At 48.8% G+C, this 71,670-nt stretch overlaps 2 protein-coding genes across 2 annotated transcripts; both read right to left on the bottom strand.

The window, feature by feature from the left end:
- Window positions 1-31,442: 31,442 nt before the first annotated feature.
- On the bottom strand, window positions 31,443-53,236 carry LOC144119013 (neprilysin-1-like). The gene is made up of 4 exons (XM_077651762.1): window positions 53,001-53,236; window positions 41,635-41,913; window positions 35,573-35,926; window positions 31,443-33,506 (listed from the first exon to the last, which is right to left on the bottom strand). The coding sequence occupies exons 1-4, from the start codon at window positions 53,169-53,171 to the stop codon at window positions 32,490-32,492; spliced, it is 1,821 nt and encodes a 606-aa protein (XP_077507888.1). The 5' UTR covers window positions 53,172-53,236; the 3' UTR covers window positions 31,443-32,489.
- Window positions 53,237-54,499: 1,263 nt separating this feature from the next.
- LOC144119011 (uncharacterized) lies at window positions 54,500-62,049 on the bottom strand. Its single transcript, XM_077651761.1, has 5 exons — window positions 61,892-62,049; window positions 59,843-59,956; window positions 58,963-59,353; window positions 57,151-57,604; window positions 54,500-54,796 (listed from the first exon to the last, which is right to left on the bottom strand). The coding sequence occupies exons 2-5, from the start codon at window positions 59,891-59,893 to the stop codon at window positions 54,709-54,711; spliced, it is 984 nt and encodes a 327-aa protein (XP_077507887.1). The 5' UTR covers window positions 59,894-59,956; window positions 61,892-62,049; the 3' UTR covers window positions 54,500-54,708.
- Window positions 62,050-71,670: the final 9,621 nt, after the last annotated feature.

Below are 71,670 nucleotides of genomic sequence, written 5' to 3'. Positions count from 1 at the left end.
AACAGCTTGCATGTGTCAAGGGTATCGTAAGAAGTGTCGACCCAGCATCATCCCCGCAAGAAATTCTACAGGAATTTCAGGATGCAGGCGTTGGGGTCCTTTCAGTCTAACGCTGCAGTGGAGAGGTAAACGGCTCGCGTGTTGCTACTTAGTCTGTAATAACAACTTTTGCTGGCTCTTCCTGCCCTGCTGAACTAAAAATCTGGCCGATTGTATACCGTGTGGACCCTCTAGAACCCCGCCCTCTTCAATGCACCAACTGTTGGTGGTTCGGGCATAGTGGCAAAGCATGCAAGTCGGAGACCCGCTGCCGTTTATGTGGGAAAGGTCATTCTGCTGATCACTGCACCTCAGAGCAGCCTCATTGTTGCCTCTGCAGCAACAGTCACTCATCTGATGATGCCAACTGCGCGAAACGTAGTGAAGAGCGCAGCTTGTTGGACATTATCAAAGAGAAGCGGTGCTCAAGAGCCGATGCTTACGCTGTTCTTAACAGGAAAAAAGATTCATATGCTAGTCGTGTGCGCGCTTCTGTTGGGGACATTGAGTCCAACTTGACTGCCTCAATTGTGACCACAGTCGAAAAAGCTCTTAATAATGTGGTTGAGCGAATGCTAAACACTTTCTGTGAGGCGTTGGCTCAGTTTGTTGCAGTTCAGTCTGCGTCACCATCAACACCAATCCTGGCAGCAACGTCTGCATCTGTTTCAGCTTCTGCAGCTAGTGCTAGCCGCTCTACATCACCTTCTGATGCTCCCCAGGTCCCACCTAACATCTCTGTTCCTAGCAGTGAATGTCGCAGTGACATCTGCACAACAGATGTCGAAATGTCGTGCCCTACGCAGAAGCGCCGTGCTTCCTCATCACCATCTAATTCTAGTTCTCCACAGATAAAAGCTAAAAAGGGACCACCCAAACTTCATACCCATGTTGATATCCTTAAAGAGGCGGTTTCGGCCTCTTCAATTGGTCAATAATCATGGCAGGTATCAAAGTATTACAATGGAATTGCCGTTCCGTCTTGTCTTCTCTTCCAGATCTAGACATACTTATTCACAAGCATAAGCCTGATATTGTACTTTTACAAGAAACGTGGTTATCACCGTATAAATCATTTTCAATGAGAAACTTTCGAGTTTTCCGGTCAGATCGAAATGTTGGCCGGGAGGTGGCTTGGTAACCATGCTATCTAAAAATTTGTCATCAGGCATCTATCTCTAAGGAAATTGTTCTCCCTGACCGTGAGCTTTTAGCGATCAAAATTTCATTTCCGCATTGTGGTGATATTCCAATTGCTAATGTCTATTTTCCTTTTGGTGTACACAGGACAGACTGTTTAGACAGCTTGGTGACTGGCACAAACAGTGCAGTCATCGCAGGAGATTTTAATTCTCACTATAGTGACTGAGGAAGTCGTACTGATTCCTGCGGCCAGCTTCTCTGGTCGTTGCTGTCTGCAAATGCTGTACGCTGCTGCAATTCTAGAGAAATAACCTTTATGCGAGGGGTTGCTCGCTCAGCCATTGACTTAACATTATCTGCAGGTAGGCTAGATGCGACTGATTGGTCGACAGAGGATTCGGGTACGTCTAGTGATCACTTTCCTATAACTTTCACTATCCGGTTATCTCCTCTTAAAGCTAGTTGTGTAACCTATAAATTTGTCAACCACAAAATTTATAAAAATCTGATGTCCGCCTCACTTGCCTATTTAGTAAATACAAGCCGGGATGACAGAGCTCAGCAGACGGTTTCATTTTTGCAAAATGCAATAGACCACTCAATATTCGCTGTGCCCGCAGCAGCCTCTACTAAACAGCCGTCTCCTTGGTGGACAGAAGAATGTGAGAAGGCCTATCGTCGCAGAAAAGCGGCCTGGAAGAGGCTGTCCTGCAACCAGAGTTCGACTAATTGGTTAAATTACAAATTCTTCTCTGCATCTTTCAAAAGAACACTTGCAAAAGCCAAGGAGGAGTACAACCAAAATTTAAACACATATCTTTCAAATCCTCGTCATCGGAAAGCCCTGTATAGATTCATGGAACGTAACAAGAGTTCTGTCGTCCCTCTTCTCACTAGTTCAACAGTGTTATCACCACAAAAGGCTCAGGAGAGCCTGGGGTGTATTGCTCAGGGATTGGCGTTACGCTTCCAGACGCAGAGCAACGTCCCTTTGTGCACAATTTCACCCTCTTCAGATTATACCGAGGTTGACGCATCAGAGCTCCTCTCAGTCCTGGCAATGTTGCATCCTGCAGCTCCTGGACCAGATGGTGTCACTGTTGGTATGATTAAAATTTTAGCCCAGGAGTTTACAAGCGCCCTCTTAGATATGGTCAATGCTTCTCTGGAAAATGCATGGATTCCAAGCATTTGGAAGACGGCGAAAATTATTTTATTAATGAAAGATGTAGGAAAAGGATACGTCTTAGATAATATTCGGCCAATTGCGCTGACTTCAAATTTAGTCAAATTAATGGAAAGAATAGTGCACAGTCGCCTCACAAAACATGTTCATGACATCAACGGTCTCAGCTCAGCCCAGATTGGCTTTCGTCGTGGATGCTCTATATGGTCCGCGCATGTGGATCTAGAGAGCAGAATCCGGCTCTCGCTACGCAGAAGTTTCAGCTTTGGTCACTCTTGATGTAGCAAAGACCTATGACAGTGTAGAGCATACTATTTTACTTAACAGACTTGCTCAGTTACATCCTCCAACCTACATTTATGCGTGGATATCTGAATTTCTGAAGGACAGATTCTTTTACTGCGCCGAGGAAACCCTATGTTCAAATATATATTATCAATCAAGAGGTGTGCCGCAAGGATCGGTGCTATCCCCTCTGCTTTTTAATATTTTGGTCAGTGGCATCCCCATTCGTCCTGATATAACAGTTTTTGTGTACGCAGATGACATAGCTTTTTTCGCCTCGGCCAGGGATATCCACTCCCTTTACCACATTCTACAGGGATATTTGGATGCTCTTGGAGTATGGTTGCAGGGTATTAATTTATTCCTGAATGTAGACAAATGCGGAGTTTTGGTATTTCCTCCAGACAGGCCTTTGCACATTTCATTAGTCCATCGCTCTCTCCAGATTTCACAAGTGGAATCCGTAAAATATCTGGGTGTTACTTATCACCCAGCATTAGATTGGAGCCGTCATATAAAGAACAATGCTTTTAAAGGAGAACGCGCTCTAGGCCGGCTGGCAAGAATCGCCAATAAAAAGTTTGGGATGCGCCGCGACACGTTATTGTTACTATACAAAGCCTACGTAAGACCTATACTTGAATTTGGTTGCATTCTGTTCTCTGGTAGCACAAGCTACAAGATTCAAGCCTTAATCTTACTGGAAAGGCGCGCTCTCCGCCTCTGCCTTGGTCTCCCAAAATCAGTTTCAAACGCCCTGCTTTATCTGGAAGCCCGTATCCCTGATCTAACTTCCCGTTTTCAAATACTCACGGTGCGAACTTTCCTCAGGTCGATGGACCCAGTGACTGATGTCAGTACTCCTATTTTTGTGTCTCAGCCGGCCTTATTCTTTTCTCATCATTGGCCACGGTATCAAATGCCACAAATTATGTTAACGCAGAACCTTTTAACACCGATTGGTGTTGATCTCAGTTCTTTGCAGTGGGTTGATGACACGCCGGCAGCAGTGGAATTCCATTTCGACCACATCTTCCCATCTCATGCGAAACACATGCCAGCAAACATTTTAAACGGTATTCTCTCGGATCACATAGAGAAATACCCCCATCATACGGTGCTTGCTACCGATGCCTCCGTCAACTGCCAAAAAGCTGCAGTTGGCATCTTTTCGCAGGATTTGGCATCGACCTATTCCGTCCGCATCCCAGATTATATTCCTATATTCTTTGCGGAATTTTTGGCTCTTGGAATGGCCTTTCACAAAATTCCATGCCATGTGTCTCATGTTATTATTCTCACTGATTGTTTGTCAGTGCTAGTCTCCCTTGACACTTCACAAGAAGATTTTTTGAGCCGTATCCTGCGATTTTTTGTCCCATGCACTTTGAAGGTGGTCCGTTTTGTCTGGGTCCCTGGTCATGCAGGTATTCATTCAAATGAGGTGGCTGATTACTTAGCAAGGTCGGCTCTTGACGGGTCAGTGACACATCCCGTCCCGAATTTCAGCCTGCTGGCGATTTCCAGGTTTCAGTGGTTCCTACATATATCAGCCAGGTTACGAGATCCCTTACTAAATACCACTGACTATCAGCACTTAGCATATAATTGGAACGTACGTTCGTGTAAATCCAGGCTGTGTGAGATAACAATGACGCGGTTGCGGTGCAGGATTCCAAGTTTGAATTTATATCTATGTAGGTGTGGGTTGACACCAAAGAACCTATGTGACGCATTTGGGAAAGTTGAATCTTTAGATCATTTTCTCCTCTACTGCCCAAAGTTCGCACTTCAGAGAAAGATTTACCTGGAGGTCCCTCTCTCCAGGTTAGGGCTCCCTTTATCTTTGCCAGTATTATTATCGTTTGGTGCGAACGCCAAGGGATTTGCATTGGGTTCTATTTGTGGGTTTCTCCACGATTACATAATTGCAACTGGTAGGTTGATGTGCTAATTCTTTTCAAGTTCTACGAGCTCTTCTTTTTTCACCAAAATGCTGTCTGTTATTTAACTGTCAATATTGTTCTCTTGTTTTTATTCATTGATTTTTCAAAATTCACGATTAGTGCTACAATTTTGTCGTCATATTCTATGGAAACTTCTTTGTTTATTCAACTACACCTTGGCCAATCCCCCCGCGTGGGTATGAGCCATATACCTGGGGTGAAGAAGAAGAAGAAGCGGTGCAACGAGCGGAGCGCAAAGGCTAATCCTTCAGAAGACCCAACAATATTTTTAACCTTAAGGGAGAACTGAGGAGCAACAAGATGTTGCAAAGCGGCAAGATGCACGGGGCCACGTGCCGCAGTTACTGCGCACATGACATGCTGCAGGTATTCGAGTTCTCGATTGACGAAGTTAAAAAGGAAGAAACAACTATGGCGCGATTAACGTTCAGCCAACTGTAACAAAGAGAGGCGCGTTAAAGTCTGTAGAGACCATGCGGTGTTCCAAACTCAGTTATTTATTATAACAGCGAGCGATGGGCATTGATGGTGCCAATACCACCGCAATATACGCTGTCTGACCGCCGAGCGGTAGCACCTCGCTTTTAGAAAACAGGATGCGAATGAGTTCGTAAGATGCGTATACTGTGCTACAGCTGCACACTTCAGGGCAGGCACTGGCCGCTACGCCCCGGTGAACAGGTGACCACAGAAGCACAACGGTATGGCACGATCCACGGGCCTGGATGTGAAAGCGTTTGGTATCTGTGATTAACCTATGACCTCACTTATCACATGTATAAATGGCGTATAGTAGAGTACGTACCGTATTAAAAGTACGCTTAACGAGTAGAGTGCAGTACGGCCAACGTGTGCTTTGGACGTAATTTTATGTAGCAGAAAAGGGATCACAGAAAAGAATGGGAATAAAGAAGCGTTGTGACCGAGTGGCACAAAGCGTTGGGTTTGATATAAAGCTGCGCCTTCATCAGGCTATGGCGGGTCATGCGATGTCCTCCTGGCGCCGCACAGCTGGACACCTGAGCGCTGAGTGCACGTCAGCATTTAATGGGCAGACACTGTTGTCGTTCTGAGAGACTGCCAAAGGTTCGTTCGTTTTTAAAGCGCGCCTGTACGTCTGCCGTGGCGTAGTGAATCTGTCATAGGCAAGCTTTTATTATGGGTTCCCTGCCATAATGTACTACATGGTGGCGAAATAAAGATTATTATTATTATTAGATATAAATAAACAAAAACAGTGTACTTCAAGCAAAGCGTGCATCGTGCGATTCAAAACTACAGTCTGTATCTGTTTATGTGACAATCTTGGTCCAGCCCTCAACTACAGATTGAGCATTTAGGTTAGAAAGGAAACTTCGGCGATTCTTTGCGGCTGCCGCGTTAATGCACACACTACTCCATGTATACGATCGCGCCGACCTCCCCGTATTCAGGAAAGCTAACGTGCCTCTGCACGCGTTCTACCTGGACAGGTGTGCTCGAACGACCCATTCCTCGTATCGGTCAGTCTAGAAGTCGAGACGGGTTCAGTTGCGGCTGGAAGGACGGCCGCCGTCCCCCCCCCCCCCCCTTCTTTCCTTCCCCTTCATCTGGCGCCATTCATTACGGGCCATGGAGCGAAGAGATGGCTCGATGATATATCGACGAATGGGCTACGGGGCAGAACAGGTGGCTGCTCGATCTCTTGGGCTTTAAGTGGGCCGACAGAACGTATCGCGGGACATCGTTTTTGATTTATTCGCCTGAGACAGGGCCGGGGTGTGCGCTTTCATGGAGGGGGGGGGGAGGTGGGGGGGGGGGACCCACGCGACGACTGTAAACGGGAGCGGGTGAGCATGAGCCTGGTTGATTGCACAACTGCTCACCGCAATATATCATTTCTGTTCGGACGGTTGTTTCACTAGCGGAGCTGTTCGCGCACTGACCGCGGCTAACCGCTGCGTCACTGCGCAGAACTGGTTGCCGGCTCTTGGGAAAAATCTGTAGCCGTAGGCATTTGCGATGACTGAATCGACTACATCGCCGATTCAGCGCCAGTGTGAATAGCTGATGCGAGTACAGCGTTATTGTGCTGATTTTGCGAGAATTCTTTTTATGTGCATGTATACCTCGTAGACACAGCACCGCCGTTAGGCCTAGATGCAGGTGCCCCCCCCCCCCCCCCCCCTCGTATTCTGTAATAAGTGCCCTTTGAGGCACTGGTATCGTTCTCCAGGAATGCTCAATTTTAGTTCATGTACTTACTCATATAAAGCCTACATTGCGCGACGTGATTTTTGCGCATGCGCTTTAGCTCCCGTGGCGATGCTATAAACGGGGACATTCCTTATTGTTATCTGGAAACATTCATATTGTGACGTACCTGGACTCACGGGTTTTTCAATTGTATACAAACTTCCCCCTGATCCAGAGCTCGGCATTTACAGGGGTGAAATGCTCAAGAAAGCTGGCTTTTGACCCACACTTCCGGCCGACCAAACAATACGCCAGCCGTGGAGCTCTTTAGCCAAGCTGCCATTGCGCCATTGAAAGCAGATTTGAAATCATCAATAGGTCTCAAATAGCTGAAGTGTCCACAGGGGGCTGCGCGCTGTAGTTGGCGCTTCGTGGGAAGGCTTCACAAACCGACAATATCAACGTGAATAAGCAAAAGAAAAAAAAGAATCAGGTACTGTGACTTTTAACAAGCTTCGTAAATTCAGATATAAACTAATTTTAAATGAACCCAGCTGATAAACAAGACTCCAGGTGCACCTTGCATCTCTTGACGACATAGACTCCCGCACTGCATAAATTACTCTGAAATCAGCTTGGCTGGTCGTACGTATTTGTCCTCGGCAACGCCAATTGAGTCTCGACGGCTGAAGAGTGGAAATTCCTCGAATTAACGGTGCTTCGTTGCTACGGCCTTCGTTCGCTGCAGCTCAAAACACCCCCCTTTATCTGCTGTCCAGTGGTAATGCGATATAGCTGGCTATCAGCATTATTGGCCTTGCAGTGAGCGATATCACGGAACGGTGCATAAGCCACAGCACTTGCTGTCGAATCTTCAGCTCGGCAGAGAGCGAAAACTGTGGGAATTCATTCGTTATCTTGCCTAACTGCGCACCAAGCACAAGCGATGCACGACGCGTGGTAGCAAGGATACTTTTGAAATTCTCGGAGGACATTGGACTTCTGAGCTATTCGCAGGGGATATATTTTGAATACATTTTGAGACACAGGGCGAACGATACCGACATGTTCAGTGTAAGACCAAGCCCGCCTGCCCCCTTTACGCCACACCCATCACCAGGTCTACCTAGGCTACATGTCTGGACGGACACCTCTGGAGACAGCGATAAGTGTTGAGCAGAGAAAGAAATGGAAATGAGGGTCTCGTTGCGACATACATATGAAGGAAGAAAACAGTTACCGAAACCATGGAGCATAAGGGAGTGTTTCTATCTTTTTTACGATGCTTATCAATGGGACATAGTGTAATTATTTTATCGCAATTGATTAGAAAGTAGCAGAAAAAGCAACCAGACGCAGCCGGTGGGTCGAAACCAATGACCTAGTGTTTTACCAATTATGTTTCGGCGATAGAATAATTACGATATTAATTTTCAATGGATCAGCACCATGAAAAGATAGAATCATTCCCATAGGCCTCTTGGTTTCGCTAACTCTTGGCTTCCTTTATATATAGCGGTAAAGTATGGAACGATAACCAGACAAATCGTGCACAGTGCTACAGACGGAAAACACAAACCCAGATCGCGCAATGCACATCGAACGGCATTGGCACGTCATCGGGATGAGCCCTGGCCCTCCTGGACAGACAACGTGCACAGATGCGTCGCGACCGGGACGAAAATGGAGGCACGCAGCTCTCTCTCTCGTACGCATGCACTGCCTGCAGGAGAGGAGGAAGTCCCAGGCGCGCTATATGGCAATCGTGTGTCCGATGGAAAAATGGGTTCTCCGCGCGCAGAGCGGCCGCATGGCCAACTGGGTCACCTTGAGGACGGCGCGCCGCCGTCGCCGCCAGTGCGGAGGAGCCCAAGGACGGACGCCGCTCGGATCGCATGGCACGCGCGGCGCACTCGGATGTGTGGAAGAAATGAAATCGAGTAGACGGGCACATCTTTCACTCCAGGAAAGTCACCTTCGGGCTTGCATTCCACGGCGGCTCTGCGTTTATACCTCCGAAGCGGCCCTGAGACACTGCGCCCTTATACGTCCCAGAGTGCCGGCCTGGCCGCTGTGCTTTCGAGCACAAAGCCAGCCACGGGTACAGTATTCTTGGAGAAAAATTTCGAAAATTGCAATAATGTAACATGTCCAACATTCTGGGACAAAAATTTTGAAAATTGGAAAATTCTAAGCTACTGTTATGGAAATATTAAAAGTAATGGTTCATGCATCTGATGTGTAACAAAATATTTCTTTTAACGTATTTCCGTCGATCAGATCGAGCCGTTGGGACTACCTTAGAAAGCCAATGGAAAACGCTTTTGACGGTAGCGAACATACGATGAGAGGGAAAAAAAATAAGATTGTCGTCGGGTGGTCTGGGGATATGTTGATTATTATACTGGAATTTTATATTATATTAAAGAAATGCGATCACAAACGGTTTCCCACTCAAAAATCAATTGTCGAGAATTTTAGGGTATGAATGCTGTTATAGAAATATTCTCGGTAATGGTCCATTCTTGTGATGCGAGGAAAAATCTTTCTTTTAGAGTTTGTCCATCGCTCGGATAGAGTAGTTAAAACCTCCATAGAAGTCCAATAAGGAGCGTCTTAGACGACCGCAAAAATGATAATAGCGAAAAATTCGAGCCTGCCAAGGCGAGATCTGCGGACATCTTGATTGTTATTGGGAAAAATTACGATATATAAAAAACTGCGTTCATAAACTATTTTCTGTTGAAAAATACGTTTGTCGTATCAAGGTATGTTGGCTTTGTGTGCTGTCACATAGGCAGACTTCTTTATTGTTACGGAATAAAGTGGAACTAGATCGAAATAATGGTGAATAATGAGCCAGAAAAACAATTTTCACAGCTCATTTACTCCGCAACATGGACGAGCCAGTAGTTTGACTCTAGCCACCTTCCCATGTAGTTTACATGCCCTAAGCAGCAAAGAGCCAGACTCATGACAGGAGGGCATGGCAAAAAAAGATGACAGAAGAATAAAAAGAGAATTGAAGACGGCAGTCCTTGAAAACTCGATGCAACTTATAATAAAAGGAAGAATAAACGAAACGCTTGCAATAACCTTAGAGACCACCGATGTTTTCCGGAGTGTCCGTCCGTCTCTCGAACTGAGCACTTGGATGGAACAGGGCATCACTCCGATACAAAATAGACCGCGAGGATGGCGTCTCTGCCAGCTGGCCATCTTTGCCCCGCACAAGCAACGTTTTTGCCATAAGTATACCCAGGCAACGAGGTTTGCTTCTAAAACGTGTGGTGGATTTCTTACGGCTCCCTTGAAAACCAAAAGATTTAAAATGCCTGGAGAACTGTTGTCCTTCCTCCACATGGGTCTAGAGCTTCAGGGATGCCATAATAGCTCTGCTAGCGGCTGAAAAACAAAACAAAATTTTTGGTTTCTTTTTGGGAAAGACGCTACTTCTTTTTTTGTCTAACAGAAGAGGAAAAAGTTCACTTAGACAAGAGCGTAGAGTTTCAGTCTGCAAAGGGAATCCTCATGCTGAAGGTCGAATCCTTCATCGCGATTTGAACCGAACTGAAGCTTGCCCAGTTTTGCTGCAGTCGTAGAAAGCATGGGAGCCGTTCGCTTGAATATGCAAGCAGCAAGCAGCGCGACACCATCTCTGCGGTGTCAACGGCGAACACAGGTCCCTGGTGGAAGGCCTTCTTTTTATTTATTTATTTCTTAATACTGGAGGTTAGCATGTTGGCTCAAGCCGGAGGAGCTATACACTGACAAGTCAATCACAATTAAAGTGACTGAAAATATAAAAACAATTCCCGAATAGAATGCAGTCCAACTGTTTTAAAGCTATTTTAACAAGCATTTCTGTTTCTACCTCAGACATTAATTAAAAGCGAAAACATAAAATTCTAATAATGCACATTCAGTGAAATTTCAACTTGTGTGTCATGGAGTCTCAGCGAGTCACGACGATTCCTAGCGGCAAGTGATGTGGTTAATGACCATCGGGTAAAACCTCTTCCTGGTTCGCTTGGACTCTCCGCCATTTGGAATTACGTAAGCAAACAGAAAAATTCGAAAGGATGGTCCAGTTGGGATGCGAATTGCCGACCTCTCGATTCCGAGTCCGGCCTAAAGTCGTCACCGCTAACATGCTAGCGCATGGTGGGTGATGGAAAGAGGAAGTAAATTACTGGACATCCAAGCAGACGGTAACAACCAAACGTTCGGTTTCGGCGGTGCTGAATAACTTGTAATGTACTTCGGAGAACTATTTCGGGTGTGTGTGCTTTATGTGCCCGCGTATAGGATCCCCGTGTGACGCCTCGCACGGGTGTATCATCGTTATCGTTTTTAAGAACCTGTGTGGCGTATGGCGAGGCAAACGTCTTTAGTCAGCATTAAAGTGTCGCCTCATTCCCTAATAGCCATTGCTTGCTGCTGATACCTAAAATGCGGAATCAGCCTTAGTTTTATTGCTAAATATCCGTCGGCATTGAATCAAACAGACAAGCACGGTGACTGCAGGTGCCGATGCCAGGTTGGGCATGGGCGATAGGCTCAAGGCGCAGGGAAATTAACGACAGACGTAATTAGCTCACCGACCTTGCTCACATTCCTAGCGAAGGAGGCCTGCCAGAATATGCGAGCTCGATAACCCGATGCAGAGCTTTGACAGATGGAGCTTCAGTACAGGGCTGGACTCTACGGCATGCTATGAGTGCAATGTGTGTTGTGGTGGTCTGTGAGCACATGCCACAGAAAATCGTTCCCGGGCGTATTGAGACGATTAGCGGCATCGATAAGAATCGTGATGGTGAGGAGAGAGCGGGAAACTGAAACTCCATTTCTCAATGGCCCTCCGCGTGTTTACCTGATGCCTTGTCGAAGCGCAATAGCATGTGGGGGAGGGTTGTGGGAGAGGAGAAAGAGACAGAGAGGTTAATCATGATAGTTGCGTCCTTGTTCCTACACTGCCCTGGAGAACCCGTGGAAGGGTCTCGTTGGCTCATGCCTTCGACCACGTAAAAACTGCCCTTTAGATAGGCCCGAAGAGATCAGCACAGGATATTTAATTTATTCTTTCGTCACTGCCTTGAGCGTTGTTCTTGCACGTTAGAATAACATGGATCTGTTGGCTCTCCGAGGCTGTTCTCTGCTTCGGCCTCTTGTGAAACGTGAACGAGCATGCGCAACACGCTTATACACTAACAGTGACGTAAGCAGGCACGCACGAGTTCCAACGCATACGCTTGCTGCGAGAATTACCCTGTTCTTTGCGCACGTAAGACGCTGCATTTAATTCGATTGAAATAGTGTAACGTAGGCTTCAGAATTAAAGCAGCTTGCGAAAACATGCTGAGGTTTCGTCTTAATGATACATGTCGAATATCGAAAATATGAGCTATCCTCACATTTTGTTAAGCTCTTCAGTTTCGTGACTGTGAACGAGCCCTACCTGATTATAATTCATTTGCACTTATTGTTAACATACTTCGTGATCATAGCACAGACCTGCACGCCATGAAGTAACAGGCTTCTTACATATTGCCTCGTCGTTATTTCTTTCCCAAGGAGAGACTGCTGCAGACGTCTGAATCATCAATATGTTCCTTCTTTTCATTCAAGCTAACAGATAGAAAATCGGCAAACAAAAAAAAGAGACTTAGCAGCAGAGGTGGTTCAATGGCTGTTGCATTCGGCCGCTGTGAGCGAGTTTTCTGAACTGAATCGTCGGCGTGAGGGGCACACATCGAGCGGAGCGGAAATTCACAAACATTCCCTGCATATAAATACAGTGCTTGTTCTAGAGCCACACGAGGTCTAAATAAATCGAGAGGCCTCCCTACTCCGCGTACCACATTTCACCGTTCATAGGTGCGCACGTAGAAATACTTTAAGAACGACACACATCCAACGAACCTTTACGACGACGTTCGGGCGGCACACGATGCCGCAGCTTCCGCGCTGCTTCCGCGCTGCAACTTGTTCGTGTGACCGCTGCCAGATTCGTGGACGACAGGCGTTAATAGATAGTTATAGCGCAACCAACACGGTTACGCGCTGCGGTAGCAAATCGTTTCCCTGCTTGCCTGGCCGCATTATCCGTACGGTCGTAGTAACCGCAGTTAGAGTGCTTACCATGCGGTGGTGCTAAAACGCTCTAATATTTGGCCGGCAGAGGCAAGAGTCGACTAGCGTATTCTTCGGCGCTGCCCGCCAGGCGAACGCCGTGGGACGAAGTTCGCCGCATCTTCGCCGGAAATTCGCTCAATGCGGGTCGGCCGTTAGTCAATAAAAACGAAGACTACACGTGCTTCATTAAAGCGATTCACAGGCTCAGGAGAGACATAAGCACTCCACGACATTGGAGGAAACAACGTGGCCCGAACACTTTTGACCAAGGCTGGACTACTTAAGCGTGGAAGATTGTATCAACGGTTGACTATGATTTGCGAAGGCAATTGGACGTCCCTACAGGTGGGGCGCTGGACGAAGAATCGGCCCAGGGTACCCGATTATTTGGTGCCGGCGACCGAGAAGCGTTCGCGGACGAGAGGGATACGCCCGGGGATCCATTACAGGAATTATTCCCCGGCGCAGCTGCACGTGCGAGAAAATGGAGCAGCCCAGCCGTTGAGCGATCACGAACTGAAGCGCGAGCGCGTGTGTGTGTGTGCGGGAGGACCCGCCGTTCCATTTGCCGCTAATGAAGGCTCGCTGCACACACAGCGGCACGCGCCGACGGCCACCGCTGCCCGGGCAAGAGAGTAAACGTGGCGCGGAAAAGAGCCTGCTTGGCACTTCTGGTTCTCCGCACCGGCAGTCTAGTACGCCGGCCGCTGCTCGGATGTCTTTATGCTCCCTGCGGAGAGCGCTCGCTTGGCGGCGGTGGGGAGGCACTGGCACCGGGGCTTCAGCGCAGTTAGTGTATAACGGTAGCAGTGCTTCTTACTCGGTTAACCTCATGACCGCTATTCGCGATGGTCTGTTCCCCGCCCCCGTGAGAGAGATCTAGATCATCGCTGAAGTCAAAAGCGAATTAGCCTTCTAGTGGCAACAAACACATATATATATAAAATGCGAATTGAAGTTTCAAAGCCGTTCTTCCAAGGGGATAGTTTTTTCTTCAAATTTCGCTACCAAACACACACAACGTGCCGTAGTGTTTGGGAATCCAAACCATGTACGGTGTGAAAAACCCGGAAACTCGTTGTATAAGGCAATGCGACATGTATCACTATGACTACTATGTCCTTTCACGGGCTGAGGCCACACCTGCGGTGCACTGTACAGTTGAAGTAATTTGCAGGCGTCACTTGCGCCATGGGCAAAGCCTAGGGATAGCTTGATTTTGAAAGGAAGTCAGCCCTCTTTTTGTGACGCTAAGCCTCTCTTCAAGGTCATGCCTTAGTAGACTAGCCAGACCTTCCACTTTCCTTAAGCATAGCTGTCGATGCATAGTGCCCTTGAGAGGCTGAGGAGGACTTGGTCTTTGCGGGTGGGGTGCTTCTGCGCAAACTCGTGCGGTTTTAGATCGATAGATCCCGACTATTAAGCATGCAATTGGCGATTTTCACGACCTAGAGGGGGCGACTCAAGTAACTAAGTATGGCCGCGCTATAGAGTGGAGGACTCTTCCTGTGGACTCTTCCGTAAAGCAGTAAGCGAGAGAAAAGCAAGAAATCGCCGTCATGCGTTTGAAAAGGCCCGCCTGAAAGCGATGCGACCGGCCAGCCTGAAAGCGGTCATCGACGCGTTCTTCGGAGATAATTAAAAATCAATGAAATCAGCGATGAACACAACTGTGTGACGTGTGAATAGTAGAACTGTAAGTGCAATGTTGTGCTTTCAGCACTACTGATAGCCAATACCCAGCGGTGGCCCCGCTGCTTGTGCTGAAAGGAAGCTAGACAAGCTTGCCAATCACTAACGCTTTAATTGATAAATGTCTGCCCTTGCGCGTTTCAAATATTTTATTTTCCACGTGCCACTTTTAATATCAGTATAGGTTTGTAACCGCGTGGGCAGGTGGAAAGCCAGAATATGAAGTCGGATTTTCCGCCCTCTCTTTTCTCGCAGCAGGTAAGCACCGCGCCTTGGGCTGTCAGTTTGTAACCAGTGAATGGGAGGCATGCATTGAACGTTAACCACTGTGGTGCGATTCTCTTCTTCGATTCTATTCGATCCATATTATCCGCCCGTCTGACTGACTGCTTCCAGTCAGTGAGGGAATAGGGTTGTGCAGAAATGCCGAAAAAAAAATGATGAAATTCAATTCGAATAAAATGAACATACCTACCCATCCCACATTCCATGGATAATAAATCACCTTATCACCACACGCACATGCCGCAATAAGGGCTGTCGTTAGAGAGATAGTGGTGAAAAAATATTTGCCGTTGCAATGTGCCCGTTAGTCATATTTGCTGAGCGACGTTTTTTTTTTATAATGGCGGCCGTTATATACATATGAAGTTCCAGTCCAGGAAAATCATGTTTTTTATAAATACACGCCACTGCCTGACAAGGATTGTGCTGTCATGTGCAAGCGTTACACTACAGCCAGAAGGCTTCCTGTTTCCGTGCTCTGTCTGAATTGCAGAAAAATCCCGAAATGACACTTAGAGGCTCTTCAGTTTGATTAGCCTGCAAATATAGACTTCCCTGCGCTCATAAGGTGTATATTTACAGAAAAACAAACAACAACGACTGCATTTGTCGACGAAGTACTCACAACGGAGCAAACGAATGGACCCGCGCGCGCTTATTTAAGACTATAATAGTTTGCGGCGCCGCCGCAACGTGGCGTCGATTTGGCGAAAATTGCCAATGTCCCCACTGGTGACGTTGTGCTGATCTGTTAATCACTTATACATCTCAGAAAGCTTCACTTTTTCTTGTCCCTTGCGTATAGCACAGACATCAATGAGATGTAAGCGCCGGGAGGTTGCCGTTCAGGTTCCAATAAGCTTCAAATTTCTGCAAGCTGCTGCTTTCGTCCCCACCGCTATCGGACGCTGGAACTCTAAGGATGCCGAAAGTTGCCAATCACGCAGTTGAATGGGAAATCCCGTGACCTTGTGACTTTCTACAGGGTGAGTAGATCGTTCGTGCAGCGCCTGCCAGCGGGCGTCAAGGGCTAACGGGGTGGTCCGGTCGGTTGGGGCAACCTCGAGAAAGAGGATAAAAGACTGAATACGCAAAAATCACGCTCTTTAGAGGCGGAGGCCTTGACGCGCGATCGAATTAGTGCGTCGCGTCGATTTATAGTGGAGTCGGATGAACCAAACACGACTCCCGCAGTTGGTCACCGCGCGCGGTCTGCCGGAAGCGACCCGCGGCACACATAGCACACGCGGCACGTCTGAGTCGCCTAGGAGCGCGACGGCGGCGGGGCTTTCTTTCATGCGCGCTCGCCCACGCCGGCTTTAAGTGGCACGTGTCTGCCGGGGGTCCCCGATCGAAAACAATGGAAATAATGCCCGACTCGCGGCGGCGGTGGCAACAAGGATTCCAACGAGGCCGATCCCACGCGCTTCTCGAGGGCCACAACAACGGGTGAGTGAAGAGTGGTCCTGCTGCTGGCGAACGCAGCCGCCGCCGCAGGGCTGGCGTGGGTCGCGCCGGAAGAGGGCGGGCCAGGCGGCACCGCTTGGTCATCGCCATACACTGGGCTCCCGCTACCCTGCGCGCGCTTCGCTTGGCCGACGCTAATGAGTCGGTGGTGAGGTGCTCCATGGTCGCATGCTGGCAACCACTGAGCGAGCGGAGCACAAAAGGAATGTCTCACCCGTGAGAATGCTTAGATGTGGGTGTTACAAGAGTTTGCGGAAAATGACACTCCGCAAAGCAATCTGCAGGACGCTTATGATGTCTGATTGTAGAGTGGTGCCGTGACACACCGGGGGGGAGGGGGGGGGGGGGGGGGTGGCGGTTTCGTCACACCGCGCCGCGTAGGCGCACGCCACATCCAAGCCTCTCTCTGTTTCAGAGAAGTGCTACCTTATCATGCGTGGTGCGAGCTGACTGCGGCGTATACCACGAAACAATCTGCGATTCCAAGTTGCGCTGCCTCCCACGAGCGAGTTTCGTGCGGAGTTTTTATGAAAATGAGATGATGACAAGGGAGACGACAGTAATCATCGGGCTTTTGGGTGGGCGTGCCTTTTGCTGGTGTCGCTGCAATCAGCCGCGGAACGATTCCTCGGAGGACATCATTTAAGCCGCTGATGCTTTCGCTTTGCAGCAATCCCTCTCATGTAGCCATTGGAGCATTTTGCCTGTTTCGCATTTGTGTATCCTGGACGTGAAATAAAGTCGAGTTGTATAAGGCGAATACTTTCTCCTGAATTTACAACGGCACGCGGCCGAAAGTGTCGCGTCATCGTTTGTAATTCGCTATGTGGCATCGTTTCTCTTCCTAAACAGCATAAATTGTTTCCTTTTCCGTTCGTTCGGTCCTCTGCCATTCATTGCTCTTTCGGGTGACGTAGGCTACAGCGTATAGACGTCACACCTCCATGATGCCACGAATCTCATGCCCATGACGCATTGGTGGACCGTCGCCAACGTTGACGAATGATGGAACACGACGACGCATTTGACAGGCCCGACGAGCTTTCCCAAGCTACTTCCCTGTCGGGTATGAAACCTGTTGGGGGTTTGTGCGACGGGCTTTTAAAACTGAGGATCATGCTATAGCGCAAGGGCCCCGCCTCACAGAAGAGCCTGTGTCGGCGTTGCCGTCGGCGTGACGGAAAAATCCGGATTGGTCGAAGAGAGGGCTGTTACAAGAGCCTCCCATAGATGGCACCATCCACACTATCGGCGCATCGGATCTTCAGCTATCGGAGCAACAGCGAGCAACGCACCAAGCGCGCGGGCCGCCGGCCACCGTCTTCCTCCTAACCCTGATGTAAGCACAGAGCCGACGAGGACTCACGTTACAAACCTCGCCTCTCAAGGTTCTACGCAGTGGGCCCATTGCTGTATTCATAGTAACTGCACCTATGTAGCTAGCGTAAACAGGAGTCCAACCCCTGACATTCGGGTTGCAAGTCAGGCACCCTACTGCTCCGCAACACATGCACGTTCGTACGGCTTGGTTAAAGCGAGGCTTTATATGCATTCCGTGTGGTCTTTCACATAGTGTGAAAGAGGAAACAGTCTGTGTATGCGTGGGCAAGAGGAACCGCTGTCGCATCATACCCTCAAGGGCGGAGCTTAAGTATGCCCTCAAGTTTTTTTTTTTGAAGGAAATAAAAATTTAAAGTATTGTTTCGGCGAAAGAACCATTCATTTCGGAATGAACTGCAACAAAAATGATGCTTCCAATTGGCGCCGTTCCAAAGGTACAGACAGAATTTTAATTCTGCGCATCTTGCGAAACCGAAACTAAAAGCATGACATGATATATAATTCGTACATTTTCGCAGAAGAAGATATTACTTTTTCTTTTTTTAGTTTAGACTAATATTAATTGTTTCTTATCAACTTAGTTTATTTTCGATTGTAGCTAACAACTAAAGCGCTCGCAAAGGCAACGCAAATCAAAGCCTTTGGATCCCACTGGGTGGTTAAGTCCACCAACCAACAGTGAAGATCGGATTGTATGATGCCATGTGTCATTTCAACAACGACAGCGCAGAGAAGCTACACAGTTTGAAACACAGTGGGGCCAAAGCTGGTCGGCCCGCACTGAAAAATTGCTGACAGGTGACCAAAACGGTATCTGGAAATATTCCTGTCGGTCTAATCATGCCGCAAGAAACACGGCAGAAAATAAGGTGAGCCGCCACTCGACCAAAACCAAGGAAAATCTAAAGTAAGGAGGAGTGGAGGTATAAAAATGATGGATTGTAGTCCTCCTGGACGCTAGTTTACGGTATTTTTATGTATTAAGAATCTAGTTTTTCTCGAAACTCACTTCGCCATTATTTCTTGCGCGAACAATCGCAACTTGATTACCGTACAAGTTTTTTACTGAAAAATTCTGGTTATTTATTTCTTCTCTATTAAGCTGCGCATTGAAGCACAATAAGTGAAATCGCGTTTTCTTTATGACTTCTCCATTTATTCGGAAAGGTGCCCTCATGGAAACCGTTGTTTTTGGTCATTCCACTATTTACATTGACAAATGATGGTGCAATAATTACTTTTGCGAAATTCTAGAGGCCCGTGTACTGTGCGATGTCAGTGCACGTTAAAGAACCACAGGTTGTTGAAATTTCCGGAGATTTTCACTACGGCGTCTCTCATAGCCTGAGTCGCTTTGGGACGTTAAACCCCCATAAACTCAACTAAACTAATTATTTTTGTTCCTTGCGCAGCGCATGTTTTTGTGTATATAACTGCGGAGGAAATTTGGCTTGCGATGAACTAAATTCCAGTTATGATTGCTATTTAGTGCTTTGTTCTAAAATGAAGATATAAACATTTTCCCGCTGTTTTTACTCTTACTGTTTTTACGGCGGACAGCTAATGTGCTGTTTGTATCCGATATTAAGTTTTTTCCCCCAGAAAGTGCACACATTCGTTAAGAAGTGCAGCGGAGGGCTTCCGTTCCCGTAGCTAGATTCGAAGGGCACCTGTTATCGCACGCGTGGCGTCGCAAGGTGCCATGGCTCTGAGGGAAGTGTCTCTAGCTTTTACATATGCAGCATGTGATAAAGGAGAGTGTTTACTTTATTATGAATGACGAAGAGAGTGCGGTTACTTTATATATCAGTCTTGGGAAAATTCTGAGGGCACTTAGCTTACGGAGGAGCGCGAAAGCATGTCACTTGTTTTCGCACTTCATCCTGGTGTCACATGGTAATTGTAGTCAGGTTACTTATTACGACGTCACACATTTTCGCATGTTATCCAGACATGCAGTGACTTTAAACTTGCTACGTGAGTCTAGTGTGACGTCACGCATTTTGTGCATCGATTTTGGACTAAATCGGCCGAAGTCAACCCAAGCAGCACAGGTAATCGACCCAATATTGCAAATGGATGGTTTCAGTCTGGTCCTTTGTAGGACTGGCCTTTACCAATACGTTACCCGTATTGGGCTGATTACCAGTGCTGCCTGGGAAATTTGGAGGGGGGGTGGAGGGGGCGCGGGCAAATTTTGACAGCCTCCGTCGTGTCGGGCATGCTCAATTATGGTTGGAGATCGATTTTGGTCTAAATCGGCGAAAGTCAAATTTCGGGGGTCGCTCGGGCCGATAACAGAAATCATACGGGCCGAATTTGTAGGTCGTCATCGTGTCGATAACGATCCGTTATGGTTGGATATCGAGTTTGGTACAGATTTTGCAAGGTCAAATGTCGGGGGTAGCACGGGCGAAATTTTTTATTCTCGCTACGACATAATAGACCGTCTTTAACTTCTACCTCGCTGACACAATTGAACTTTGATTATGAGGTCACGCGACATGGCAAGCACTCTGTAGGAACGTTCTGCGGACACGATGTGTGGACAACTTCCGGTAAGAGGTTTTGCTTCTCGTGAACTATATATATAGTGCTTTTGCATTAAAAAAATTGGAGGCCCCTTAAGCTTCGCGTTTAAGGGTGGAACGCGACAGCGTGTTGCAGCGCTGACAGGGAGACGCCCAGCCCGTTGAAAACACCTTTGGACGCATTTTTCATTTTTTTTCAATTGTTTCATTTCAATAATTGGTCAATTACACACTCTAAATTTTCTTAATTAGCATATCAAGCATTGTCTTTTCATTCTGAGCATTTTGAGACCTTTGAGTCCCTTTTCCAAATTTTTTCATTGTTCATTTCTTTAATTAATCCCTTAATTACAATGATTTCATTAACTCGTCATCGCCTATCACACACCGATCAATCACCAATTACTAGAACTACGAGTTACCATGATACAACTTTTTTTTACGCAGCCCCCGATTATTCCTGACACGCGGTGCCGATTACGCCGACGGCTTGTCGACCGAACGAGCTCTATAAACGTTGTCGAGTAATACTTATGCCGCGGGGCAGCTTACGCAACTACTCACAATGAAAATCGGTAGTACAGGGAACTCTTAACGCTCCAATAGTTATTCCGCCACTTCATTCCTTTGTCGTAGTATCTATTCGGAATTCTTCGGTCGGATTCATTTGGTGATTTTGAGGGAGGGAGCAAATAACCGGTGTTCTCAGAGACAGTAAAAAAACATTTGGCGGTCAAGAATGTTTAGGGCTTACACGCGTGGCATGGTCTTTACTCTGGGCCCTCTAAAACTGCAAAATCCTTATCAAGCCCAGGGAATCTGGAGAAACGTTTATAGTTTGTATGGCTGCCACCACGTGCCAAGTGGCGCTGTAGACTCAAAACCACCGCGGCAATTTCTGATGTCCGGGACGTCACGTTGGTTTTCTATGGACGTGTGAAATAGTTGGTGTGAGCGGGGGAAGCCTTTTAAAGGTCAGATTTTGCAGCAAAAAAGAAGAGTCGGCCGTGATAACCATTGTCTCTCTCTCGAGAGTCTCTAGTTTTCTCAAAATTACGTCTGAAACGTCGCCACCTAGTTACGCGGTGTTCGCTACCGCGAAGCGCAACAGCGTTAAAAGGCGATATTATATTAATATTTTCGCTACTGTTTTGCAGGAGGGCATTATTGGATTTTACAGTGCTTTGTTCAAGTCCACAAGAAATCGCACGAATATTTAGCGGGGATACCACACCGGACCACATTGCTCTGGTTACTAACCCGAAAAGGCATTGAGAAAGCGATCTCTCGGATGCGTACTAAGTTTCAAAAGAAAAAAAAGTGCTCATTTATCGCTTTTTGCATCGCAAGTTTTATTAGGAGCACCAGCCGGGGAGAAGCCTCACGTCGCCCCGTATTCACTTCGTACCTGACGCTATAAATTGGGCTAGTTGGCTTACGGAAGCCAACCTGGTAACTAGCGCTAAAAAGACACGGACACGAAAAAAGAGCGTGTGTCCGGTCGCATCTTTCTGGGTCCGTGTCGTTTTAGCGGTAGGTACCATGTCAGCTCACTTCGCACACTCACTCCCCCATCGGCCCCCCGTCTGCCTCTCTCTATCCATATTTTTAAATTCACCCCTTCTATACATGACCCCTCGAAACTACGTGAAATGAACTAGATACTAGCCCAGATGTTATGAACACCTCAACGCAGATCGGAGGCAGTGGGCAGGAACCACTAATTGTGGCTGTAACCCCGCTTGCCACAGGCTCGTAAACAGCTAAAAGAAACGTTTCTCCTCCAAGACGGGGCACAGCGACTTCTTGAACGCGCATAGCCATAGCTTCCTGAAATCTGGAAGCAGAATCTGGAGATCGCGAGAATTAGTAAGGAACTACGAACACATAAACACTTCCCTTACCCCACTTCCATACTTCGCCGTGCGTGGGTACGTGAGGACCAAGCGTCAGCGCAAGGATCATCGCACCTTGCGCGCTGCCGGACATATCGCAGATCGGCGTCGGCGACACGAATCTGTTGGATACGGAGGCGCGTTGAAGTGGCTGAGTTTATCGCGTTACACGGCAGAGCGTAAGCGCTTGGCTGTTTTTTAAACAAAGCGGTCGCTCATTTTGACGCTTGTTACGGGACAAGCAGCGAGTGACATTGAAGTTGTCATGCTTTGTGTTGTGTATTGCGTCGAAGGCATAGTGCTGGAATCTGATGAGCGCAAACCGAAAGCTGATCCGTCGATTTTCGCATTCTCCGGGGAATTACATTGAATCTTTGCTGGCCTAGCAGTGCTTAATATTACTCGCTCCAGGGTTAGCCAGTGATGCAATGTCTGTCTGTTTGCTCATCTGAACAATGTAGCGCTGAATTACTTTTCCTAGTAGGGCTGTTGGAGGAACTAGCGGGCATGAAATAGTATAGTGCTCTGTGAGGTTAGGGCGAGAGACGAAGCATATGCAGTCCTATGCGTCTACAGGCCTATGCGTCTACATCCAGTCATGATGAGAAGATAGTCGAAATGTTTTATGAAGACGTGGAATCGGCAATGAGCAGAGTAAACACGCAGTGCATCGTCCTTACGGGTGACTGCAATAATAAAGTAGACAAGAAGTAGGCAGGCAACCAGGCAGGGGGAGATTACTGCATAGATCTAGAAGTAGCAGGGGGGTGGGGGGAGTTATCAGTAGAGTTGCAGAACGAAGTAGATTACGGTTCATGAATACCTTCTTCCGCAAACGGGAGAACCATAAGTGGACTTAGAGCAGTCTGAATGGTGAGATTGAAAATGAAATGAAGGGTATCGTGCGGGAATCATCATGGCATGTTGTAGCATGAGAAGGTGGCCAGCAAAGTGAGATGTAGGGAGCAAAAGATGGGCAGGCCTCGAATTAGCTTAGACTTGAACAGAAAACGGAGGTAACTAGTAAGAAAGGAGCTCATCAATGAGCCATAGACAATAGGGAAAGTAGAGAAGTTCAGTATCTCGCTCGAGAACAGAACATATATTGAGCTTTTAGGGAGCTTGATGGCCTTATATAGCTCGAGAGATTAAGTATAATCTCAAAAATATTATTTCGGAGTGCACAATAGAAGTTGAGGGTAGGGTAGATAGACAGGATAGTGGCAAGCTCTCTCAGGAGAAGAAAAACCTGATAAAAAATGTCAATGTATAAAAGCCTGTAGCCTCACAGATAAAATAGAATTGGCAGAACTGTCAAAACGAATAATAAGCGTAAGGTAAACAACATAAGGGAGTATAATATGGGGAGGATCGAGCAGGCGTTAAAGAAGGGAGACAGCTTAAAAGCTGGCAAGACGAAATCAGTCATTGGCAGAAATCTGAGGTACGCTTTTAGAGACAAGCAAGGCAGCGGAATTACCAATATAGATAAAATATTTTGAATATCCGAGTAATATTACACTGATCTCTACAGCAGCCTAAATAACCAGGATTCCAGTGATGAAGCCAAGGGTGTGGAAGAACTGAACACTGAATTGCTTTGTTTTATCTGCACAGCTTCAAATCCCCCCCCCCCCCCCCCAATGAAAAAAAAATCCTTTCCGAAGAGACTTGTTTTGCAAATGTAACGCGGCTTAAATGTGTGTGCGCAGCAGAGGAACTTAAATTAGACTCAGAGCGAAACGATGATCCTTTGTCACCGCCTTGGCACATTTAATATGAGACTGGGTAGGCATCTACTAGCGGCCTATGCTTCTCGTACTCGTGGCTCTTGTCTCCCTCGGCGGTAGTGAGCTCCGAAGTTTCACAAGGTTTTCCCTGGCTGCCATACTGACTGAAACCAACGCTCGGGGTTCTAAATTTTAAGCGCGCGCACACGTATGCTCACCTACAAGTGCCCAACAGCACATCTGCTGTGAGGGGTGTTAATGACGGAAACGACGAGTTCCGGCGTGTGCCGGGAACTGTGGCAATCCGCGGGCGGCTGGTGAAATGTGTGATAAAAAGCAGGTTTTTGGAATAGTTTGCACTAGCCTGCTTAGTAAACCTATCGGGGGCATATAGCGCTGCTCTTGTTTATTAAGTCTCGTAATGGAAAGGGAAACATGTTATAGGTAATCTGGTCGAAATATTCACGATCCCATTATCAAACAACTTGGCTTCGTTTCCATCGTAGGCATTTTGCAGCAGGCGTGCATAACTGTGATGGATTGATTGCGCAATTCCTGTTTCAGCTGCAGCCATGCGGGCCGCCCCATACTAATCACCATTGTTGGAAGCTGTATTTTTGCGACGGTGACGGATTCTGCCGCCCATTGCCGTGGCAAAATTGACGCTCTGCTCTTTCCTGAGTGTAACGAGAATGAAAAGAATAATCCTATCTGTTGCTCTGATAGTAGGCTATAAGTGCGAAGCGACTTTATGAGAACAGGCTCACTTGCAAAGTATACTGAGAGCAAAAGTACGAATGTGGCATGCGTGCTACTAGAATCCAGCTGCGTGAAATGCTCTTGGAACATTCCGGAACTAGAGAGTGTGTTTCATACGGGACCGGGAGTCGAACGCCCTGACAGGCAACGAATGTTTTAAACCAAGGATTTGCCGCACAAGTTTGTCGCTTGGCCCCGCCAGAGTTGCGCTGGGCCACCGTCAAGTGGCACTACACAGCAGAAGCTGGTGAACGCCCAGGACAGTGAGGGACAAACGTCCCTGACCATGCACCGGGAGCAAGATTATACGCTGACTTCGTCACACTGCACTGCTTGCTGGAAAAGCTCCTTTCAGGCTGCCTATACCTGGCCATCATTGAGGTGCATCAGGATCCTTCCTGCATCATGCTATGTTCTGCATGCGTACATCACTCAAAATTATTGCTGCATTATGCGACGATGTCAGCGCAAGCGCCTTCGTTTAGTCATGAATAAAACTCATCCCTCCTTGCAGCAATGTTGTGAAGTTTGTAGAAGCAGGGTTAAGCAAACGTGTTTTCTTGCACCGAGCCACCGTCACAGAGTGACCATGACTACACGCATTGCGCGTAAAGGTGCTTCGGCTGGGTCGGCTTGAAACTAGCTTGGGGCAAACAGACTGACTTTCGATCATAAGTTTTCACTTTCCCCTTCGGCGCTCAGACCTAAACGGAATGCCATGTAGTCAGTGAAAGCCAAAACCATCCGCCCCTTCTCCTGTAGCTACGGCTTCCCCATCACCTCGAGGCACGAAGGACGACCCCGTTTTAGCGTGGTCGCCGTTCGTGCGTGCACGGGGTGAAATCGCAGTAGTTCCGCTCGCCGCGAGGGAGGGCGCAATTAGAAGCGCCGCCACGGCTCGCTGTGCGCCCCTGCACGCAGCCCCGCATGCGAAGACAGACAGAGGGAAGTCCGGGCCCTGCTCCCGTTTCGCCCTCCGTTATGCGTACGCGGGCGCGCACCGCCACAGGCGGAAGTGCGCTCCCTACTCTCTGTATGTACGTGCGCGTGTCTTTAAGCCTCGGGAGAGTGCATGCTTGCGTTTGTGTGTCTCGCTCCAAGTGTAGCACTTTGTGTACGCCCTAGTGTCGATACGCGCGCAGTGGCCACGACCTGGATCGGCAGCTCGTCGCGCTTTGAGAGCTACGCGCATACGCGCCTTCGGCGAGGTCGCGGGTTTGGCTGTCGTCCTAAGCGGCGTCCGTGGAGCAAGGGGGAACGCGAAAATCGCCCGCGCCTGAAGTATGCGAAGGTAGACTCTCTTCACCAGAGTTATCGACACGGCGGGGCGCGCAATAGTTGCATGGTAGGTCAGGTATAAAAAACAAACGAACTGAAACAACGTCTACCGTCGCCTGTCGGGGATTTCGCACTGCAACATGTAGTGCAAATGAGAGGGGCAAGAGAACCTTGCAGCGGTGCCAACATCTTCTTCGCAGGGTTTCGAAAATGCGCATCGATTGTGCGATGGTGGGGGATGCCGCCGAAAGACGAAGGAACCGTTTAAGACATTAGGGTCAGAGGAAGCATTGACAGCGGGTAGGCCACAAAACGCACATTTATGGGACTGTTATACCTGTCCACTTCATATCTAAGCTGAGGCGGTGAGCGCTGCAGGTTGCTTTAAGTGCTCAGCATCCTTACTTTTCGTGATCAACCTAACCTTTATAGACCAACACCTTGTTTACAAATACAGGGGGCGTTCGCGGAAGCAGGAGCCGGAGGTTGCTGGGGATATCGTCTACGCTGTCGTCTCCTATTGCGCGCGGAACGCTTTCGTTCGCTTATCAAGTCGTTTGAGAACCCCTTTTCGTGTAGGGTTGCCGACGCTTCCTATTTTGGACGACTGCATTAGTGAGAAAATGGGGCGCAGACAGCAGCAAGTCACACTCCAAGAAAAGAAAAGCGGGAAACACCCAGCCGCTAGAGCGCCTGTTGGGGTTATGTCCGGCTTCAACCTAGTTATCAGGGCATTTTCAAAATATACCTCCCAAATTACATTTCATACTTTATCGCACTCTTCTTCTAAGGACTAGCCAGCTGATAAAGAATAGCCGCTGTGAAAGAAGGAAAATATTTCTCAAGGTATTATTTCCGTGTATTTATAGGGGTCACACTCTTGCCCGGTAACCCTAACCGTGGCTGTCTACCACGCACACGTGTCGCGGCGTTTCAAAAGTACCTCGGTTTTTAAATTTGTTGGCAAAGTTTCTAAAAGCAGTCATCATCTCCGAATACCTGTAATTAGCTTAGCGCAAGAAATACACTGCAATATATGCAAAGTGCAAATGACGCAGAAACCAAAGGTTCGTACTTTTCAGAGATTAAAAGAAAACAAAATCTCAGCACCCAGTGAATTATTTCGTTGCTGTTAAAAAGCGAGTCCTATAACAGTTGTTAAAACGCATACGTTAGCCAAAGGGAAGGATGCGCAAAACATGGAACTGGAAAATTTTGTTCAAACAGCAACTCATTTGTGCGTTTAAGACAAGGCAAGGAATCTCTGAGATATTCGACCAGGAGGAAAAAATTCTTAATTATGGTAGCGCGTAAAAGAATAGCACTAACGTTGCGTACTACAGACGCAATGATGCCTCGAGGGCAATGAACAAACGTGTTTTGACCCCGTATGCTTGAGACACGACTTTGTGCAATGCTGCTGCTACATACAAAAGAAGCAATTATTTTTCTGAGGACACGCACAAGGTTTTCGTGCAATGCGGCATGCATTCAACAGAGTACAACAAGTTCATGTATCTTGCGTTATACCGAAACGTTGAAAGGGTATCGTCGGTCTATCGAACGATCTCACAAGCGCACACGCAAAAGGGAGGTCAAGAAACGGACACAATAGAGACGTCCGTCAATGGTCCAACGTATTTTTCCCTTTGTATGAACGACTCAGATAAGTTATTCAAATATGCATGGTGTTATAGCTGTTGAATGAATGCATTGAACAAATTTCGTGGTTAGCATGGCTGGGCTACAGAAATGCGCGCTCAGTATTCGATGAAGGTGCACTTCCTACGCAGGTCCATGGGCGAATCGACGGGGCAGAGAATGGGGTCGGCGAACGAGCGGAAGCTCTTCCCACAGCCTCACCGCGTGGGGGCATCTTTGGGGGCACACATCGTGTGGCAGGAGGTGAGGAAGAACAGCTGGTTGTCCCTGAAGTCCTAAAGGTTAGGAAGGTGTACCACCTCGGTAAAGTAGTCGGCTCTAGAGGTGATGGCGCGCTTGCAACAAGGTTCAAGGACCCCGGCAAGGGTACGTGAGGGAAGAACTCGGCCTGATATGCAGTGTCCCCTACAGAATAAGAACCATGGCCCTGGACCTTGTCAGAGGAGTCGAGGTCGCACGACAGCTTGCTCTTGTAGTCGGCATCAGGTGCGAGCACCTCCTTGCGAGTCGACAAGTGTTCGTGCGGCTTCGAAGGAGCGACTCAACTCGGGCGCCACGTACGCACCCAGACCTCCGACGTTAATGGCGAACGTGCATTACGGCGAGGGCAGTGGCGTCTGGAGAGCGACGAGGGAGATGCGCAGGGAGTTCGAGTAGTAAAGGTCCTGCACCAGACGCTGCGTCTCATCGAAGAGCCGCCTGTGGTACAGGACTTCGTGAAGGTCGCTTCCCAGATACCGGCTGAGCGTCCCACAGTACTTAATGAAGTAATTGATAAAGCTCATGGTCTGGACCCCCTTCTTCACTTTGGTGAAAGTGCTGTATAGATTATCTACGCCGCCAGAGTCGAACAGGCGCTCAATCGCGAAGGTGTCGATGTGAGGTTGGACAGTTCAACTTCGCTACGTCTACCACGCTGCCGCCGATCTGCGACCGGTCCACGGGGCTGTCTTGAGAATGCGCGCGATTTCTCTGACGAATGCGTGCCGGCCGGCTATGATGGAGGCGTTGAAGCGCAGGCGCGCCTACGTGGCCGCACTGCGGATACCGATGTAATGGAGATTCCGGTCTCGAAGCTAAGGTTGAGTGCTTCGGGGGCGGCCCACAGATAGCGCTCGACGAACATCCACGCGATGCCTTCGTGAAGGCACTCGGTCCTGGAAGCATGATGCACGAAGAGCTTGTCGAATTCCGCGAGAAGAAAGCCCTGTGCACTAGGACCGCGTCGTTGGCATCCAGGGAGATCCTGCTATATATTCACGTGCTTGGCGAGTAGCTGGTGCCACAGGTCAGCGCGGACTGATGACAAGTGGTCTTCTAAGGCGTACAGCGGAAACGACGCCTGAGTGCTGGTCGGAGCTTGTTTCGCCTTGGAACATCGTATAGCGCGCCATCGTTAAGCTTGAGCACGGCAGCTAGGCAGTGCAAGGACGCAAAACTGCTGGCTCCAAGTGTGGACTTAAGAGCGGGGAAAATGGGGCGTGCATCGCTGCAGAGATGCTATGATATTGGCCGGCAGCGCCGAAACGTATCGGTTGAGCATTTTCCGTGAGCTCACCAGATACCGGTATCATGCATCCGACGAACAACATAGGGGAGGGAATAGGCGAAAAAATCAGCGGCTTTCCGTATTCGCCCCATAGCACACATTGAAGTGAGTTAACACTTCTAATGAACGCGATGAGGTAACTTCCTTCTTCAAAAGCGAATAGGCGCCTGTCACATTGCTTGATTGATTATTCATTGTATTACTAACCAGAAGCATCATTTATCGTCCACTGAGACAGATCTGGTTGAACCCCTGAACAAAGGGAATCAGTTTTGTTCACGAAAATTCCACTTAAAACGGTGCTATAAGTAGGCAGTATTAACACAGGTGCTCAGAAGCACGTTTGAAAGTGGAAGGGAAACAGGACATGCCTGGATGTCGATAGTCGAAGCACAGAAGTGGCAAGAGGGTCCCCACGCAAGTGAAAGCCGCAAACGGAGCCGGACATTGCCCTTAAGCTTTGTGGTTTGTCCGTTTCTATGATCATGCTTTCTTTTAATGCGATGGCATTAGGAGGGCCATGAAATCTAAAGCTCCTCAGAGGCTTGTGAAGCCTCTACCTGCTGGGTGGTGTTTTGGGGGATTTTCCTTTCTCCACCTGTCAACCGTCCCCCTGACATGTTGGAACTCTCCCCTTCGCCCTCTCCAGTAGCAGGAGAGAAGTGGGAAACGCTGCACGAATAATTAGTCCGAAAAATTAAAATTACTAATAAGAAAATGACTCATACAACAGCAGGCCGGCGTGCAAAATATGCAGCCTCCCGAAGAACGATCTGGGCAAAAATGGATCTTGCGGGAGCTACTCCTTGCAGCATTGCTCGGGAAGACAACCTGTGTCTCATAAGCCGTACCTGCGGCTGTGTTTGAACCAGCCACTTTAATGTGCAGTAGTGTATCGCTTAACCACTGAGCCACTACGCTGGCAGCGGTGTGAAGACTCGACGCGAACTATAAATGGGACCCATTTTGCCTAGATGCCTAGCCGAAATTCGAAGAGAATCGGAAATGGAGAGAGAGAGAGAGAGATAAGCTTAATGAATGGAAGAACAAATTGGTCTTCCGGAAAGACTTATGTTTGGCCTGCTACTCTGCACTGGATACGGGGAAGAGAAGAAGAAAGTGGGTAGTGATGGGTGCCGATGTGGCGACAAGAGAGAGAATACGCACACGCACATTTCATGGCATCACAACCGCAAGTCGAGGCCAGTGCCGCAGAAGAAAGCGTGAAAACAACCGCATTGCCTGGACTGCTTTCCAATTCTGCGTCCAAGCGTCTAGCAGTAATATATTGGAGAGTGAGAAGCAATGAACTCAGAATTAGAATAGGATCGGAACTTGAATTGCATTGCCTGCAGAGTGAAAAAAGAAAGCGCTATAGCATTTCCTTCGCGTCAATCAAATTGACTGCCCCTAATTAAACAAAATATTCTTCCTAATTGCCTTAGAGAGCTCTGTCATGATCCCCGCTGGTGACGAAGCACCATGAAGGCCGATGAGCGCCACTCACCACGCCTGATGACGGCACTCATTTTTGTGCGAAACAACGCCTTTAGGGACAACTTGGCCGGTCTTCCAGCCGACCTGGCGCCTGCAGTTTCAAACCGGGACAAATGAAAGCCCCAGACTTTCGCTTCGTGTAAACGACGGATGCTTACAAGACAGATTTTAGAGGCTGTTATAACCAATAATATAGCAGTTCTGGACTTCAGACACGACTTTCTTGACATTTGGTTCCTTCGGCTGTTTTGTTTGCAGGTGTCCTGTGAGGAACGCGTTAATGGAGTTCTACTGTATATATTTTTTTTTTGGGGGGGGGGATTTTTTTTCGTTGGCATAAAAAAAAGGTACAGATTGGTTTCGTAGTATCGTTCCACTGCATGTCACTGCAAATTGTATTTCCCACTGCATATGCATGGTACAGCTATTTCCTTCATATTCCCTGGTTTGGAAATTTGAGCTGGAATGCTTTTGTGCGGCGACTCTGGGCGCAGATACAGTCATGGTTTTTGAAGGTATTTATTCGGGCTCGAAAGCATCGGTGACACTCATCCTTACTTGCACTTCGAAAAACGCCCGTTGCTCCTTTGTAGTTGAAGCTGTTGTTCTGAACTTTGCGCAAATAAAGCCATAAAAATGACTACCGATGACCACAGCGGAGCTATGGATGACGTCCACCGGGTACACTTGATGCTGGTTTCGTGTTTGCGTGCGAGCTGTAGTGGCAGCAGCCGTTTCATATCTGTGTTCAGGCGCGGAAACCCACAGCGAATACGTTGACTCATAAGTACTAAGAGCAGGGTTTCTTATTTGCAGATTCGTACAAGGATAATACAAACGTCATGTGGCGCTGAGGAAGAATGACGTCGTGGGCTGGTTTCTGATAGCGCTCGCTGCCAGGCGACAAGCGCAGAATCGCACTATGATCTTATTCGGAAGCATAATTCCCGCTACGTTGCGTTCGTACATACCTGCCCAGTTGTGACCTTACCCAAGCACGGCTAGAGCACTGGACAATTTGAGGTATATACAGAGACGGAGACGTTCATAGGTTCCCATGTATGCTGTAAGGGGCCGTCCATGGTGCCCTATCTGCGATTAAATGGGCATTGCCGAGAGCCCAGTGTACGTGTCCAACACCAGGGCAATAGTTCAGGTGCGTGACCATTGTCGATAACATACAAATTAAGTAGCACAAGTACCAAAGCTGCGCTAATATGCGCTTGAAGCACTAGAATAGGAGCATGCGAAGAAGTCCGGAGTGCCGACAGGGACAGAGGCTTAACTGCTACATAGATTGCGATGAAGTCGAAAGGCGCTGCACAATATGCAGTATACACTCAAAACAAAACTTTAAAATGAACAATATGTCTGCTGCGGATACATATAGGGGGTGCGGCATATTCAGAGGATTTTTTATCTTACCCAATGAACAAGAAATAAATTAGGACCCTGAAAAAAAAAACAGGCACTGGTGTATAATCCATTCCCGACGACAGATGCAACTAAATCGAAAAAGATAGGTACACACTGTCATTATATTAAGCTCGATATTTAAGGGATTAGGAGAACTGTCATGAAGACGCCAGCACAGAGGAAGAAGTAGTAGTTTAAAAAGGTGCCGTATAGGTTCTTATCATAGACGGCATAAAGCGAGAGGAAACAGCGGACATGAATAGCGTTTCCACTGTAGCGCTAACACCACACGGCAGCTCAGTGCGAGTGTGCTGACGCAAAACTAAAGCAGCGCTTGCTACAAGTGATTGTTCAAACAAAGCCGAAGTCACTTCCATAAAGGCTGACACTTGGGCGGATAGCATTTCGTGGGACAAGTCGGGCGGTCAGCTGGGGCCACTTTGGGTACTCCAATGCATCAGCCCAGCGCCCTGCGAGCATCCACCCCCGTCGAGTGCTCGGTGGACTGCTCGAAGAAGGTGCACTTCTCTGCAGGGTTCATAGGCGAGCCGACAGGGCAATGGAACACCTCGGCGAACGGCGCGAAGTGCATGAGCGGTAGGTTGCAAGCCTGCGCAGCCTCGTCCCCGGACTCCTTGGGGGCGCAGAGCACGTAGCAGTAGGTGAGGAAGAAGATCTGATCAGCCGTCGACTCCTCCATGTAGGGAAGCAGCCTCTTCGTCGTCTGGTTGCCTTGGGATGCTTGTCGGTACGCGGAGAAGGCCGTCTCAATGGCTGGAATGTGCGGGAACACTCCCGTCGCCGTCGCGGCAAGCCTCACCTGCTTTGGGCGATGGTCGCCCCGCAGGCTTGCGTCTTCCGAGTCGTTGCGGGTGGTAACGACTGACAGTTTCCTTTCGGAAGGGACGTGGATTGGGCACGAGAGCCTCTGCTGGTACTCGGGAGACTGCTCGGGACCCCACCAGAGCCGGTTTTCTCCCTTCGAGTCCAGGGCACTGCCGATTGGGTCGAACGAGCGGCACATCTCACGGGCAACGTAGGACCCGACGCCGCCGAAATTCATGGCCAATGTGCCGTCGGCACTGAAGGCTGGAGCCTCCAGTGCATCCAGGGATACGTGAACTACGTTCGTGTAGTACACGTAGGACGCGAGCCCGGAGGAGCGCTCGGCGAGCCGCCGCCGGTAGACGTCTTCGTAGGCGGCGCTGGCGACGAAGCCCTGCAGCGTTCGGCTGGCCTGGAGGAATCGCTCGATGAAGCTGTGGTTGTTGCTGTGGGGGGCGAAAGCCTCGTAGAGCAAGCGCAGACCGTTCGCTTCGAAGAAGTCCTCCGTGGGAAAGACGTCCCGCTTCATGGCGTCCAGTTTGCGGATCGCTTCGTCCTTGGCGTCGCTGTGCGCCCAGCTCAGGCTTGAGATGCTGGCCTTGGCGACATCGGTGAGCTTCGAGAAAACGTGTTCTACACGCCCACGAACCTGAAAGCAGCAGCGAATGAAGGGAATTTTAATGCACGGCAAAAAGGATGGACCAAATGGCGAAGAAATGGCAACATGAGAGAAACACACCGGAACGCACTCGAAAGCACGACTTTGTACTTCACTATAGCAGTTTGCAGAAACACACGGAGCGCTTCTCCCGTTTCAGCGCACAGAGAACAAACACTGACAACCAATGCGGCTAAGAACTTTGGTAACAGTTCTGGGGCTGGTTGCGACATCTGAACCTGTCTGAAGAGAATTTTGGGCTAAATAGTTTTCCATGCTGAAGTTATCAGCGCGGAACGTAGACGGGGACACGAGACGATGGCACAACAAGCGAAGTATCTGCTGTTTTTGCGCAGTTTCTACTGAGGCGCGTGGAGGTTGCCTTTGCACTTCTACTTCGCCGCTTACTGTCGATATTTCGAGAGATCCAGCACCACTGTGAGGCAGCCGCTATATTAACAGCTGATTGCTGAAGCAAAGCTGGCAGTAGTCTCCAGTCACCTGACAGAATGGTAATACATGGTGTTACAGCTACGTGGCAAATGTTTCTATTTCGGCACTTCATAGGTTTCCCATAAGACGATAGATCGCAGTCTGTTCTGCTCGCGCGAATCTACTTTTCCTCTGGTATATTGAATATTACGAATACATTCAATAGCCTAGGCAGATTTTCTCAGGAAGGCAGCTGTCAAGGAGGCACGAGTGTTGCCTTATAGGCATCTCTGCATTGGTAAGCTTGCCGACAGCTACTCTTCTATCCAGACGCTGCCTGGCACCTCTTATTCGCGCGCGCTGGAATGTCCGTCCGACAGCGATTGCACAGCGGCTTTCTGCTCCATGAACGTGGTGCGAGTGTAGCTGTACTCGAGAAGAGCCAAGTAAATGGCACGCCTTGAAGAGTGTGGCTAGTAATACGACGGAATGAGCTCGAGCAATGTAACTCAAGGACGTGTTGCCGACACTGCTAGCCGAACACTGCAACGAGATAAAGATAGGCGCGTCAAGAGCACTTTCAGGCCCTGCTCCAAAAAACGCGTGGGTGCACAAAAAGTTAAGTTTTGGACATTAAGGCAGAAATGCAGGCGTTTCTGCTGAGCTCATGCGCCTGTGAGGGTTTACGATTGAGCTTGCCTTTCTAGGTAAGCAAACCAAAACTAAACGAAAAAGCTCCTCTCATTGCTTCATCAAAAGGGTGCACACTGGAGGACTGCCCGGATGGCATTTAAGGTTATTTTCACGCTACGAGAATTGCGATATGTACTTGTGTTTGACCATGTAAAGGGCACTGCATTCTATTTTTTTCATATCGAAGTGGGTTTTTGTAAATTAATGTATGTTTGCTCTGTTCATACATCAAAAGGCCAATTCGCTCATAAATTTTCGTTTGTTCTCGCAGATACAGATGTAATTTTCCGATGTTAGATGCTACATATTATGTCATACGACCTGAAAGAGCAATAACTGCTCATACAAATTACAGCTTCCGGTGAGTGTTGGGCGGGAAAAGGAGGAACAGAGAGTCGAGCTGCCAGATGACGCAACCATGAAATTATGTCGCCGCTCGCGCGTCCTGCGCGTTTTGGACCCTGACAAAAGGAGGTGTCCTCCTGCACTGGTGCGTTCCATTAAGGCTGCCATGCGCCGCCGAGGCCGTTTTCCTCTGTTACATTCTTGTTTTATGGAGTGCGTAGACATGGAGCTGTCGATCATTCAAAATATCCAGGACCTTGAACAGAAGAAATATGCGTCAGTATGCACCTAGAATGTCCACGAAGTCGCGTGTCCTTGACCCAGAGAGCACGTGAACTAACAGGCCAGACGTTCAGCTTGGGGCATAGTTTCGAACAGCTCATTGCTATATAACCATTCGAATGGAAAAAGGATACATAGCCAGAGTCATCCCCGAAGATTTAGCGTTCTCAGTGTTCGCGGGCTGAGAGAGTAGACGGGTTGCACGGTTCCCTAAACGGTGACCCACATGGAGCGAACTTTCAAGGCGAACTTCGCGCTGCAAGCACCAGCACGGCGGCGCCCAAGCTGGGTACATTCTTAATTACCTCGACCGTGTACCGTGCGGTCAAATGCTTGGCGGCGCTGAGCAGGCCCAGGCGAGAGTCGACGAACTGCAGGCAGGCCGTGCGTTTGCCCTCGAGCGTCCTTTGGTTGGTGCCGAACACGATGAGGGGCGCGTCCGCCACAGCCCACAGGAATGTCTGGACCAGGACCCACGCGATGGCGTCGAGCAGTGTCTCCGCCCTCTCCGCGTAGTCAGCCAGCAATTGCTCGATCTCGGCCAGAAGGTGCCTGCTGTGCACAACCACCGTGTCGTCCGACGTCAGCCGCACCAGACCACGTAGGTGCCTGTTCAGCACGTCCTCCCAGAGGCCAAGGTCCCGCAGCGATGGTGTCATCTTCATTGTAGCAAGAGACGAAGACAAGAGTTGGATGAAAACTCGTCTGGTCGGGGACAATCATATCAAAACGTGAAAATAAAGACGCCGACCATCACATGAACAAAAACGAAAAACAAGACGTTTCGGCAGAAGTTTTTGAACAAGGCTTTCGTGCGGGGGCCGAAACGTCTTGTTTTATGTTCTCCTTAATAATATTGGTGGCGTCGGCATTTTTACGTTTTAATAGGAAACAGGATGACAGACAGCTGTTCTCTGTAATGTCAACGCGGCTTACTCGAATGAATGATTATCTTCTCTCACCAGCCCACCAGCCCCATCTCAACAGCACTAGTGCGACCAGTATTGACAGCCTGGCCTCTGATTAATGAGCTCCAGCCCTTGGTGACAGCACCAGCGCTTCTTAATACTGTTTTTATGGCGCTAGCTTTCACCCTTACCTCGCGGCTGTGCCCCAGAAACGGCGCTGAGAGTACTTCAGCAGCAGAAAGGATCAGGTTGGTTTAGCAAAGGAATGCTAGAAACGTCTTTCAATGAAGTTAAAGCTTGTCCCATATTTACGTACTTTTTAGAAAATTGACGCACCTTTTATTTATTTTTTATTTAGAGATACTGCGGTCTCAAGGAAACCAAGCAGGTGTACTTGTTTGTACTAAACTTTTCTTTTCATCAACATTGTAGAATACGTATGCTCTTGTGCTTGACATATGCAACAGAGAAAGGAAAATGAAAACAAAAATGTACAAGCCGGCATTCAGTATTGCAAAATGATGGCCTTCAAGCAATCAGAGCAAAAATGCACTTGTATAGGCAACTCCGCAGAAAAGGATAACTGTGTGAAATGAGGGGAAAACGCACTGAATATTGCGATGCAACATACATGAGGAGCGCCTGGCCAAAATTATCAGTGGAAAACGTGCAGAGGGGAGACCATTCCAGCGGGCGCTGAAGGAGGAAAAAACGAATTTTGAAACAAGGTAGTGCGTGCTTGGAAAGGGCGAAAATTGCGAGCCTTACGGGGCTTAGACGCGCGCGGAAGGTAAGGATGAATGTAAGGTCATCCATTAAATTCCAGCGACTGCTACACATCTTGAAAAGAAATTGAAGTCGTGCTATAGTTCTTAAGTAGGAATATGGTTTTTCAGCCATTTGTTGCGACAAGGAATCAGTAAACCTGCACTTGTTAAAAATGAACCGCACTGCTCGCCTCTGCACCATTTCAAGTTTATGTTTATCCTTTAAGGGAAAGGGTCCCCATACTATTGCTGCGTATTCTAATTAATTTTGGCAATATGTAAGTTCTGGGGACTAGAAGTTTTAAATCAGTTTATGACGCAGAAAGCAAACTTGCCGAGAGGCGGACGTTCAAATGTACTTCTGCTTGGTCCATGCAAGAGTGTCTGCAAACGTTATGCCTAGGTATTTATATTCTGGGACCTCCTTTATTTTAACCAATGTGCCGTACACACCATTCGCATGAGTCGACATATACTCTTTCTGCTACAAAACTCCAGAAAAAAACCTTCAGACGAGCAGGAAATCTAAGCGCGGAATTTTCAGCCGTGAGGAGGGAGCCCTATCACTTGACTACAGATTGGATGAACTCTTTAGTTTTAAATACATATATGTGCTAAAAGTGTACGCACGCGACTGCTGCATGCGTAACTTGCGTTCCGTTTGAGAGAGAGAGAGAAAAACTTTATTGTTGGAGAGGAAGTCGGGGCACGCCCCTGGGTCTCCGCACGACCCCACTGCACTCAAGTGTTTATGTCCCTAAGGTCCATAACACTGGCAGCCCGGCCGGTGGCGATTGTCTGCAAGGCCGGGTCCTCCGAGCGCAGCAGGGTCTCCCAGTCCTCCCAGGTCTTGAGGTCCTCTAGGCCGCGCGGGGCAGGGTCCGCCGGGCAGAGGGAGAGGATGTGGAGGGAAGAGGCGAATGGTTCTGGGCACAAGGTGCAGGCAGGAGTGGGGAAGGAGGGGTTATATTGTGCTATTGTCAGGGGTGAGGGGAGTGTGTGTGTCTGCAGTTTGCGCCAGAGTGTTGCGTGTTTGTTATCTAGGGAGTGGTGGGGCGGGGGGTAGAGCTGGCGCGAGGCTCTGTAGGCCTGCGTCATCTCGCTGAACGAGTGCATTAGCTCCCTCGCGAATCCCCGATCCGAGGCCACCTTAACCCGGTTTAAAGAACCTCGGGCTAAAAGGTTGGCGGCCTCGTTTCCGGAATTCCCGGAGTGCGCAGGCACCCATATAAGCTCTACATGGCGGGGTGGGGGTGCATCGGGCGGGCCCAGTATGCCAAAAGCAGGGACGTGGACTCGGCCTCGCGCAAAATTTAGAATTGCAGTTTTAGAGTCAGTTAAAATGTACTGGGCTTCCGTGCGGGCGATGGCAATTGCGATGGCGGCTTCCTCTGCTGCCTCTGGGGTGGTGTCAGGGGGGAGAGGTAGTGTGAGGAGGGCGGATGAAGAGCAGTCCACCACGGCTGCGGTTGCTTCGTCACCCGTGCAGGCGGCGTCCACCCATACGGCGTCCGGCTCGGAGCCGTACACTCGGTGGAGTGCCTTCGCGCGGGCTCTGCGGCGCTGCTGATGGTGGGAGGGGTGCATATTTTTTGGCAGTGGCTTGATGACCAGCTCTCGGTGAAGGGATCGAGGAATGGGGAGGAGGGTTTGGTCGTTGGCCGGTATTCTGATTCCGAGGGAGTCCAGGATATACCGGCCTGTGGAGGTTTGTGTAAGCCTTATGTATTGGGCCTGTCGATGTGTCTCCACGAGTTCCCAGATCGTGTTGTGGAGGCCCAGACCTAGTAATCTGTCTGTGGGGGTGTTGAGGGGAAGATAAAGTGCGACTTTGAATGCCTTGCGGATCAAGGCATCCAAAGTATTTATGTCGTGTTTGGATAGTTCTAGGTATGGGGTAGTGTAGAGCACACGGCTGAGGACAAAGGCATGAATGAGGTGACAGAGGTCGTGCTCCTTCATGTCTATATGATAGCCCGAAACTCTGCGGATGAGATGCGATATCGCGCCTGCAACCTGCTTGAGTTTCTTGAGGGTGGTGGTGTTTTTGCCATCGTTCTGGATATGCAGGCCCAATACGCGGAGGGTGTCAACCTCCGGTACCGGGCCCCATTCAGTTCGATGGCAATGGGGGAGCGGAGGGAGCGTTGGTTCTTTGGCCGTAGAGGAGCAGTTCGGACTTCTCTGGGAACAAGACAGTCCAATGTTCTGTGCACAAGTTTGGGTGAGGGTGGCTGCTTCCTGTAAGGTGTTCTCTATGTCGCCGTCACTGCCGTGGGTGGTCCACAGTGTGATATCGTCATAATAAAGATGTGCTTAAGGGGGGGGGGGATAGTTGCCAATTTTCGGGCGGAGGGGATGAGGGTGATGTTAAAGAGGAAGGAGGAGAGGACGGACCCTTGAGGGGTTCCGATACTCTGAAGCGTGAGGGAGGGGGAAGTGAGAGGTCCAAAATGTATCTCAGCCGTGCGGTCAGTGAGGAATGCTTGAATGTAGGCGTACGTGCGCGCACCCACATTCAATGGAGATAAGGCAGTCATGATCGCCTGATGTTCGATGCGATCAAAAGCTTTGGAGAGATCCAAAGCTAAGACTGCCTTTGTGTGACCAGGCAGAAGCGGGTCGAAAATGTCACGTGTGAGTTTCAGGATGGCGTCCTATGCGGATAGATGGGGGCGGAATCCCACCATGCTATGCGAGTATAGATTGTTGTCCGCCATGTGCGTTGCGAGTCTTGCTAACACAACATGCTCGAAGAGCTTTCCGAGGCATGAGGTCAGCGAAATCGGGCGAAGGGTTTGAAGTGTAAGTGTTTTGTTGGGATTGGGTATGAATATTACCTTCGCGTGGCGCCAGGACTGCGGGAGGATACGCTCCCTCCAGCACTGGTTGAAGTATTGCGCAATTTGGGTGATCGATTGGTCGTCCAGATTACGGAGCATGGAGTTTGTGATTTGGTCTGCACCAGGTACGGAGTTGGTTCGGAGAGTCAGGAGGGCCGCATTGACTTCCGTCTCAGTGATGTCTGTGTAGAGTGTTGGATTGGCTGGTCCTGTGTAGGTAGGTAGAGGTGTGGGGGCACCCGGAGAGGTGTATGTATTCTGAAGTGTGTTTATGAGGGCCTCGGGATCGTCAATATGTTGGTGTGTAAGGCGTGTCACGTGGTGTTGTGTTGATGATTTGGTGTTTGTGGGGTCGATGAGGTGTCGGAGGAGTTGCCATGCTCGTTTGCTGGACAGGTTTCCGGCGATGCCGTCACATATCTGTCCCCAGTTGGATCGGCAGAGCTCCTCCGAGTGTTGTTGGATTTTTGTCTGCAGCGCGGCCAACCGCTTCTTAAGTGTCTTGTTATATTCATTGCGTTTCCAGCGTTCCAGGAGGCTGTGATAAGCCTCCCAGAGGTGGGCTAGGTGTGTGTCCAGGGTAAGGGTTTCGGTGGTCGTTTCAATTTGTTGCGTGTTGTGGTGAACATCATGCTTGAGTGATTGCACCCAGGCGTCGATCTCAGTGATAGGAGTGTCTGGGTGGGCGGTGCGTGCAGCGCGAAGTGCGTCCCAGGTAACCAGTTTATGTGTTGTATAGGAGTGACGGGGTGGTTTGTACGGGACAGTGATTTGTATAATGTAATGGTCGCTGCCCAATGTATGTTGAGTTCTGTTCCAGGTAACACCGCGGATGTAGCGGCTCAGCGTCAGGTCCGGACTGGTGTCCATGCTGACACTGTTGCCGATCCGCGTGGGCATCTGAAACGTGTTATGAACAGTGAGCTGGAGGTTCTGCAGGAGCAGCCACAGCCTGCGACCTCGATGTGACCTTTTGAGAAGTCCAGTGAAAAAAATGACTAACATTTAACACATCGTTTCCGCGTTGAAAGTTCGCATACCCCAATAAACAATAAAAGAATCCAACCAGTAGCTGCACTCCGTAAAAAAGGCATCTTTCAGAAACGGTTTAATGGCGCACAGTAAACTGAAGGTTCTTCCTTCGCGATCGTATACGGCTGGCGTTTTGTTACTATGTTGATCGTATTAAAAATCCAGGGTAGCCTCACATTCAAATCGATAAGTTATACAGCAATAGCAATGCAATATGAAGCATCTAGAGTGGTGTTTCGCGGGAAACCATTAATATTTACGGGGATCTAGCGGAAGTAATTACATCGAGCCAAATCACCGGTCGTTCCTGTGAAACGCTCTTCCTCGGGACGTCACTGCTTTCAAACAAACGTACGAGCAGGTGAATAGCATTCCCGGAGGGCACTGCGTCTTTTCTCTCAACAACAGAGTTGTAATTTTTTCGCAGAAGCTGCCACAGTTAGGGGACAGTTTCTTTCATATTACTGTAGGCAAGTGCATGCGTTGGCTGTGGTACATAAATGCCTTCCTGCAGCTCGGAGAGACCTCGTCATTTACATTCAGCAGAAATAAGGATGAAAGTACCTTGCGAGAAATGCCCGTCACAGGTGACAATACAGCTCTGCCTCTTTACAAGGAAGTAGAACCATCCCCAAACTACTTCTGCCCGCAGAGGCAGTACAGCGCATGCCCATTGCCGAACGAGACGTTTCTCTTTAGGCAATTGAATCGGAGTACACAGCTGCTGAAGAAAGTCCAGCAGCCATTCAACCCATTTTTTGACAGTGCCAGTATTTAGAGTAGGTAGGCTAGATCCTTAAGCAGAGAATGCGCCGACCTTGTCTAACTCGCGCAGCGGGAACCACGACTGGGAGCCAGGTGCACCCGCCCATAGGACCACCAAGAGACGCAGCTCGGTGCTGAGGAGTTCAGTGATGTTGTAAGCGTCGTCGCTGGAGGAGGCGTCGAGCAGCCGGCGATGCTCGTTCACATAGTCCTCGTACTGGTTCTGCTGGATGCGTTCCTCGCGGTACTCCTGCCAGGGGGCGCCCAGGTCACCTTGGGACAGCGCCGCCCACGACAGCTGGCCGCTTGTGTCGGGGGCGTGCACACGCACCTGCATGAAAGCAGGGCGGTGTGCTCGTTACTACCTCACTTTAAGGTTCTTGCAAAAAAAAAGTCTCACAGTTGCAAAACACAACAGAAAATTTTATTTGGACACTAAAGATTTTTTGCAACATTTTTGGCCATAAACTTGTTGTAACAGCAGAAACTTTTTCAGTAACAAAATAATTTTCAGTAGTCAGTACTTAAAAGTACTGCACAACTGCAGACTATATTAAAGTACTACTGAAAAAAACTGCACTACAGCAGGAGAATGCTATTACTACAGGAAAATCTATAGTTACGACATAAGGACTTAATATTTTGTCGAGTTTCGGGCATGCTCTGTTGTTTCTTTCTTGTGAACTGTAGCACCAAACAGAGGGCTGCTTCAGCAGTGCTTAAATTTTATATTGATCTCGGTAAAAGCGGAGTGTTTCCTAGGACCAGTGGAGAGTTAATTAGAACCAGCACTATAAAAAGACCGAAAATTACAAAACTTAACATATTAGAGGCTCAGTAGTTTTCATTGTAAATGGCAAGATGTAAGCATACTTGGCAAAATTGTGCATTTTCACACTAAATGTGCAAACTGTTGGGCTGCACTCACTATTTCATTAGTTTGCGTAGTGCAAAGTTAACCTGCGTCACGAAAACGTGATCCGCGGGTGCCTGGGCTTTCACGCTACCCGCAACAAAAGCGCTCTTAGGTGGTGTTTTACAGAGTATTAATGGTATTTAAATGAGCATAGGCATGAAATTATTGGTTGAGTGTTTCCTGCTTCCAGGTGACATGTTTGGAGATTAGTTTTTAATGGGTACCCCTTGGTATTCCCCTAGGGCTGCTAAATATTTTATAATAATTTTAGTCTTGATGCTGTTTGGGGTTCAACATCGAATTATGGCTGGGACGTTCAAGGTGGCTTTAGGTCACGTGAGGGATTAAAAAGGCTGCTATATAATGTTAGACACGTAGTTTTAGATCACTACAACGCTAACTTCAACAGCTCAAGTGGCGGATGGCAACAAGCGATGCATAAATGGTTCATAATTAACATCATCAGCCGGACTACACCTACTGCAGGGCAAAGGCCTCTCACATGTCTCTCCAATTAACCCTGTACTGTGTTAGCTGCGCCCACCCTATGCCTGTAAACTTTCTAATCTCATCTGCCCACCTAACCTTCTGCCGCCCCTTGCTACGCTTGCCTTCCCTTGGAATCCACTCCGTTACCCTTAAGGACCACTGGTCATCTTGCCTTCGCAGTACATGCCCTGCCCAAGCCCATTTCTTCCTATTGATTTCGACTAGGATTTAATTAACACGCGTTTGCTCCCTCACCCACTTTGCCAGCTTCCCGTCTCTTAACGTTACACCCATCATTTTTCCTTCCATATCTCGCTGCTTGGTCCTTAAGTTAAGCAGAACCCTTTTCGTTAGCGTCCACATTTCTGCCCCGTAGGTGAATACCGGTAAGATACAGCTGTTGTACACTTTTATCTTGAGGGAAATTGATAACCTGCTATTTACGATCTGAGACAACCTGCCATATGCGCTCCACCCCATTTTCATCCTTCTATTTATTTCCCTCTCATGATCCGGATCAGCTGTCACTACCTGCCCTAATTCCTTTACCATTTCCAGCACCTTGTTGCCAATTGTGAACTGCTGTTCCCTTGCTAGACTGTTGAACATTACTTTAGTTTTCTGAATGTTAATTTTTAGACCCACTTTACTGCTTTGTCGAACTCATTGATGAGGATTTGCAGTTCATCTACTGAGTGACTCAGCAAGGCAATGTCATCAGGGAATTGCATATTATTTAGGTATTCTTCATTAACTCTTATCCCCAACTGTTCCCAATTCAGGCCTCAGAATACCTCCTGTAAACAGGCGGTGAGTAGCATTGGTGAGATCGTGTCTCCTTGCCTGACGCCCTTCGTTATTAGAAATTTATTGCTGACTTTATGGAGGACTATGGTAGCTATACAGTTCCTGTATATATATATATATATATATATATATATATATATATATATATATATATATATATATATATATATATATATATATATATATATATATATATATTGTTACAAGCAATTCGAAGGAGAACCTCCGGAGAAGACACGTAAGACTGCGGCGGTCCCTTAGAGGTCCGAGCGCGCGAGCGAGAGAGAACCATGTTTTTTTTCTACGAATGCAGGCGCTTCTACTTCTTCTACAGTGGCACGTATCACTACCCTCCTCGTCTGCAGCATCGCCACGATGCGGCTGGGAGGGAAATGTCCGTGAAAACACAGCTGCAGTGAACCGCTGTTCAGTCAGGTAACCTGTCGTGGTAAGGCTTCATGTGAACAATGTTCACGACTTCAGTATACGGTGCGACCGGCGCGATGAGCAAGCCGCTTGTGCGGGAGCAACTGCATACGTCACATCACTGATGCGGCGCACTACTTCGTAAGGACCGAAGTATCTGCGCAGCCACTTTTCAGAAAGGCCGCGGCGAAGAACAGGTGTCCAAACCCACACCAAGTCGCCAGGCGCGTAACTGACGAAGCGGCGTCCGAGATTGTACCTAGCGGCGTCAGTCTCGCGCAGACGGTTAATTCGCAGGCGTGCCAGTTGCCGCCCTTCCTCAGCACGCTGAGCGAAGATGTATACGTCGAGGTCAGTGTCAGAGTCGCAGTAGGGGCCAACGGGCTACATAGCATCCAACGGAGTGGTCACTTGCCGACCGAAGACAAGCTGAAAGGGGGCCAGTCGGGTTGTCTCCCGCAGGGCGGTGTTGTACGCAAACGTTACGTACGGCAGAGTGGTGCCCCAAGTTCGATGCTCAACGTCAACATACATAGCAAGCATATCAACTAGTGTGCGGTTGAGTCGCTCTACCAACCCGTTTTTCTGCGGGTGATAGGCCGCAGCACGTCGATGGCTGGTGTGCGTCAGAGTCATCACGGACTAGGTTAAGTGGGCAGTGAAAGCAGTTCCCCGGTCAGTAACGACAACGGCGGGGGCTCCATGACGCAGGACAATGTTGTGGACTAACAACTGCGCCACTTCAGCAGCAGTGCCTTTGACAAGGGACGTGGACTCAGCGTACCGTGTCAGGTAGTCGGTGGCCACGACGCTCCAACGCTTTCCAGACGAAGACTTCGGAAAAGGGCCAAGGAGGTCGATGCCCACTTGGTGAAAAGGGGCCTTCGGTGGATGGACAGGGTGAAGAAATCCGGCTGGTTTCAACGGAGGAGACTTCCGACGTTGGCAGACACGGCATGTTTTTACGTAGGCCCGCACCGATGGGAGTAACCTGGGCCAATAATACTTTTGTTTAATCCGCGCGAGTGTATAACTTAATCCGAGATGGCCGGCGGAGGTTGCATCATGACAGGCACTTAAAAACTCTGGCTGCAAATGCGATGGTACGACAAGCAAGAAAGCTTCTTTGTTGTTGGGAAAGTTGCGCTTGTAGAGAACACCAGATTGTAAAATGAAGGTAGGGAGCCCACGACGAAAAACACGCGGGATGTGAGCGTCGACGCATTCGAAGTAATCGATGAGCGGCGCGAACTCCGAGTCCGCCCGCAGAAGCTGCACCATTTGGGTGGTGCTAACAGCGCCCAGGGAAGGAAAATCATCGGCGGGTTCTTCGGGACCGATTGTGATAGGCGCGCGCGACAAACAGTCCGCATCCTGATGCTTACGGCTCGACTTGTAGACGACTGTTAAGTCGTATTCTTGCAAGCGTAAGCTCCATCTAGCCAAGCGTCCTGAGGGGTCTTTGAGGCTCGCCAGCCAGCATAAGGAGTTGTGGTCGCTTACCACACGGAAGGGTCGCCCGTAGAGGTACGGCCGGAACTTGCTGATGGCCCATATCACTTCAAGGCACTCTTCCTCCGTCGTAGAATAATTGGTCTCGGGGCGCGTAAGTGTTCTGCACCGTCTTGCCACTGGATCAGTACCGCACCAAGGCCGACATTGCAGGCATCAGTGTGGATGACCGTGGCGCGAGAAATTTTCAACAAAGCGTCGATAATACGAGCGCAGACCCAAAAAGCGGCGAACGGCCTTCTTCTCAGTTTGGCGTGGAAAACCTGAGACGGCAGCGGTCATGTCAGGGTCCGGGGGAACACCTTGTGCGTTGACAACGTGACCAAGAAAGCGAAGTTCCTCAAATCCAAAATTGCATTTATCGGCTTTGATGGGGAGTTGAGCGGATTTCAGTGCTTGTAGCACAATGCGCAACCGCTCAAAGTGCTGGTAAAACGTGGTCGAAAATATAACGACATCGTCCGGGTACACCTCGCAGGTCTGCCACTCCAAGCCCGAGAGAACGGTGTCCATAATGCGTTCTGAGCAAAGACTAAATGGGAGCACCTTAAACTCATAGACGCCGTCGGGCGTCACGAAAGCCGTCTTCTTCCGGTCTCTCTCGTCCCCTTCGATTGGCCAGTATCCGTTTTTAAGATCTCATGACGAGAAGTATCGGGCGTCCCGCAATCGGTCGAGCGCGTCGTCTATCCTGGGAAGTGGGTAAACGTACTTTTTGGTCATGTTATTAAGTTTTCTATAGTCAACACAGAAACTCAGAGTGTTGTCTTTTTTTTACAAGAACCATTGGCGATGCCCATGGGCTGGTGGACGGCTGAATGACATTGTCCGCAAGGATTTCGGCAACCTGATTCTGAATGTATTCTCGCTCCATCGGGGAAACACGGTAGGGGCGCTGGCAGATTCGTCGCGTAGTCTCATCAGTGAAGATACGGTGCTTGGCGAGTGGAGTGCGGCCGACCTTCGAGCACGTAGCGAAACAGTCCGCAAATTTTGCCATCAGGCCCGACATAAGATCCTTCTGAACGGAAGGCAAGGCCGGATTTATTTTGACTGACTGAAGAACGTAGCGTGGGCCAGCATTGTCTAGAGTGGGTCTTCCCATGGTGTACGAACCTGGGACCTCAGCAACGTCTTGGAGGAAGGCAGTAGCCGTGCCTTTGACGAGGTGCTGATATTTGTTGGAAAAGTTGGTCAGGAGGACGTGGGTACGGCCGTCACGTAGTCGGACGGGACCGCGGGCAACTACAAGGCCCCGCTCAAGCAGCAGTGGAGTATGGCCGTCCGCCAGGCTCTCGTAGTCGCGAAATAGGTCGTTCCGCACAAGCACCAGGACACTGCACCGCGGCGGCACCGTGACGTCATTCTGGACAATGCGCAGAGCGTTGCTGCAAGGATCTCGGGAGCCAGAGCAGGCCAAGACCTATTTGGTCGATAACGTTACACGTGGGTCCTTAGTCAATCCCAGCGCCGTTCCCATGCAGGAAGTCTATCCCTAGAGTCAAGTCTCTGGAACTCTCGGAGAGCATGACAAATTCACCAACGTACTTGAAACCATGAAACCAAGAATACCTACTCTAACCATGCACTTGCCATCAGGGAAATTAGGTGGCCGCCAGCGGTGGGCATGTGGGTCCCCGTCCACGGTGCCAGTACCTTTATAAGGTCTCCAGCAAAGGCACGGCTTATAACAGAATAATCAACACCGGTATCGAGCAGCGCGGTAATCTCAGCGCCATCAATTGTCACCTGCAAATCGGATGCGGCGTATCGGGTACTGCCGCTGCCACTCTCTTTCCGGGTATTGTCGGCTCGATGGTTACGCGATGCAGGATCTTGACATGTCTCGGCGTCAGTGGCCTTGCCTGCAGAGGTCGCTGGTGTTAGTTTACCCTACGCGGAATGGGCGAGCGACGGCCAGCAGAGCTACTCTGGCGGCCGGGGCTGGAAGCACGATAGCGGAAAGGCGAAGGCGAACGGGACTCGCGCCTTCCAGAGTAAACACGGTTCTGGAGCGCCCAGAGATGCTCCACAATTCCTTGCGGTCGTTCACCGTTCTGAGGACAAGGTGCGTCAGGACGGAAACCGCGAAGCCCAACTTGGCGGTACGGACAGGCTCGGTAGAGATGACCGGGCTCCCCACAGTGGTAGCACAGAGGCCTACGGTCCGGTGTACGCCACAAATCTGACTTCCGAGGACGTGGCTGAGCTGTAGCAGGTGCCGTTGCATAATATGGGGCGGTGCCACTGACGGGAGACGTCGAGGTGATACAGTAGCCAGGTGCGGTTGCGTGACATGTGCCGTTGCTGCTCATGACAGGCGACGGAGTAGCGGGACCGTAGCCAGCCGTCTGACGTACAATGGATGCGTATGTGGGTCTGGCATCGAACTGGGGCGGCGCTTCGGGAACAGAAGGTGCCTGAGGAACCTGCCGCAGTTCATCGCTGACGACTACTGTCAGCGCTGCCAGCGGCGCAGGCGCAACATGGGGCAGACGGCACGTCGCAGTTCCTCCGGACGACTGACCGAATTAGTTCGCGCAAGGTGTCTGCACTGCCGCCGAGGTACGACGAAAAGAATTCGGGCACAATGCTGTGGATGTCCTAATTGTACTGGCGGGCCTGTCGTTGGAGCGTCGTCTCTATGGTGGCCGCCTCGGTGAGAAATTCCGCTACAGTGCAGGGTGGGCTGCGTACGAGGCCTGCGAAGAGCTCCTGCTTAACCCCTCACATAAGATGGCGAAGATTTTCTACTCCGTCATGTTGGGATCGGCACGCTTGAATAGACGGGCCATGTCCTCGATGTACATGCGCTCACTTTCATTCGTGCGCTGGTTTCGGGAGTGCAGAGCAGCTTCAGCCTTCTCCCGGCGGTCGGCGTTGGGGAATGCAGCCAGGAGATTCTGGCAAAACGTCTCCCAGGTGGGGAGAGTAGTATCGTGGTTTTCAAACCACGTCCGGGCAGACTCTTCCAGAGCAAAATATACATTGTGGAGCCTGGTGGAGAGATTAGTATCGTGGTTTTCAAACCACGTCCGGGCAGACTCTTCCAGAGCAAAATATACATTGTGGAGCCTGCGCTTGTCACTTCAGCCGTTGTAGCGGGCGACCCGCTCGAAGGTCTCCAGCCAATCCTCAGCGTCTTCGAACACGTCACCGTGAAAAGATGGCCGTATTCAAGGTGGGTGGCAAAGGGTCGGCGCCACGAGCCGGATGCCAATGGCCATGGTAGTTGGACTCAACGTGCTAGGCTGGGCCTGCACCGGGGCCTGCTGTAAGTGGCTATGTCGGTTTGAATAGGTGGCCGAGGCTGCGTCGTTCTGGTGGGTGGGAGAAGGGGCCCAAATTCAGGCGACTCTCCGCGGATACGGCGGCTGGGTCGCGGGTGGACAGGTGTGAGGTCCGCAGTGATGTTGTGCGGAGTGCGGTGGTCGGGAAGCGTACCCAGCACTGCTCCAACAAATGTTACGAGCAATTCGGGGGAGAACCTCCGGAGAAGAAACGTAAAGCAGCGGCGGCTCGTAAGTGGTCCGAGCTCGTGAGCGAGAGAGCACCACCTTCTTTTTCTACGAATGCAGGCGCTTCTACTTTATCAACACACACACACACACACACACACACACACACACACACACAGACACACACACACACACACACACACACACACACACACACACACACACACACACACACACACACACACACACACACACACACACACACACACACACACACACACACACACACACACACACACACACACACACACACACACACACACACACACACACACACACACACACACACACACACACACACACACACACACACACACACACACACACACACACACACACACACACACACACACACACACACACACACGCACACGCACACGCACACACACACGCGCGCACACACACACACGCACACACACACACACGCACACACACACACACACACACACACACACACACACACACACACACACGCACGCACGCACGCACGCACACACGCACACACGCACACACACACACACACACACACACACGCACACACACACATATATATATATATATATAGATTTAAGAAAAGTGGGCACTTCTACAAAGACACTTTTACTTATCAACGTTGCGACCGCGGTGCGGTCGAAACGTTTATAAATAAAAGTGTCTTTGTAGAAGTGCCCACTTCTCTTAAATCTTTATTCTGCGGAGCCAACGCAACCTACGTTCGTAATATATATATATATATATATATGGCGCTCGGCTGCCGACCCGAAAGACGCGGGTTCGATCCCGGCCGCGGCGGTCGAATTTCGATGGAGGCGAAGTTCTAGAGGCCCGTGTGTTGTGCGATGTCAGTGCACGTAAAAGAACCCCAGGTGGTCGAAACTTCCGGAGCCCTTCACTACGGCGTCCCTCATAGCCTGAGTCGCTTTGGGACGTTAAATCCCCCATAAACCATATATATATATATATATATATATATATATATATATATATATATATATATATATATACACACACACACTAAGCCGCGTAGAGAATGTTTCTTTGTATTTTTTATTTATAGTGCCAATCTATGGTGGAATATTCTACCATAGATGGGCACTATACATTAAAAAAATAGAAAGAAACATTCCCCTAAGTACTTTGGTTTAGGTTGCAGAAAGAAAACCAGCGCAAAAGACGGAGACACATAACAGGAATATAGGACAACGCTGGACTATCGACTGCATTTATTTCAGAAACGGTCACATTTATTCCCTTCAGTATCAAACCTCGCTTGCGCACATATGAAAGATTTACAAGAAAGTGTAGATTGCAGCATCACAGCCAACCATCAGGATCGCAATCATTGTGCGACACGTTACGTTAAGGCGTTCAAAAATCTAATTCCTTTATCTAATAGACTAACCGTCGTGTCACTTACACATCGATCTACTTGTTTAACGATATGGTATGCCTCTAGAATTTCGCGTTGACTGTTATTTTTTCGCGTTCAAAAATTGAAGTCTTCTTGAAGAGCGGAATGTATTTGCGCTTCCTGCAATGTTTAGGCAAATTCGCCCGTCATGTGTGGAAAGCGACCTGTCATGCTCTCTGAGCCGGGTGTTAAGGCAGCGCCCAGGTGACTGTTTGCTTCCGTCATATGTTTATCAAACCAGCCCCGCATTTCATTTGCCTTGTCTGCTAATATATATATATATATATATATATATATATATATATATATATATATATATATATATATATATATATATATATATATATATATATTCCAGTATTTTGATATAAGGCTCATCTAGAGTCTGATTTCACAATGGCTGAATGGCTGCTGAGGTTTCCACTGAGTCAAATGCTTTCTCATAATCAATGAAGGCAATATATAGGGGTTGGTCATATTCTGCGTATTTCTCGATCACCAGATTGATAGTGCGAATATGATCTATTGTGGAATATCCTTTATGCAGGCCTGCTTGATCATTTGGTTGATTAAAATCTAAGGTTGCCGTGACTCTATTAGCAATTACCTTAGTAAACTCTTTGTGGACAACGGACAGTAAGCTAATCGTGTGTAATTTTTCAAGTCTTTGGCGTCTCCTTTCTTATAAATCAAGATTATATTCGCGTTCTTCCAAGCTTATGGTTATGTTGCAGCTTTTTCATGCCTCACGTAACCTATACACATCTTGCACGTCAAAGCCATAGTTCGGTTGACGAAACCGCAATGGAAACAGCATGTGATTTATACATTATTTAGCGTTCGTAGGCGCATACTACGGGGTGAGCCGTGTGTTCTAATGTCTTATGCGTCATTATGGAGAAAAAAAAAACATGCAACTAAAATGAGATAGCCCTGTCAGTCATGAAACAACAGGCAAGCAGACGAACATCATTTCTTACAATACGTTTCAATAAAACACTTTTTGCTGACTTGACCCTGTTTTGTCCGGCAGGATTAAAAAAAATGCCGAGCAGCTGCCAATAACCGCTTTAATCTTAAACCATTTCATTTCATGGTTTTTTTTTATCCGTCAAAGCAGGCACCAATCATGGGCTTCCTATCTATCCTCAATAGACGGCCTCAGAGTTCTGACACAGATCAGGCTATCGTGCTTGCATGCACCTCACAACCGATGGAATTCTCGGATAGGTTTGGTCACTACGAGATAGTATTTATCAATTTCAAAGCAGCTGCTGCGGTTTAGGCATTATTTGCAGTTGTAGCTTACATCGGCGCACCAATCACGAGCTGTACCCGCTCATTGCCCCCAAATGCACACTGTGGAAAGAGCACATGGCGCCCGCACCTCTTTCTGACACCCTCGTATGCGTGGCTTACGCTCTTTCTGGCCTCGCGGTTTCACTGCCGCCCATGTGCCGCCCGAAACTCCTTGCTGTGAAGCGGCGACGGGAACGGCGTTTTTTCGAAATAAAAAAAAATTGATATGGTTATTGCTTACGATGGGCTACAAGTCTCTCAACAGATAAGGAGCCTGACAGTTCGTATCCACCAGTTAACCTAAAACCTGACAGTTAACTTGCCAGTAAGCACGTCTGAGGTGTAATCGGATGCACTGCACCGCTGACAATGCTACGCCAAAAATGCGCTGTTCTGGCTAAAAAAGGCCATTAGAAAAAACTGCTGACAATTTTAGGCGAAAAACTCTGTAGAGCTACTTGTGTTTGCCACTGACTTTTTCACGGTTTAATGTTACAGCCATTGACTAATATGTTCAGGAACTTTTCCGCTGTGCTACAGCTGCTAACATTTTGCATCCTGTCTTATCTACACGCAATTGTTTGACACTGTCTAGTGCCTTTTACAGTGGGCCCTTGTCACGTGACTACTATCCCTGCCGCGTCGCTCGGTTAACATCTACAAACGCGCTCCGAATCAAGGAAATCGTTTACACAAAGCCGCAATACAAACAGGCTACCGGTCATACGGTCTGTAAAAGGCTCCTGAATTGTCTTGCACAATGTCGGCAAAAAAGCACAGGCACCCACTACGTCGCCTGGGGCTGCATGTACCTGCTTTCACAACTTTTGACAACAAATCAGCACCCATCGAAGGCACCCTTTGGAGATGCACCTTTCAAGGCAGGGCATGTTTGCAGAATAAAAAAATAAAGTACTTGATCTTGGTTGAAAACTTCCAGTAAAGACTGGCGGTAAGCCTATGAGTTTATTTCGTCATACAACTAGGGCGTCGCCACGTTGTCTATGTGTATATCTCTGGGAGCGTGCAGTGCCTCGCACCTTGAAGAGAACGTTGATGTTCCAGCTGAGGGCAAGGTCTAGCAGCACACTGAACGGGTGCGGTGGCGTCTTGTACTGGCTTCGCGTGCTGGGCCAGGGCAGTCCCAAGGAGTTCATCCAGGAACGGAACAGCGCGATGCTGTGCTCTGCGATGCCCGACTTGGGCGCCATACAGCTGGCAAAGAAGCTTGCGGCCGTGCCGATGCTCTGCCCGTCCGCCGCATTCTCCACATCCCTGAAGACAGGTGGAGGGGAGCGAGTTAAGGGTAGGAACTCTCACCACTGCGGATAGGATGTGCAGTAAATACCCTTGTTCTGTTTAACGCGCTAACTTGATACACAGGGCAGTGTTCCTCCTTGATTTGCCGACTGTCTATTGTTCACATTCTCATGTTAAATAAATAGAAATATTTTTACGCAAATAACTTCAAATGCGTGCATTGCTGCACGCATTACGAGTCCAATGATTAGTGCTCAACTGATATGGCAATATCCTCACTTGGACGACAAGACCACTGAACTGAGCATGTTTGTGTGCAGTAGCACAATGGTTTGTACCTCCATTTATACAATTATAATTTGGTTTTTGGGGAAAGGAAATGGCGCAGTATCTGTCTCATATATCGGCGGACACCTGAACCGCGCCGTAAGGAAAGGGATAAATGAGAGAAAGAAGAAAGTAAGAAAGAGGTGCCGTAGTGGAGGACTCCGGAATAATTTCGATCAGCTGGGGATGTTTAACGTGCACTGATATCGCACAGCACACGGGCGCCTTAGCGTTCTTCCTCCGTAAAAACACAGCCGCTGCGGTCGGGTTCGAGCCCGGGAACTCTGGATCAGTAGCCGTGCGCCTTAACCACTGAGCCACCGCGGAGGGTGTACCTCCATTTCTAAATTTTTAAACTGTGTGTACTAAGCTCACAATGGCATCATAGAGTGCACGTGAACAAGAACACAGAGAGACAGAAGGCAGACAAAAGTCTTTTACGAAGACCATCTATTTACTTCAGATATCTCCTGAGTAATCCCGAGTTGTCATGCGACAACCAGAGTAATTTTCTTGCGGAAGGGCAACTTGGTAGAAACCTACTCGACAAAGGTAGCTTTAGGCCATTGTTCGTATTTTGATCAAAATGCAGCAACATATGGCGCAGTAATGCCAGCGAGCTTATTAGCTAGTTCACACATCCAGCTCAGCCGAACGAGAGCCATCGCTGTAAGTAGCAAGAACCTGCGCTCTACCCCAAACTCAGGTGCGCAGACTGCCGAGGAGCATTCCTTGAAGATCGAATACCTGAAAACACAACCAGCAGAAAACGTGTTTGACGCGGTTTCCAGGTGGAAGGCGACTGCAAGTACGGTCTAGACAAATAACTTGGCGGTCGGAAGCACTCCGACGTCTGTGGAAAGCTCCTTACAAGTGCAACCTTCGTAATACGGCCACAGATTCAGATTCCTTCCAAACCATTTATTACGCATGCATGACTCGCTTGCCTGATGACGTCGGCGGCAACGTCCCGGCGCAGCTTGCGCGCGAACGGCAGCGCCGAGACGCGCTTCCAGTTTCCGCATGCGTGGGCGAAGAAGTCGTGGCACGGGTCTGCGTCCGCGTCTATGGCGAGTGAGAGGCGGCGGCCGTGCTTGCGGCAGCCTTCGCTGGTGCACGTAGACGCCCGGTCTCTCAGGAACGACCGCGTGGTGCTCAGCATCATGACGCCGAGCAGCAGGAGGGCGAAGGCTGCTCCCATGAGGCACCTCGTGAGCAGCTCGTTTCGCGCCGGCTGCTCGGGCTTGCGCTGCGTAAAGCAGATGTCGCGTCCCGCAGGTGCGGAATGCTGCGACTAGGCTCAGATTTATCTCGGCTCATTCAAGAACAGTCGGTAGGGATTTGACGTAGTTAAACCGAGATGCAGTGCGAAAGCATGTGTTTTGCCTGGTTGGCTCATGGGTTGGCTTTGCTGGCTCGTCGGCACCTCTGGCTGCAATATTAGACTCAGGTTAAACTCTGACAGAGGTTAAGCTCATCTGATCTGATGGCGCCGCATATGGACGTTGACGGAGACGACAGTGTGCAGTTCGAAGCGCGAGTGTGTGCTGCAGTTTAACACGAGGCGTGATCCTCTACGGCGATAGCCTAGTTCTCTCGTGCTGGCCAGCCAAGCACATCTGTTCTCGCCACCTTTGTTTAAAACCCAGTCGCGGCAGTATTTATTCTATTTCTTCAGGTTAGCCAAGGTCACCCTCAAAGTCACCCTCTCATTGGTTGCAGCTTGCGCGACGCTCCTTCGCAACTGAGATGCAAAAGAGCGCATCTAGAAAAAAAAATTCTTCCAAATGCGACCCTGAATTGATATATCTCGCTTAATAGTATTTGTAGTACAACTTTTTTCATCGGAAAGTGTATGGAAGGGAATCACGGGATATTTGGATTCAACTTCATTATGGGCTCTCTTCCAGACTGGACCTCAGGTGGCTGCACGGCACAGCCTTGCAGCGACCTCTTCGGCCCTGCCCGTCCCGCGGAGTTTCACCTCCGGGTCCGAGCTGGACAACGCAGTCTCCCACGGCTTTAGGGTGGAGAGTCGCAAATGCTCCGGGGGTTTGTCCGCGGTGCAGTTGAAAAAAAAAAAGTGATTGGGAGTGGCTTTACGTGCCCTGCACTTCACGCAGTCCGGTCTAAATTCCTGTGGCGCAAATTTTGGATAGATGTACGGATGAATAAAGGTTCTGTTTGTAATTGCCTCCAAACTAGTCCTTTCTTTTGTTGAACGAAGGGTGCGGAGGAAAGGGGAGAGTGGGGTAGAATTCGAGTCTACTGTTCTGTAGTGGAATGTAATTTCATGATACGAGAGCATTCTTTTTCTAGCCGATCGGAGATTCGAATAGGCAACCGCGCGGTCAACAAATTCTCTGGCATATATTGCTTGGCTTTCTCGATTCCCTCACAGCTAGAGTGAGCTGAAACGCATGCCAGTTTAAATGGTTATATTTTGCCGCTGTAATTTGGATAGAATTTTGCGTGCTGTATTGCATACTCAGGCTTTTGAAAAGCTCCGTATTGCCGTTTTACAATTGGTTATTTTGATGTTGGAATTAGTTGCAGCAATAACCATAGCTATGGAAGCTTTGTCTACTTCTGATAGGTTGAGGGTAGTATTCTAATTGAGGCACTGTTGAACAGCTTTCCTGTGTGATCGAGTAGCGCTATACAGAAAGTAGAAAGCATTTTGGTTGGATTATTCTGCAGCATCGGCGCTTACTGCGTTTGGTTTAGAGAAGCCTTTTCGCTCGCTTTAGCTCTAGTCCTCATCATACTCCGGATGCATGTTCTTAATTATAAGTGTGAATTGTAACAGTATATGTCATTTGGAATGTTTCTATTCAGCTGAAAGCCTATGTTGTCTTCGGTCTACCTGTCGTTATCGACAAAGTTTTTTGTACTTGGAGGCTAAATGAGCCTCTATTAGCTGCTGAATTATGTTGTGGATTCTGAGCTGCAGAAATGTTATCTTTGGTAGCGTAGCGAGGATAGTGGGAAGGTTTCATGCCACTTCATACGCTTTACGGATTATCGTGTTTATGTACTCTACTTCCTTGGTTTGAGTGGTAAGTTAGGTGTCGAGTATTTGGTTCTGCTTAACATCCCTCGCTTAGCGGGCGCTGAGAGACAAGCCACACGGCATCAGTCAAGTACCTGTGATGCACGTTGTTCTTCGGGTAATTTTTGCTCTGAAATTCCCTTCTTTTAATATATACAGCTGCCCGAGAATCACGGACCTCTGCCTCCCCATCTCCCATTTTAAAATGCGGCAAGCCGTGGTTATGCCCGAAATCGATGCCCGTTGTACCAATGGTACTCTAAAGGTACTTTCCTGCCACTGACAATTATCTAAGATTAGAAATGCAGGGCAGTAATGCCTGTTAGGCACACGGCAGGAGCTGTGGCCCTGCCAAAAGCCATCACTACGTTCTTCTCACTCGCATGCCACGTAAGTTGTACACCCAAGTAGGTCACCAGGCTCTTCCATATACTAAGCAACTACTCCAGTGTCATCGTCCCTATACAGTCGGCGAGGTGTTGCTCTCAATACGGCCGCTCAGCAATGACGAGGTAATTAAGGTGAACTGACCTAGAAGGTCTCCCGCTCACCTGGGCCTCCGGAGACCCCCCTTACGGCGTTTTCGCCAGTTAACGGGAAGCCTAGCGACCACTATGGCCGAGACCGGCGTGAGGGACGCGCGCCAGGAGCCGAGACGCGAACGCTTGACTGCTCCCTCGGCTTTGCTTTGCTCGCGAGTGACGCCGACGGGGCTGTTGCGCTCCACGGAAGTCCTCCCTGCGTGGGACCTGCCCTGGACCACCAGAGTGGGTGGAACTCCATCGAGCGCTGGGGTTGAATTGCCGCTGTCCAGCGCCTTGATTCCCGGCAGTCTTACATCCGCCGGACCGACGGACGGAGTTTCGATCTGCACTTCCTGGAGGCGCTCAGCGTCATCGGTATCAGTTTGGTTGAGTGCCGGCGTTGGTTCTTTGGCAGCAGGCCGCTGGTTCTTGAGTGCTGTAGGCTTGAGGTCCGGAGGCTGGACTGCTGAAGGCCCAGGATCTGGTCGCAAGGCGAATTCAGGTGAATCAGTACGCTTCCACTTTACAGGTGGCGCACATGATGGTTGCTGATGCTAGCCCGGCACGTAGAAGTCTGAGTAAAATCACGACAGTGGCGCTTGGCTCTTTGGAATCGATTTTGGTGATGAGCGGTTAACTGCAATCTTAATGTCAGAAGCCAAAGCTAAAAGAGTGAATGGCAGCATGCATGGCCGGCAGCGCTCCGGCGTGAATTCAGGTAGAACAAGAACCGGCGTCTCAGCAGCCATGTTGAATGCGTGGATAGAGCGCGAGCTCTGGAAATGAGGACGCGCCGCGGCATGATGTGAAGTGTGCTTGTGCTTCAATATTTATCTGAGTGGACGCAAATAGTTCAGGTGATAAATATACGAAAACGTTTGGGATAAATATTCAAAATTCTAGGAAGGTCAATTTGAAAGAAGTTGGAGGAAACAGCATAGGATCGGAATGCCACGAGTAAAACAAAAATATATCGAAGTGACTCCCAGCTTAGCAGCAATCGTTTCCCGAGGCTGTAAGAGGTATTATACAGACAGTTTCTTTCATTGCCTTTAACAAAAGCTGTTTCGCGAATCCCGACTCCAATGATTGTCGCTTGTTTTGCAGCTGCAGGGAAATCACTACGAATGGACGCGTTCGAGTAGTGTGTCATGCCCAACAGCTGTTTACTAGAAGTGGCTTTAACAGCTTTAGAACGTGACACTTGGCGGCTATGGACTAGAGTCGTATTGACTTTTTATTTCTCTTGCTCTGCTGCACTCTTCATTGAAAGATAAGGTCTACCCATTTGGCCAATACGCCAGAAACTGCAATCTGTCGGTCAAGCAACGGAGCCATACAAGCTTACGCAGATACCCCACTACGTCTCCGACGGCTGCGTTCCGCTGCGAGGGTTTCAGGCCTTCTACAGACCTTCTACTATAGAGTGCGACACATGAAGTACCCCACAGTCGTAGCATGCGTCCGTACTAGCCACGCAAAGAGCGCTGAATGTGGAATATATATGTCAATTTGAGCCCGTATGGTTGCTGAGTCTCTTGCTCAGAAAAAATGCCGTCTAGTTGGCAAGTAGGGGCAGGTGGAAAGAAACGTGGTACAGCATTCAAAAAGTTAGTTATCTTATGATCAGAGCTGTTGAGAATACGTTGTGATCCCAACATTTAATCGTTGGCCATGGAGGGAAAAAGGCTTATTTTTTCGATGCCTTCGTGAACGAAAGCTGGAGGCGAGAATACTCCAAATCTCCCAATTATTTCACTATTCTCAACTCTGTAAGCATGCATTCTTTCTTTGCATATGAACGCTTGTATGCGCAGAGTCGGCCTACGCCTCGTTTACCGCATGGGCCCGGAGGCGCAGTCGATTTCATGACGTCGGGGGTTGAGTCGCCGGCTGTCGCATCGGCGCCTTCACCGCGCCGGTGTCGCCTGGTGGCGACCTCGGGGCTTGGCTCCCTGCCGCGAATGCCGCTACTGGTGGTCGTGACCTCAACCGAGTCGCTGGCGGTTCGGTGGCGCTGCAGCGTCCGGTCTCCCTTGGGGTTCTTGGAGGTACGTCGGCGACTGTGCTTCTTTTTGCGGGCCCCGCCTCCACCGCTGGAGCCGTGAACTTCGGCGGCGTCTTTGCGCCGCCGCTTCCCGGTGGAAAGCCCGCCGGAGGTGACCGCTGGCACCGTGTAGTCGTCGCCTTTGGTCACCCTGCGGTCCGCGGCACCTTCTGGAGAAACCGGCTGGAAGGTGTACGGAAAGGCCCAAGCGTCATTCCGGCGTCAAGGCAGAATACAGACTATATACTTAAATGAGCGCTATGAACCAACCACACGTCTTTTTGCTTGCAATGCGTTCTCGTACCAGTGTCTCTGGGTGGGTATGGCGGTGAGCGGTTATTCAGCACAGAGACGAATCACATCGGACTAGCGCTGAACGACCAACAGGGCGCTAGTTCCCCATCCGGAACGCTGTACTACAAACGGTTGCGTCACAATTTCGGTACGAATGTTGTCCGGAAAATTGGCGCCACATGGGGGTCGGTCAGTGGCGAGCATGCATATATATATAGAGGAACGACAAGTATAGGATTGTCTATAGTGGCGGTGCTCGGCTTGCTGTGTGTTTCATGAAGCTACACACACTAGCATGCACACGCCGCCGGCTTTCCTGGTAAAGGAACTAGTAATGCTTCCGAATTAAAAAAATAGTACGAGCGAAGCCCCACTCACATCTGGCCTGTCCACGTCGTCACCGGTTTTCGGATGCCGCTGGTGCGCCATGGTGGCTGATGTGGCGGTGCGCCAAGCGACGGGTGGTGCCCGACTCTTGCGATCACTGCGTTCCTTGAAAATGCGCATGAGGTGAAGGAAAGTGCCAACGCATTCGCAGATTTCACGCGTTTGAGTTGCGGAAGAGCCTGTTGGTCTTGAACCGTTCTAGGTGTAGACTCGAGCCCCACCTATCCTAATCATTGCTCATAGGACGTTTATTTGTCGAGGATTATGTTGGCGCAAGCACACCATTGTGGCTCGCTGCTAGGTTAAATTTGCCAACCATATGCGGCTAGTGTTCGCAATGTGGTTACCGTATACCCTGTTCTATGCGACAGCCCGCACTTGTGCACTGGTCGGTACCATGCCTTGTAAGCATCGTCTATAACTTTCCACAGGGTTGCAGGAATGCATGAACAAGAACCAAAGTGCTGACATGATACTTGTCCCAATTTTTTTTTTCTCAGTGAGAGTACTCACATATTTTTATGCACCAAACGCCCACTAGAGCGACAGCCTTAGAGGACAAAAATTATTCTGGGACCATAAAAAGAACGAAAAATAAAGTAAAGACAGGAGGATGCTACTGTACCAAAGCCCAAGTAGCTTGTAATGGAAACAGCTCAATAAGGCGTATTTCTGCTTCACATTCACTCACTGCCTGTCGGGATTTGCAACAGTCTTGCTACCCCCGATGTGCCGCGGCCGAGCGGTGCGCACATTTATCACCGCAAGTAACGTGGAGTGCATGAGTAAAACACTTACTTCCTCAAATAATAATAATAATAATAATAATAATAATAATAATAATAATAATAATAATAATAATAATAATAATAATAATAATAATAATAATAATAATAATAATAATAATAATAATAATAATAATAATAATAATAATAATAATAATAATAATAATAATAATAATAATAATATTAATAATAATAATAATAATAATAATAATAATAATAATAATAATAATAATAATAATAATAATAATAATAGTAATAGGTTTTTGGGGAAAGGAAATGGCGCAGTATCTGTCTCATATATCGTGCTAAGAAATTAATGTCGGTTGAGAAGAAGCTACACGAGTCCAGGCAGCCAGTGGCTGGAGGCTCTAGATCGGTGGCATCGGTGAACTACGTCCGATATGTTGGCGTCGTGACTCACGCTGACAAGGCTCATTTCGGGACCATGGGACTAAAACCGGTCACTAGACGAAACGAAAAACTCCATCAACAAATTATAATTATTTGTGGGATAGTAAAGCGCCGTCTCAAATGAGATTATACTTTTTTTTTTTGCGACAAGTAGTCAGTCAAACCGCCAGCTCCCTGATATGGATAGCACAAAGCGCCAACAATTACCGTAAAGGGGGAGCGATTCAAGGATTTTGATAAACTATTCTGCGTTGGTTTTGGTGCAAGGGGCTAAAAAAGTAAATTAGATATATCTACTGCGGCGGAAGCCGACAAAAAAGCCAGCACGGAACTATATCGGCAGTTTGACCCAATTGGCCGATTAAATGGCACACAGCCAATGAAACGACCCTGCCGGCATTCTATTTTTCGGGCTATTCTGCCGGCCGCCGACCACATAGCCACTTCCAAGTAAATTACGGTTGTCCTCATCCGTCCCTTCCATGCTCCTTGGGATGCTTTGCAGTCGACGATGCAACTTCTGGACACCCAGCGCTTTTCTACGTTGAGCTCACGCACCCACGAATTCGCCACACGAACGCCATTATTCAGCCATCTTCATCCTCTGCGTGGCCACAGACCAACAGCTCGCGAAATCAACGCACTCGTAACCACAGCGTAGACTTCTGAAGCCGCGGTGACATCGGCGAAGTTGAGTAGGCAGCTTCGGTCACAACGCTGACAGCGACTAGTAACAATAAGCCTTAACGCGGAAACGGGGCCTTCCAATCCTGTGCTTGCGGGAAACTGCCAAAATCAACGCAAAGGGGAGCGGCTCCGGCCAAAGCAAATTTCCTGCGCTCACCGAGACTCGTGGGCTGCCTCGTGATAGCGTTGGGTGACTTGTGCAGAGCTCTCCAGGAATTGGACGCCCGCCTGGTCCTCTTGAGGCCGAGCAGCGGCCGTCCAGCGTCTGCCGAGGTTCGCTAAAGCTTCTTCTCTGCTTTCCACGTGGCACGGGCCACGGAAGCGCGTTCGTAATTTTTTTTTCTGACTCCGACTAGAACGGCTGCGCCCGAGAGATAAAATAAAGAAACGTGGCACTGCTTGAGCAACACGTTAAAAAAAAAACGCCAAAGATAGCGTGATCCAATAACGATAAAATGTTATTTGGATTTTCCAAGCACTTTTTAGCAGTGTTTTTGCATTCTCATGGCGAAAGGTTACTAGAAAGTAGACGTGCCCGCGCCAAATCCGCCTAAGCCCACCTCAAGAGGATCACAACAGGCATGTTTCATTTTTAAGTTTACTCGGGCATGTTCCTAACTCTCTCAAGTTTTTTTATGCACTATTTAATGATTATTCAATTTTGTTTTCTCAATATCGTGCATGTATTCTTAGGCTGACCACGTAATGCGAGGACGAGATAACCGATCATATTTAAAGCAACGGACTAAATTCAAAGAAAAGGCAAGCGTAGCAGTGGGGCGGCAGAAAGTTAGGTGGGCGGATGAGATTAAGAAGTTTGCGGGGTACGGTGGCCGCAGCTGTCATAGGACAGGGTTAATTGAAGATACATGGGAGAGGCCTTTGCTCTGCAGTGGGCGTAGTCAGGATGGTGATGAGGATCCTTACAGAGTCCCTCCACCTTGCGAATCTCAAATATAATTTTCTTCATCGCATTTCACCAAATCCTCGCCAATCTCCCCTCTTAGATATGTGTCTATTCATAAGAGTCCAAGAACAACAACCAGCGAATGGCACGAAAGGGCAACTATTCGGCAGCTTACAAGATCTGGAAACGTGGCTGTAGCCACTGACGAACTCAGCAAAATATGAGCCGCAGTTATTGCTACTCTTTCTTCGATGAGATTACACCTTCACATGGGAGAATTAGCCACACTGTCAGACAGCGCACTTGCAACCTCTTGTCCACAGGGAATGTATCGTAATGCGTACATTTAGAGTGACAGAGAGCATATACCAACATTTGCTCCTGAATTTAGATTGCCAGCGTCGGCAGGCGGCGTGCGGTCATTGCATTCGTAAATCCACCATTAGCGATTCTCAGCGTTCGAGCAACCGTGTCCTGCCGTGACGATCTATTCATTCAGGACATTCGCCACAGTTCTAATCATCACAATCATGACGATCAGTCTGTTCACGTGTACTACAGTCTCCTGGCTATATACAAGCAGCGTATCTCAGAAAACTTACTAACTTCGTTACTCTGCCCAGAGCATCTGTCTCCCTTGACAACTTAGCCCTTACCGCTACTTTGTACTCTGTCCGATTGGTAGACCATTGGGCTATTTATTTAGGGCGTCGCATGTAGAGCCACGGTCTACTCTATCCACTTAATTTCAACTAGGGCACAATCAACTTCTCTGACCATCAACGTTTTATTTTACCTTTCCATAATGCAGGGGTTCCCTTAGTCTTGTTAGTAGTCTTTTCGTTGGCGCCCAAGTTTTGGCGCGTAGCTGAATAATGAGGGCAGACAAGCTTCCATTCACAACTTCGGAGTTCTTGCGACATGCAATTCTGCCTGTTTGTATTCCTGTGGTAATGTTTTTCTCGCTGTCTTGACCTCAATGTGATATTGTGATAATGCAAATGGTGTTGTTATTCGCTCAGTTGAGCAGCATACTGGTTTTTCAAGATGTCTGACCGAGCCTATAGCTCAGCAATGGGCTGTCCGGTGCTTAATAACCCGGAGTAGTTTGGTTTGTTGCGGACTCAGGTTTTCTGCTTTATGCGCAAATTTGCAAGTATCCAGTGTCCCATCGTGGCAGTTCGGACGGTTCGGACAATTCTTTCTTTTATGTTGCATGCAGCAATGCTTCCGCGCCAACCTTGCAAGACACTAGGATTGATGAAGGTTAAAACTGGCATTTCATCCTGCTTTGTGTCCTGTGCTTGCGCGTGTTCACGGCCGTTGCAACTCGGTTAGATGCCGGGCATGCAGGGCGCATTCTCGTGGTGCGGAGATCGCGCGTAGAGAGTCACTGGCTGAAGGAGGCGAGAGTTCGCGTTGTACACTGCATTTAAGGTGGGTACAAAATAATAAGACATCAGTTTACGGCTTACGCTGCCATGCATCAATCAGCAGTTTACTGGAGTGCGTGAGGTTACGGCGGCATTTGCAAAACGCGGCCTTAGATTTAAGCTTTCGTTCCCAGATTATTTTTAATCTTTTTTTTTCTCGCAGAGGTTTGGAGGCGCCCTGCGTTTAGCTCTTCGGGGGTCCATTACTTATATTGCCTCAAGGCAAGCTTTGAGACAAACACGGTTCAGGGTAGTGCTGCTAATTCTCAGCACGAACAAGGAAATTCCAGAGAGACGTCAAAAAAAAAAAACTCAGATGAAGGTGCCGGAAGAAACGTTTTACATCGGTCTGGCTTAACGTTGCCCACCGCATAGTTTTTTTTTCAATTAACACTAATTTTCTTTTCTTTATTTGCCTCATGTCTTGTGACTAGCGCGAGACGCTGTTCACTTCGTGCTTCGGTTCCTGTTTTCCATCAATTATTATCTACCTGATCAGGGGTCACTGGCCACCGGATTATTGTTTGATCACAAAACATGTCTATGCGTCATTCGACGTGAGATAGAAAACAACGAAACTCTTGAAAGCAACTGCCATTATGTCTATGAAAGAAGCCATTATAGGTGAGTCGTATCGCTGGAAGCCCATTACTGTGTCTATGAGAAAAAATGTTTCCCACCTTGAAGCGACGCGCGTCTGCCGTAAACACTTATTACGACGCGAGACGTCTTAAAGAGGAGTTAATAAATTGAGGGAGTCTCATCAATGCCACTGTAATAGTAACAATTTCAGGCCTAAGTATAGAAAAGTTGGGGCAACTCCGACAGCATAAGTGCATGTTTGAATCTGTCGAGGAAATCCGTTGATCGGGTAGCTTGGTGATGTGCACACACTTAATCAGGAGGAGAGGGAAAACAGTTGTTTCGGTCTCTGGACTGCGCTGCCGGGTGATACGTCCAGAATCCAACGGTGAAGAGCAGCATAAACGCACTGGGAAAGGAACGCCTAGAACTCTACAGGGTGTCTTTTTGAAAGATTACCTCTCAAGGAAGGGCTGACGTCGTGTGTCCCTCTAAATAAGGCAACGATTTCGAGAACTCAGACCTTCGCACAGCGCCGTCTCTTCGTCGGGTCCTACTAAGGGATATGTACTGCTCGAGACGATTCGGCCAGCCGCCTTTAAAGCGGATGTGAACGCCCAGGGAAGTAGTCAGACGGAAAGACGCACACCTGGAACGGAAGCCTAAAGCGTTAAGCCAGGAAACGTCTGCGCCAAACACACATGCGGTCGCTGCCGGCCTCACGATAGGCTCGTGTCTCGTTCAAGGAAGCGTCGACTGCCTCAGCTGCCACAGGCAGGCTGCTACAGCCAGCTCCAACCGCCGCTGTCACACAGCTCAGCGGAAAGTACGGCATCGAGTTCCACGGCCTCATCGAGGCCTGCGACGGCTGCGACGTCTTCACCTGTCACGAGCAGCTCGTTTACCGCATCGAATCTGGACCAGAAATAGGTGACGGCGACCCTTCTAAAGCCAATGTCCATGCATGTGGCCCAGACGCCCGCTTGTGCATTCCAAGCGAACACAACAACAAGATGGAGAAGCAGCCGTAATAACTCACAGGAGATAAAATTAAAGCGGCGTTAAGGAGGCCACACAGAGTCCCCGCGACGCCGGACCTGACAGCGCCCAGTGGGCCCCCTTCGAAGGAATTACGGGACACAGGAGGCTGTAGACCTGGAAGAGAAGACGGCAGCCAGCTACTGTGGATGTCGACGCGAGCTCACGGCATCCCGTAATCGTCCACTTAGACGCGTGGGAATTACAGCAATTAGGAGACCCGCGGGGCGCCTGGACGCGAGAGTTGCCCTCCCCGCCTCCCCCTTGCGCTTGGCTGTGACCTTTCTCGTAGCCGAATTGAAAGGGAGGGGTGGAAGGGGACAGACGTTGCGGAAGCCCCGTCACTGCAGCAGCGGACCTCGCGCGCCCTCCTCCCTTTCGCCACCGCGAGCGATGTCGGCGCACAGGTCGTGATTTCGGGGCGAGCTCCGAGCGAGGCGTTGATCGGCGGGGTCGGGGTGGCACGTTTTCGCTTTCGGTCATCGCTTGCCCTCCGAGTCGGCTGTGATGCGTGCACCGCGTCTAGCGCGACGGGAGTGTTGTGAACGGATGGTTCCTAACGGGGCTGGCGCTCGCACCCCATATGCAATGGTACTGTCAGTTGCCATGTGTTAACCTGCATTATAAGCTACAAACAGCAGAACTTACCAGAAACAGAAGTTAAATTTTATTCCTGATATTGCATTGCTATTTCGCTTTTATTCATCACAAATATTATACCAGCCCCCTGCCCACGTGTCTAATGATGCCTTTGCATTGCGGAAGTGCATAGGTGCTGAAAGCATGTATCGTTCAATGCAAGGAAGGTTGTACGCATCAAATTCTAAACCTTAAGAATCCCACTGTTATACTGTCCCCGTGCAGAGCCTCCACACTAGCACGCTATGAAAGGACAGCTATGAAGAGACACGTACGAGTGGCACTTCTCATGCACTTGTTAACTGTACCGCAAATGCACCGCAGATTCAGAGGGGACTGTGGGAGTCGTAATCGATGGAGATATAACATAATGGTCCCCCGCGTGTTACTTGCCTGTGTTTTGGACGAAACATCTACATTTGCGTATCATTCTGCTTCCCTGTTGGGTGGAAACTTGTCCCTAGGAAGTACTCCTGCGCTTGGCTGGCGATACCGCGACACCCTTCCCGGCACTCACCAAGAAGAAGTGGCAGATACAGAACAACTTCCGTCAATAGTTCACTGTCTAGAAAATTTCAATTCTTTTGGTTAGAATTGATAATGCTTCCCTATCATCCAATAAAAACAAGCTTAAGAGTAAGAACACGCAACAGGAACACCGCCAACATTGAGTCATGTCGTTAGAATGGTGGTACCTTAGAATCATCATTATAATGCAGGAGATCTATCTCCAAAATATGCAAGAAAATAAGTGATTCATGTTTGATACTTTGTGAAGCTCAGCAGCGCTTTACATTAACGACGCAAATAATAAACCACTTTAGTGTATTTTATTTTAATTTTCCGTACTGCGCAGGTTCGCTGGGCATTTCAACTATTTCTTTACCGAGTTCGCTAAGCACCAGTCATCGGTGCAAGTTCAACTTTACCAGCTACTTTTAGGAATTGTTACTCCGTCGATTATGTAGTCTTAGAATTAACTTTCATGGAAGTACTTATTAATAATATCACTAAGCTGCAAATATTGGTGTAAATCTGAGGTGTCACAATTTTGTTGCGTCCTTAGATATTGCTTTGAAATGCTGCTAGTAGCAGTGAGCGTCACGTTGCTGTCACATCAGAAGTTTCACTTTGAATGATGAAGACTCCAAATGTGTAGCGTAGAACATCAGCCACTGTCCACCGGAAAGCTTCGATTTCTACCTGCGGCTGTCGTGCTGATTTTTCTTTGACGACTAAGGCTCTTTTCACATGCAGCGAATTTCACTGCCCGACACTACGAGGGCGCCGCGAGCTTCTTCGAACGCATCCCTACTGAAGTGAAGCTATTATGTCCAGAAACCACTTCACTGCGGTTCTGGGCATGGTGAACCCTTGTGTGTGTCTTCCAGCAGTTGGGAGTTTTTTTGCCCAGTTGTACGTGAAGCCTATCTGGTGATTTTTTTCCGTAACTGTAAATATGTTTGAGGTAACCGTTTTTTTGAACTCCGTAGCCTTTAGTCAAGTAGATACGAAACATTGTGTGCACTTGATACATGCTGGTCATTTTTTTGGTAGCGAGAGCTACACTGGGCTACCAGTAGAGCATTTCGCGGTACATGGGAGAGGGAAGTTGTGTGCATGCGCGGTTACCATGACAACCGAAGAGGAGCAAAGTGCGGAGTGCGCTTCGCTGTCGCCGCGGTAGCGCGCCCGCTCCACTGTCAGAGCCGAGCGTGACGTCAAGCTGATGAGCAGTTGTGTGAATGAGCCGATATCATGGCAACCAGCGAGAACACACAGCTGCGCCGTGTTCTTTGTCGCCGCCTCACCGCACGCCACTCCACCCGAACCCCGCGTCGCATGCGCAGGATTGCGTATGAAAGGCGGAGATGTAGTGGGCGTCTGTATCACAACTTTTGACATGCATGCAGAGAAGGAGAGTCGGGCCTCTGCTAAACGGCGGTATAGACAAGATAAGATTAACTCTTCCGATCTTGAGGACGATGGAGCCTGGCAGTTGGTTTGAACAAAAGAACGCTGGTGTCTGTGTACGTGAAACAAGGTATCACCGCTGTCAGGCATCTCCCTTCGATCGCGGTGAATATGGTGAAGCCTGCTGTGTCGGCTTCTGGAAAGCGGCATTATAATCCAAGGAGTCTACGTGGCACTGGGAACATCTGTCAAGCAGACGATTGATGTGGTTGCCACGTGTATACCAGCCTATGGTACGGTTTCACTGTTGTGTGTAACTTTGGGTGATCTGAACAGGAAACAGGACTCTCTTAGTGTATAAAAAAAGTTTGACTTTAATTTAGCTTTAGACCCTCACGTCCAGACTACACAATGGGGAACTACAATAGAGCATGCATACTAAAGAGGCTCTACCAAATCGAAATACTGTATCGACAAAATTGAGACCGCACAGATCATCGGACAGTCTTCGTCTCTTTCATGCAAAATGAATGAAAGATGTGTATACCCAATGTCTCTCATGGCTAAACATACAGTGACCACAACAAGCTCAGCCAGGGAAACGTACCACCCGCTACCTATATCCTGGCATAGCCGAGCTAAGCCACTGCCAGTTTTTTCCACGATATTCGCCCATCCTTGGAAGGTTTCCTGTCGTGTTGACTTAATGTTTGCCGCAATCATATAGTGGCCTGTAAAAATTCCTCATATGTCCCCACCCGCACATGTCAGGCATCTCGCTTGGTCATGATCTAAGTGGAGAATTGTTCATGAATGGGGTGTCTGTGCAAATATTTTCTCTTTTTTTTTCAAGGTCGTCCACCTGAGGTGTCTGTGGGATGTCGTAAGCTGATGAGTCTATATTACATTCTGATGGCGCAGCACGGAAACAAGGCGCACACAAAGGGAGAAAGTCACGACACACACAGACCTGCTCTGCGTCTCTGCGTCTTCGTCCACCCCCTGCTCCGTGCTTTTCCGTCAGAATGCCACGCTGCTTCATTTCATTTAATTAATTTTAACCTCAGGCAGAGCAAGTGGGGGCATTCCAGCAATGTCAACAAATAAAGCACATAGTCCAAGAAGGAATGCGATGCACAACAGTAATATTGAAGCAAACTTAACACGGACAAAAATAAGACCCGTGGAAATCCATACCATGTAACTTTCTGCGCGGGGTTTACATCTTCAGTAAAGCGCTCTTCAGGCTAGCTGGTAAATATTCGAAATAAAATCTTCCAAAGAAGGAGATAGTGTGCGGAAGGAGGAGAGACAGCTAAGGCCCCAGAAACTCGACCGGCCTGTGCTTCGTGCCACTGCCCAGAGGCCGCTCCGAGGACCGCGCATTAAGTGTGATGTTTCTTTACTCAACCTTACTTCAAGAACCGCTAAGAAGATTCTGCGAATCATTGCGTGCTTTCTTTCCGGGGAAGCTGAAGATGATCGGGTCGTTTTGGCGATCATTACACGTGTATGCATCAGGCGGTTGCGGAAATATGTTTTCCAAATTACGATCTCGAATGCTTATTCTTTTTCATACCCTTTATGAAACTTGGAAGGATTGCAGATTTATCCCAGTACTGCAAGCTTGATTAGTTTGACTAGTTAAATTCAATTCGGAATTTGTTTGATATAGCTCTCTTCCGAAGTCCCTGTGAACGTGGAAAAAGGATACCGAATCGGCAGCGTCGTACCATTCATTCGTTTTGAAACCGAAGTTGCCGACTACGCATCGTCAGGAATCAGATGAAACTTTGAATTCGGACCCATAATTATAGAGAATAATTATCTCGCATCATTTATTCCCACAAATTTACCCTAAATTCTCCCGACCCTCCTTACCCCACATTCATGCCAGTGAAAAACGCATCGTCATGAGAGCCGTATTGTAGAGGTCAGAGAGAAGGGAGTTTTGCAAAGGCATTTACAGAAAATATAGCTGTTTTTAAGAACAAATAAGCAGGATATTTTTTAGATGAACCGCTAGTTATCGTTTCCAACGCTTGGCCGTAGCTGCCACGTGTGCGGACTTTCTGCGGGTGGCGGTGGTGTAAAACATTTATTGGTGCTATTCACAAAGAGGTATTGCTTGGACTGGGCCTGACGGGCCCGGCCCTCAAAATCACTAGGAGGGATATCTAGTCCGGGATGGGCTCCGCGGCGGCCTGGGCTCTTGGCATCACGGCTCGTTGGTCCTGGAGAGTCGAGCAACCAAGCAGGGCAGCCTCGCAGTCCTCTCGGGTGGGTAGGAAAGCAAGATTGGCAGGGCATTCCTGCACCATGTGGTACGTGTCCGAAAGCACTTCCGCACAGTGTGGACACTCTCCAGAAAAGGCCGGATCGAAATGTTTAACAACTGCCGGGCACAGTACAGTGTTGGTGTAGAGGCCTTTACAAGGGGGTGGGAATCGGCCGTGGGAAGTCTGATACAAGAGAGAGATCTGCCGAAAAGTAATAGCCGGATTGAAATCAGCAGTCGGATCAGCGGGAGAGGCGATGTCCGGTGGTTAAGTGCGCGGGCGGTCGCACCCACTGCCTTATTCCGCTCTATCCCCACATGTGCTGGCGCCCAGATGGTCGTGCGCCGGGTTGGGGAACCCTGGTACTCACATCTAAGTAAAATTACTCACATCTATGATACTGACATCTATGTAACTCTATGCAAACCTGCAGCAAGCGGCGGCAATTGCGAAACGAATACGCACGCCGCTGCGGCCTTGCGTGCTGAACAGGCAGGTCGGCATTCGTGCATATACCACCCAATCCGAAGTGCACAATTGCCTTCTTCCTGCTTAGCGGCCCGACACCTGAGAAAATCAGAGTGTAGTGTATCTACATACACAAGAACCGCAAGATTGACACCACGCAGAAAAAGTTCTGCAATGTGGAGGACCAGGTGGGCCGTATGGTCCGCCGGGAATCAAACAAACAGGATTGGGGGGGTTACGATGCAAACAAGTGCTGCGGGAGAGCAGATAAAATCTCTGCCTACTAGAAATAACCGAGGGGAATATATTGGCCGTAACAGTAGCGACTCTTCTTTCTTTCAATTGGGCAGTTTTTTTTTAAATTCTTTGCAGCTGACTTGTCCCGGGGTAATCCGACATGTTTACTGAAGATTGTCGCATTTCTTGCCGTTCATTTCAGAGAAACCAGCATGCACATGCATGTACGCTTCGCGCAGGATTAGGCTATTGATGGGATAGGTAGGCACAAAAAAAAGCACAGAACTTTGGTATAATTGTTTTTTCAGAGGCATAAAAAGTGAAAAAAAAAACGCGCGTGATCTAGTAGGCCTTAAGGAACGTAATGAAGAATTACTCCATTCAACACTGAAGATGCAATGGCTGCACTTATGTAAAAAAAAAAAACCGCCAAAACGTA

This window comes from Amblyomma americanum, chromosome 2 (genome assembly GCF_052857255.1).
Source record: "Amblyomma americanum isolate KBUSLIRL-KWMA chromosome 2, ASM5285725v1, whole genome shotgun sequence".
In the NCBI taxonomy this organism is placed as follows: domain Eukaryota; kingdom Metazoa; phylum Arthropoda; class Arachnida; order Ixodida; family Ixodidae; genus Amblyomma; species Amblyomma americanum.
This window is presented reverse-complemented; position numbering and strand designations above follow the sequence as displayed.

What these genes read in the sequence shown, in the direction of transcription:
- LOC144119013 (XM_077651762.1), bottom strand. Translation starts at nt 53,171, where the DNA reads ATGGCGCCCAAGTCGGGCATCGCAGAGCACAGCATCGCGCTGTTCCGT. An exon ending in CGCTGCGCGAGTTAGACAAG is followed by an intron (nt 35,927 to 41,634) that starts GTCGGCGCATTC and finishes GCTACAATGAAG; the next exon opens with ATGACACCATCGCTGCGGGA. An exon ending in CCGCACGGTACACGGTCGAG is followed by an intron (nt 33,507 to 35,572) that starts GTAATTAAGAAT and finishes TGCTGCTTTCAG; the next exon opens with GTTCGTGGGCGTGTAGAACA.
- LOC144119011 (XM_077651761.1), bottom strand. Translation starts at nt 59,893, where the DNA reads ATGGCGCACCAGCGGCATCCGAAAACCGGTGACGACGTGGACAGGCCA. An exon ending in TGCGCCTCCGGGCCCATGCG is followed by an intron (nt 57,605 to 58,962) that starts GTAAACGAGGCG and finishes CCTTGCGACCAG; the next exon opens with ATCCTGGGCCTTCAGCAGTC. An exon ending in GGGGGTCTCCGGAGGCCCAG is followed by an intron (nt 54,797 to 57,150) that starts GTGAGCGGGAGA and finishes TGCTTTACGCAG; the next exon opens with CGCAAGCCCGAGCAGCCGGC.